General features: G+C 38.1%; 1 long non-coding RNA gene and 1 pseudogene across 1 annotated transcript, besides 1 other annotated feature; both read right to left on the reverse strand.

Moving 5' to 3' along the window:
- Positions 8,723–9,555: an enhancer, noted in NCBI's record as "OCT4-NANOG-H3K27ac-H3K4me1 hESC enhancer chrX:115860054-115860886 (GRCh37/hg19 assembly coordinates)". NCBI's record gives its function as "activates a minimal SCP1, AML or CMV promoter by ChIP-STARR-seq in primed H9 embryonic stem cells {active_cell/tissue: H9 hESC(primed)}" and the evidence as "EXISTENCE:reporter gene assay evidence [ECO:0000049][PMID:30033119]".
- On the reverse strand, positions 9,573–33,913 carry LOC105373320 (uncharacterized). Its single transcript, XR_938556.1, has 3 exons — positions 33,841–33,913; positions 15,469–15,520; positions 9,573–9,860 (listed from the first exon to the last, which is right to left on the reverse strand). It is a non-coding gene; the product is annotated as an uncharacterized LOC105373320 (long non-coding RNA).
- On the reverse strand, positions 30,777–31,514 carry PRPF4BP1 (PRPF4B pseudogene 1; annotated as a pseudogene).
- Positions 33,914–72,089: the final 38,176 nt, after the last annotated feature.

The raw sequence follows: 72,089 nt of genomic DNA on the forward strand, positions 1-72,089 counted from the left end.
GAATTGAACAATGAGAACACATGGACACAGGAAGGGGAACATCACACTCCGGGGACTGTTGTGGGGTAGGGGGAGGGGGGAGGGACAGCATTAGGAGATATACCTAATGCTAAATGACGAGTTAATGGGTGCAGCACACCAACATGACACATGTATAAATATGTAACAAACCTGCACATTGTGCACATGTACCCTAAAACTTAAAGTATAATAATAATAAAATTAAAAAAAAATCTAGGAATATAGCTGACCAGGTAGCTGAAAAATCTTTACTGTGGGAATTACAAAACTCTGCTCAAAGAAATTAAAGATGTCACAAACAAATGGAAAAACATTACATGGATAAGAAGAGTCAATATTCGTTTACTGTCCATACTGCACAAAGCAATTTACAGGTTCAATGCTATTTCTATTAAATTTCCAACGACATTGTTCACAGAATTAAATATATATATATATTCGAAAATTTATGTGAAACCAAAAAAAGCCTGAAAAACCAAAGCAATACTAAGAAAAAAAAAAGTCAGAGGCCTCACACTTCTTCTTGACTTTAAAATATATTAAAAGATGACAGTAACCAAAACAGCGTGGTACTGGTATAAAACAGACACATAGACCACAGAAACACAAAAGAGAGCCCAGAAGTAAAGCCACACACCTAAAACCATCTGATCTCTGATAAGATTGACAAAAACAAGCAAGAGGGAAAAGACTCCCTGTTCAACAAATTGTGCTGGCATAGCCAAATGCAGAATATTGAAACTGGACACCTAATTTATACCATGTAAAAATAACAACTCAAAATGAATTACAGAACTAAATGTAAAACCTAAAACTATAAAAACCCCAATGAAAACCTAGGAAATACCATGATGGACATAGGCCCTGGCCAAGATTTAATAATGAAGATGTCAATCGCAATTGCAACAAAAGCAAACACTGACAAATGGAACTTAATTAAACTAAAAAGATTCTGCACTGCAAAAGAAACTATCAACACTGCAAAAAGAAGACCTACAGAATGGAAGAAAATACTTGCAAACTATGCATGTGAGAAAGGTCTAATAACCATGATCTATAAGAAACTTCAAGCTGTACAACAAACTAGACAAACTACAAACTATGCAAATTAGCAAGCAAAACCAAACAACCCTATTACAAATTAGGCAAAGGTCATGAACAGGCATTTAAAAAAAAAAAGACACATAAGTGGCCAAAAAGCATATGAAAAAATACTCAAAATTTCTAACCACTATTATTTAAAAAGTCAAAAATTAACAGATGCTGACAAGGTTGAGGAGAAAGGTTGAGTGCCCCAGTAGGGACTCTGTTTGGGGGCTCCAGCCCCACATTTTCCCTCTGCACTGCCCTAATAGAGGTTCTCCATAAGGGCTCTGTCCCTGAAGCAGACTTCTGCCTGAACATCCAGGCAATTCCATACAGCCTCTGAAACCTGTGTGGAAGCACCCAAATCTCAGCTCTTGCCTTTTGCACACCTACAAGCTCAACACCACATGGAAGCCAAAAAGGATTGGAGCTTGCACCCTCTGAAGCAATGGTCTGAGCTGTACCTTGGCCTCTTTTAGCCACGGCTGGAGCTGGAGTGGCTGGGACACAGGATGCCATGTCCCAAAGCAGCACAAAGCAGTGGGACCCTAGGCCTGGCCCAAAAAAACATTTTTTTCTCCTAGGCATCTAGGTCTGTGATGGGAGGGGTGGAGAACACAGAGCCAAACCATATCATACACCATGAATACTACATAGCCATAAAAAAGATTGAGATTATGTCCTTTGCAGCAACATAGATGGAGCTGGAGGCCATTATTTAAGGAAACCAATATGGGAACATAAAACCAAGTTCTATATAATCTTACTTATAAGTAGGAGCTAAACATTGAGTACACGTGGATACAAAGAACAGAACAATAGTGATGTGGTTTGGCTTTCTGTCCACAACCAAATCTCATCTCAAATTGTAATTGCTATGTGTTGAGGGAGAGACCTGTAATCCCCACACGTCGAGGAAAGAAGGTGATTGGATCATGGTGGTAGTATCCCCTGTGCTTTTCTCATGATAGTGAGTTTTTATAAGATCTGATGGTTTTATAAGTATCTGGCATTTCTCCTGTTTACACTTCTTTCTCCTGCTGCCAGGTAAAGAAGGTCCTTTCTTCCCCTTGCCTTGTGCCATGATTGCAAGTTTCCTGAGACTTCCTCAGCCATGTGAAACTGTGAGTAAATAAAAACTATTTCCTTTATACATTATCCAGTCTTGGGCCTTCCTTCCCCTTCCTTCCTTCCTTCCTTCCTTCCTTCCTTCCTTCCTTCCTTCCTTCCTTCCTTCCCTCCTTCCTTCCTTCCTTCTCTCTCTCTTTCTCTCTTTCTTGTTTCACTCTTGTTGCCCAGGCTGGAGGGCAGTGGTGCAATCTCAGCTGACTGCAACCTCTATCTCACAGGTTGAGGTGATTCTCTTGCCTCAGCTTCCCAAGTAGCTGGGATTACAGGCACTCACTACCACACGCACCTAATTTTTGGTATTTTTCATAGAGATGGGGTTTCACCATGTTGGCCAGGCTGGTCTCAAACTCCTGACCTCAGGTTAGTCACCTGCCTTGGCCTCCCAAAGTGCTGGGATTACAGGCATGAGCCACCACGTGGGTATTTCTTTATAGCAGTGTGAAAAGGGACTAATAGAGTAAATTGTTACTTAGGTAGTGGGGTACTGCTATAAAGATACAAAAAATGTGGAAGTGACTTTGGAACTGCATAACAAGCAGAAGTTGAAACAGTTTGGAGGGCTCAGAAGAAGACAAAGATGTGGGGATGTTTGGAATTTCTTAGAGACTTGTTGAATCACTTTGACCAAAGTGCTTATAGTGATATGGACAATAAAGTTCAGCTGAGGTAGTCTCAGATGGGGATGAGAAACTCATTGGGAACTGGAGCTTTCAATCGTGTCGGTGTGAAGAGACCACCAAACAGGCTTTGTGTGAGCAACAAGGCTGTTTATTTCACCTGGGTGCAGGTGGGCTGAGTCCGAAAAGAGAGTCAGTGAAGGGAGATAGGGGTAGGGCCGTTTTATAAGATTTGGGTAGGTAAAGGAAAATTACAGTCAAAGGGGGGTTGTCCTCTGGATGGGCAGGAGTGGGTGTCACAGGGTGCTCAGTAGGGGAGCTTTTGAGCCAGGATGAGCCAGGAGAAGGAATTTCACAAGATAATGTCATCAGTTAAGGCAGGAACAGGCCATTTTCACTTCTTTTGTAGTGGAATGTCATCAGTTAAGGCAGGAACTGGCCATCTGGATGTGTACCTGCAGGTCACAGGGGATATGATGGCTTAGCTTGGGCTCAGAGGCCTGACATTCCTGTCTTCTTATATTAATAAGAAAAATAAAATGAAATAGTGGTAAAGTGTTGGGATGGCAAAAATTTTTGGGGGTGGTATGAAGAGATAATGGGTGATGTTTCTCAGGGCTGCTTCCAGTGTGATTAGGGGCAGCATGGGAACCTACAGTGGGAGAGATTAAGCTGAAGGAAGATTTTGTGGTAAGGGGTGATATTGTGGGGTTGTTAGAAGAAACATTTGTCATGTAGCATTATTGGTGATGGCCTGGATTCAGTTTTGTATGAATTGAAAAACTAAATGGAATAAGAGAAGGAGAAAAACAAGTATTAAAGGACTAAGAATTGGGAGGACCTAGGACATCTAATTAGAGAGTGTCCAAGGGGGTTCAGCGTAATTACTTACTTGATTGGCAAGTTTTTGGGCTCTATCCTTGAGTTTTTTATGTTGTCATATACCAGGCCAGATTGATTTAGGTAAAAACAATGCTCTTCATTTAAGAATATACAGAATCCTCCTTTTTCAGCAGTGAGTAAGTCAAGGCCTCAGCGGTTTTGGAGGACAACTGCAGCTAAAGAGTCAACTTGGGCCTGGAGGACTGATAAAGTTTGTGACATGTCTGTGATGCTAGCAGTGAAGTCATTAGACAGGCTATGGAAGGTTGTGACAGAGGTTGAAATGCCTGCTATTCCAGTACAGAGAGCAATAGTGGAGGCAGAAAGTCCTAAACCGACAAGCAAGGGAATTAGTGGAATAACTCTTTTTTGTCATGTTGGTGTCATGAGGGGAACAGGGAGCTCTTCGGTCCTATTTGCAAATTGAATTTTGGGAGTAAGGAAAACTAGTGTGCACATGCCTGTCCAATTAGCAGGTAGACACATGTAGGTAGAGGATCCACAGAGGAAGAAGAGACCTTGTGTGAGGCAAAACTGGAGATGCAAAGTAAAAAGATGAGAAGGAGTGCTGAAAGGGGTGTCTTGTACCTAGACTCCTAGGGATGCAGCTAGGGCGGCAGCTGTCAGAGGTTGTAATGGGGACTGATGAGGTAACTATGTAGAGGGGGAGGTTCAGTTTTCATGGTGTATGAGAAAACGTTGAGTATCTATGAGCAACCTTTCACTATTATTTACGGGGCTGGGTATAAGTAAACAAGAAGAGGGCTTTGGAGATGAAGAGTAAAGGAACATTGAGAAGGTGAAAGGTTACCTAGGGGAATTCCAGTGGGTCTTTGCCAAGAGATACATAAAGGAGCGGCCACAGGAATAGTAGTTTGTGTTGTGAGAGGTCTAAATATGGGAGAAGCAGAGTTGATATAAGGAGAAAGGTTTTTTAAGTAAGTGCTGAGGAGGGCGGCAGCTTGCTGATATGAAATGTCTGGGGAGGTCTTGCTGGACCTGCCTAGAAAGTAAATGAGTTCCTCAGGAGGGTAAAGGTGAGGGCTGTTAAAGGAAGTTCGGAGGAGCAGGGAGACAGGAGATGTTGCCTAGTCTGCATGTAAAGCGGGGACAGCTGTGTAGGTGCTGGAAGAAAGGGAAATGCAAAGCCAGTGGTTATTTGCTAAGGAGGGATTAGAAACGGCTAGGAGAGAATGAGTAAGGTTGATAGTGTGGTGGAGTTAGCTGGGGAGAGGTAGAGGGTGGCATAAGAATGGGAATGAGAATAAGAGTGAGTATAAAAGTAAAGAATAGAACTTCATCAGGGTGAAAGTATTGGAGGGTTCCCTGCCAGCAAAGATCATCTATCCACTCTAAGAGGGAATTAAGAGTTACCAGTCCTGGGTGGGGGCAAATCCTCGAGCTTGATGTGTAGGAAAGGGAGGGGGCCTGAATAATCCCTGAGGAGTAGTAGAATAGCAGGTGGAACACTGAGAAGTTATTTCCTTGAGGATGGATTTCCATGATGGAAAGGAAATGAGAGGTTCTAAGAGGCAGGCTGGTGGCTTGTACTATAGCATAGTCTGCCTTTGCTGGTGTGTGGCGATTAGGCCTGGTGGAACTACCATCAATAAACCAAGTGTGTTCAGGGTGAGGAACAGGAAAGAAGGAAATATGGGGAAATGGGGTGAATGTCAGGTGGATCAGAGAGATACAGTCATAGGGGTCAGGTGTGGTATCCGGAATACTGTGGAAGGACGGATTGGAGTCTGGGCCAGGAACAATGGTAATTGTGGGAGACTCAACAAAAAGTGAGTACAGCTGAAGGAGCCGGGGAGCAGAAAGTATATGTGTCAGGTGTGAGGAAGAAAATAGATTTTGGAAGTTATGAGAACTGTAGAGAGTTGAGCATAGTTTGTGATTTTAAGGGCCTCTAAAAGTATTAGGGTGGCGGTGGCCACCGCACACAGATATGAGGGCTGGGCTAAAACAGTAAGGTCAAGTTGTTTGGACAGAAAGGCTACAGGGTGCAGTCCCAGCTCTTGTGTAAGAATGCTGACTGCACTAACCATGCCTAGGAAGGAAAGGAGTTGTTGTTTTGTAGAAGGTGTTGGGGTTTGAGAGATCAGTCGGACACAATCAGCAGGGAGAGCATGTGTGTTTTTATGAGAATTATGCTGAGATAGGTAACAGATGAGGAAGAAATTTGGGCTTGACTGAAGTAATGGGGGCTGTCTGTGAAGGCTTGCAGCAGTACAGCCTAGGTAATTTGCTGAGCCTAATGGGTGTCAGGGTCAGTCCAAGTGAAAGCAAAGAGAGGCTGGGATGAAGGGTGCAAAGGAATAGTAAAGAAAGCATGTTTGAGATCCAGAACAGAATAATGGGTTGTGGAGGGAGGTATTGAGGATAGGAGAGTATACGGGTTTGGCACACACGGGGTGGATAGGCAAAACAATTTGCTTGATAAGGCGCAGATCCTGAACTAACCTGTAAGGCTTGTCTGGTTTTAGGACAGGTAAAATGGGGGAATTGTAAGGAGAGTTTATAGGCTTTAAAAGGCCATACTGTATCAGGCGAGTGATAACAGGCTTTAATCCTTTTAAATTGTGCTGCAGGATGGGATATTGGCATTGAGTGGGGTAAGGGTGATTAGGTTTTAATGAGATGGTAAGGGGTGCATGATCGGTCACCAAGGAGGGAATAGAGGTATGGTATACTTGTGGGCTCAGGTGGGGAGATACAAGGGGAAGATGTGAAGGAGGCTTTGAACTGGGGGAAAAGGTGGCAATGAAGCATGGCTGTAGCCCAGAAATAGTCAGGGAAGCAGATAATTTAGTTAAAATATCTCAGCCTAATAAGGGAACTGGGCAGGTGGGGATAACTAAAAGGAGTGCTTAAAAGAGTATTGTCTAAGTTGGCACCAGAGTTGGGGAGTTTTAAGAGGTTTAAGCCTGGCCATCAATACCCACAACAGTTATGGAGGCAAAGGAAACAGGCCCTTGAAAAGAAGGTAATGTGGAGTGGGTAGCCTTCGTATTGATTAAGAAGGGGACAGACTTAACTTCCACTGTGAGAGTTACCTAAAGCATCTGTGATGGTCCAGGAAGCTTCCAAGGTGATTGGGCAGCGTCAGTCTTCAGCTGCTAAGCCAAGAAGATCTGGGAAGGAGTCAGAGAGCCTTGGGCCAGAGTTCCAGGGGCTCTGGGAGTGGCTGCCAGGTGAGTTGGACAGTCCGATTTCCAGTGGGGTCCCACACAGATGGGACACAGCTTAGGAGGAATCCCGGGCTGTGGGCATTCCTTGGCCTGGTGGCCAGATTTCCCACATTTGTAGCAAGCTCCTGGCCTGGAGGCGGGCCTGGAGGAATGCCTGGCCGCTGCAGTTTAGGTGTTTGGAAGTTCTTGTGTGCTGGAGATGTGACTGAGGTTTGTCTCACGGTGGAGGCAAGGAATTGCAACTCAGAAATACATTGCTACTTGGCTGCCTCTACTCTATTATTGCACCCCTTGAAGGTAAGGTTAATTAAGTCCTGTTGTGGGGTTTGAGGGCTGGAATTTAATTTTTGGAGCTTTATTGAATGTCGGGAGCAGATTGGGTAGTAAAATAAAATGCATATTGAGAATAAGATGGCCTTCTGACCTTTCAGGGTCTAGGGCTGTAAAGCATCTCAGGGTTGCTTCCAAACGAGCCATGAACTGGGCTGGGTTTTTATACTTGATGAAAAAGAGCCTAAACACTAACTGATTTTGGGAGAGGTCGGATAAAGAAAAAGGAGCATTAACTTTGATTATGCCTTTAGCTCCAGCCACCTTTTTAAGAGGAAATTGCTGGGGAGGTGGGGAAGGGCCAGTCGTGGAACAAAACTGTAAGCTGGACAGGGTGTGAGGAGGGGAGGTGATAAAAGGATTATAGGGTGGGGGAGTGGAGGCTGAGGAAGAATTGGGACCTAGCTCGACCTGGGGAGGAGAGGAGAGGTCAGATGGTCTGTAGAAAAGGAAGATTAGAAAGACTGAGAGACACTTGGGGTTGGGACTGAGGGGACAGGCGGGAGGGAAAGAAGGAAGATTTGGGAGGAGTTGCATTGAGAACAGAGACTAGGGAGGGACCGATGTGTAAAAGAATGCCTGGATGTCAGGCACTTCAGACCATTTGCCCATTTTACGACAAGAATTATTTAGATCCTGTAGGATGGAAAAATTGCAAGTGGCATTTTCTGGCTATTTGGAACAACTGTCGAGGTTGTATTGGGGTCAAGCGGCATTGCAGAAGAAAATAAAGCATTTAGGTTTTAGGTCAGGTGTGAGTTGAAGAGGTTTTAGGTTTTTAAGAACACAGGCTAAGGGAGAAGAAGGGGGAATGGAGGGTGGAAGCTTGCCCATAGTGAAGGAGGCAAGTCCAGAGAAAAGAGAGGGTAGAGACATGGAGAGAAGAGATGGGGGGTTCTTTCCCCCCAGAAAAGCAGAGAAGGGGTAGAGACATGGAGAGAAGAGATGGGGGGTTCTTGCCCCCCAGAAAAGCAGAGAAGGGGTAGAGACATGGAGAGAAGGGGTTGGGGGATTCCTGCCCCCTAGAAAAGTGGTACTTGCCACTAAGGGTGAAGGAGAAGGGGTTGGGGGGTTCTTGCCCCCCAGAAAAGTGGAGAAGGGGTAGAGACATGGAGAGAAGGGGTTGGGGGTTTCTTGCCCACCAGAAAATCAGAGAAGGGGTAGAGACACAGAGAGAAGGGGTTGGGGGGTTCTTGCCCCCCAGAAAAGTGGTACTTGCTGTTAAGGGTGAAGGACCAAGGCAGGCATCCCCGCGTGGTCAGACACCTCTGAAACTTGGGTGAATAATCAGGCAGCCATCCCCGCACGATTAAACACCAAGGGAAGACTGTCTTCCTGAGTCCGTGACCGGCGCCGGAGTTTTAGGTCCACAGATAAAATGCGTCTCCTTCATCTCTACCAGAAAAGGAAAGGAACTGAAATTAAGAGAAGGGTGAGATTGAAGTGTGGCACCAAGATTGAAAGGAGAAAGAGGTTGAGGGATAGTGAGAGAGGTTGGAGAAGAGAGTAAAAAGAGGCCACTTACCAGATTTAAAATTGGTGAGATGTTCCTTGGGCTGGTTGGTCTGATGACCAGAGATCATAGGTGGATCTTTCTCACAGAACAAAGAGCAGGAGGACAGGGGATTGATCTCCCAAGGGAAGTCCCCCAATCCGAGTCACGGCACCAAAATTTCACTTGCATCCGTATGAAGAGACCACCAAACAGGCTTTGTGTGACCAACGAGGCTGTTTATTTCACATGGGTGCAGGCAGGCTGAGTCCAAAAAGAGAGTCAGCGAAGGGAGATAAGGGTGGGGCCATTTTATGAGATTTGGGTAGGTAAAGGAAAATTACAGTCAAAGGGGGGTTGTTCTCTGGCAGGCAGGAGTGGGGGGGTCACAAGGTGCTCAGTAGGGGAGCTTTTGAGCCAGGATGAGCCAGGAGAAGGAATTTCACAAGATAATGTCATCGGTTAAGGCAGGAACAGAGCATTTTCACTTCTTTTGTGGTGGAATGTCATCAGTTAAGGCAGGAACCGGCCATCTGGATGTGTACATGCAGGTCACAGGGGATGTGATGGCTTGGCTTGGGCTCAGAGGCCTGACAGGAGCAAAGGCCACTCTTGCTATGCTTTAACAAAGAGACTGGCAATATATTGCCCCTGCCCTAAAAATATGTGGAATTTTGAACTTGAGAGGTGATCTGAAATTAAACCTTACGTTTAAAAGGGAAGCAGAGCATAAAAGTTTGGAAAATTTGCAGCCTGACAATGCGATAAAAAAGAAAAACACCAATTTCTGGGGAGAAATTTAAGCCCACTGCATAAATTTGCATAAGAAAAGAGGTTAATCACCAAGACAATGAAGAAAATGTCTCCAAGGCATGTCAGAGATCTTAATGGCAGCCCCTCCCTTCATAGGTCCTGAAGCCTAGGAGGAAAAAATAGATTGTGGGTCAGGCCCAGGGCTCCACTGCTGTGTGCAGCCTGGTGACTTGGTGACCTGTGTCCCTGCTGCTCCAGCTCCAGCCATGGTGAAAATGGGCCAAGGTACAGCTTGAGGCATTGCTTCAGAGGGTGCAGGCCCCACGCCTTGGCCGCTTCCACGTGGCGTTGAGCCTGCAAGTACACAGAAGTCAAAAATTGGGGTTTGGGAGCCTCCACCTAAATTTCAGAGGATGTATGGAAATGCCTGGATGTCCAGATGAAGTTTACTGCAGGGGCGGGGATCTCATGGAGAACCTCTGCTCAGGCAGTGCAGAAGGGAAAAGTGGGATTGGACCCCCTACACAGAGTGCCAACTGGGACACTGCCTAGTAGAGCTGTGAGAAGAGGGCCACCGTCCTCTGACCCCAGAATGGTAGATTCACTGACAGCTTGCACTGTCCACCTGGAAAAGTGCAGACACTCAATGCTAGACTATGAAGGAGCTGTCCGAGTCTGTGGGAGCCCACCCCTTATATCAGCATGCACAGAATGTGAGACATGGAGTCAAAAAATATCATTTTGAAGCTTTAGGATTTAATGACTGACCTTCTGGATTTTGGACTTGTATAGGGCCTGTAGCCCCTGTTTTTTGGCCAAGTTTTTTTTATTTGGAATTGGAGCATTTACTTCATGCCTGTACCTCCATTGTATCTAGGAAGCAACTAATTTGCTTTTGATTTTACAGGCTTATAGGCAGAAGGGACTTGCCTTGTCTCAGATGAAACTTTGGCTTGTGGACTTTTGAGTTAATGCTGAAATGAGTTAGGATTTTGGGGAACTGTTTGGAAGGCATGGTTGGTTTTGAAATCTGAAAAGACATGAGATTTTGGAGGAGCTAGGGGTGGAATAATATGGTTTGGCTCTGTGTTCCCACCCAAATTGTCACTGGTAGTTAGGCATGAGTGGGGCAGGAGAGAGCTCTTCCCCCACCCACTAGAAATGTCAGGTGATAGTTCAGCAATTATCACATTGCCTCTCTAAACATGATAATTCAGCAACACCAGGGAGAGAGGCAATTTCATGATGGTCCATACCTGTTAACATCAAAATCTTAATTGAAGGCAGGTCCCAGGGAGAAACAACTTCCTGGGCATGTATATTAAAATACAAAAATGATGAAGTGTGGTCTTCTGAGTACACTCTACCAGAAAAAGGAAGAAAACCTCAGATGGACATGTTTAGAACTCCCTAAACACACTGTGCATGCTCACTTCCTAAGGGTAAGGGCGGCCCTGTGCATGAAGAAAACCCACCCTAAGAGAAGAATCATGGGAAAAAGGTGAATTTATAAAAATCCTAGAATCCCAGTTAAAGAGGGCACTTGACCTTCTGTCTTTAACCTTCACATGCCCACTTCAGTCTTTTCCAAGTGCATCTTCCTTTCTTTCCTGTTCTGAGACCTTTTTATATAAACTTCCATTTTTGCCCTGGAACTTGCCTTGGTGTCTTTTTCTGCTTTATGGCCCTCAGTCGAATTCTTCCTTCTGAGGAGCCAAGGAGTGAAGTTGCTGTGGACCCATAAGAATAGGCTGCTGGTAACATGGGGTAACTCAGATCTCTTCCACGGTAACAAAACTTCATCTCTTATTGTAATCCTCATGTGTCAAGGGAGTAACCTATAATCCCCACATGTTGAGGGAGGGAGCTGTTGGATCATGGGTGCAGTTTCCCCCATGCTATTTTCATGAGTGAGTTCTCATGAGATCTTATGGTTTTATAAACATCTGTCATTTCCTCTGCTTGCAATTCTCTCTCCTGTCACCATGTGAAGAAGGTTCTTAATTCCCCTTGCCTTCTGCCATGATTGAAAGCTTCCTGAGTTCTCCCCAGTCATGTAGGACTGAGTCAATTAAACCTCTTTCCTTATAGATTACCCAGTCTCAGGTATTTCTTTATAGCAGTGTGAAAATGGACTAATATAAATAGACATCGGGGTTTTTTTATGGGTGGAGGTGTGTAGAGGGTGAGGATTAAAACAATACCTATCAGATTTCATGTTTATTAGCTGGGTGATAAAATAATCTATATACCAAACCCCTGCAATATGGAATTTACCTATGTAACAAATCTTCACATGTATGCCAAATTAAAATAAAAGTTTAAAAATAGAAAATAAAAAACAAGTTAAATTAAAAAGCAGTTCAAAAACTCAGACCTACATCGATATTCCTATTAAAGTCTCAGAGAAAATAATGATCTCTAGCATCAGTTGACACTTTGCTATTTGTCCTGCAGTAGAAATAATTGTGTTTTGTCAGACATGCATTCTATAGCATCCCAAAAGGTGAAGGCCATCAACCTGCAGCCAGCTAGCACACCCATAAGTGGTTTGTCATCAAAGCCTATGACACATATGATGCATATGGAGAATCCCAAATTCTGAATTAAAATGGCAAACTAAGTCCAATCTCAAATATCAATGATATGTCTGCACATTTTAGCACCATATAATTGCTTTTCAGGTGTTTTTTTCTCAGTGCCACTGGTTTATGTATAAAAATTTTATACATAAAATTTTATACATAAAATTATTCATAAAAATAAATGTTTTATTACTTTAGCAAACAGAGAAAAGACAGAATTGCAGATCTATAGATGATCTACAATTCTGTGTTAGTAGATAAGTACTTAAAATAACTATGACTAAAACATTAATGCATGTGGATAAAAAGGTAACAAATAAAAATAAAAAATCTTACAAATAATTGGAAACCTTAAAAAATCAAGTGGACAGTATTGGGTGGCTGTGGGAGAATTACGAATTGTTAATGGGTACAAAAACAGAAAGATTAAATAAGACCTATTTGATAGCACAACAGGTTGATTATAGTCAATAATAACTTAGTTATACATTTTAAAATAACTTAAAACATGTAATTGGATTGTTTGTAGCTCAAAGGATAAATGCTTGAGGGGATGGATACCCCATTTTTCATAATGTGATTATTACACATTGCATGCCTGTATCAAAACATTTCAGGTACCCCATAAGTATATACACCTACTATGTACTCACGAAAATTACAAATAAAAAATTAAAAATCAAATTGACTCTCTGGAACTGAAAATCTAATATCTGTAGTTTAACAACAGAATCCACACAAACAGAAGACAAGATTAACAAATGTGAGGACAAGTCAATATAAAACATGGAAAAGAATAATGGAAAATAAAATTGTAGAAATAAAGAATAGGGGAAGAAAAACAACATACAAGACAGAACACAATCACGTTGTTAAAATATACGTAATTTTCATCTTAAGTATATAGGAGAGAGAGGAAATGGGAAATAAACAGTATTTGAAAAGAAAATCATAAATAATTTTCCAAATATGATGAAATATTGCATCTTAAAGATTCATAATGCACAGCAAATTCCAAACAAAATAGCTGCAAATAAAACCACACTTAGGTTTATCATGGTCAAACTGCTGAAAACTAGTCATAAAGGTAAAAATCTTCAAATAATTCAAAAGAAAAAGACTACCTTAAAAGGAAGAACAAAAAAAAAATGGAGAACTAGAATTTCAATAGAAACTATGAAAGCCAAAACTCAATGTAACGTCATCTTTAAAAATACAGAAATACTTCAGACATAGATTTTCAATCCTAGAAAAGTGTACCTTCAAAAATAAAGGCAAAGAAGGGCATTATCACACAAGCAAAAGATGAAAGAATTTACTGATGACACATTTGTATTTCAGGAAATACTAAATAAGATTATTAAAATTGAGGAAAATAATCCCAGAAATAACTTCAGGAATTAATGAAGATCACCTAAATAGGCAAATGTGTAGCTAAAGTATCTTTGATCCACTTTGGTGACATCAAACCCAACTTAAACTCTAAGGGAATTCTTAAGTGTAAAGACCTGCAATCACAGAATATTATGCTAGAAGAGACCTTTGAAAGCATTTAGTCCAACTCACCTTATTTGACAGATATGAGTAAATGTTTTTTGCAGATGAATTAGTTATCTGGTTAGAACTGGAAATAAATCCCAATTTGTAATGATTCTAACCCTCAAGTTCTAACATTCTGAGCTCCAGTCCCTTCACAACCTCCTAGGCCTTTAAATTCTCTTGGGACAACCTGTTGTCATTATGTATAGCCTCTGGTTACTTTTCATTTTCTATACTGGCCATGCCCAATTAACTGTATAATCATTCTCTGCACCAAGGATCTTGAAGACATAACCTCTGAGCCTCTTGAACCATCTGGAATGTCAATTTCCTGTAGGGTTTTTTTTTTTTTGGATCTTGAACAATAGATCTTGAATCAAGAATATTCCACATTCACAGATGAATATGTGCTAATTCTAGAGTAGGTAAATTATTTGTGAGGGTTCTTGACTATAGCAGGGGCTCAAATCAGACCCAGCTGCTGTAGCAGTCGTATCTTCACCACTTGCATTCTTAGGTATAGTGTGATGAGACAGAAAACTTGTGCAAGTCTACAAGTAATAAAGAACCTTTATTACTCATAGATAGGGGGTAAGAATCAACAGAAATATATGAGCTATGGCAAGCTGGCCCTCCAATGCTCAAGAAACCTATGCAAGGTGGATGGAGTAGCATCTACACATGCCCCAGTTTGCACAACAGCTTTGGGATCCCAAAAGCCCTCTGCTCTGGTTTTATACTCTAGAGGCAAATTGTTGGCACACTAAGTCCAAGTGTTGTGGGATATCCAGTTCTATGAGTGATGGGGACAAAGCCAGGGCTGTTCTATGCCATTCCTTTTTATCTCAGGATTTTGTATTATCAGCACATTTTACAGTTATCCTGAGAAATACAAGCAGGAGCGGGAGAGCTAGGTCAGCCCAGAGTACCCAGGGACCTATCATCCTGCAATAATATTTCCCCCAATAAGTTTTTGTGCTTGGAGATAAAAAGGATGTTCTAATACACTAATTATAGTGGCTAGGAGAAGATTGAGTTATTGAAAATATAGCCTTGACAGCTTGTCCTAACCACTCCCTCTTGTCAATCAAGCAGTACAATTTGATCAGTTGATACTAAAATATGCACATATTTAGGATTTTTTGTTGCCATACAACATTGAGCATAAACACTTCTAATCCAGTGGCTTTAGAAAAATAACACTTTTGTAAAACAAATGTTGTTTGATATTTGCTCTTATATTAGACATGAGTTTCTACAGTGGATTCATTTTGACTACATTTCACTCTATAAAAGCTATCATTTTAAGTGTAATATATGTTTCATTTTACTGTTTTGAGGCTGAGTGGCAGCCAATCCTTTGGTTATGTCCCTCTGACTCTGCTGACCTCAATTCGTGGAACTGTTATCTTTTGATTGTGTATACTAGCTGGTACACCTGCGTTCATTGCCCTGCTGTGTGAAATAGATGCTTAGCAGCCAGGAATTCTGTAATTCTGGGAAAAGCCTTTTCTAATTTGTTTCTGTTTGTGACCTAAACCACTAGCATGCAGGAATCAATTATTCCTTTATTTATTTATTCATCTACCATTTATTGAGACAATACTAACACAATATTAGACAAGGATAAGTCACTTCATTTTTATACAGAGAAGTTGTGGATTGATGTACTGATTCTGCTACTTACTAACTAGTAAATTAGATTTTGAGTAAACCATGTAAACTCTCTGAGACTGTTTTCTCTTCAAGAAAATGGGAATAGCTACTATAAGTAAAATAAACTATTACTTGATCTTTACAATTCTGAACAAGATAAATCATAAGAGAATATTACTCACAAACTTCCAGTCTATGATTCTATGTATATCATAGCAGGTCTATCTTCTTAGCCTGTCATTTGAATTAAAGAACAAAGAGACATAAGATTGACAGAAACTGAACATCAATATTCATGATGCTGTTGCATTGAGACAGAGCATTTATGATATTTTCTTAAGCTGTTATGTCTGGTTTATAATGAGTATCCCAGAATAAGCAAAATGGTAGACATTCAAGTCTCCAAAGAGCCATTCAGCTCTATGCATCTGTCTAAATTTGAATAATGAAGTTCTTCATGAATGAAAAGGAAAACCAAGGAAACGAGAGCTAAGTATATTATGTGCTTATATGGAGAAAATTTAAGAATGATTCTCCTGCTTCTTAAAATTGTGTCTACGAATTTACACAGATATACATCTATACCATATGTGATCACCAAAAGTTCAGAGTGAAATGAAACCCCTTTGTGCCCTTTTGGTCCTTAAATGGGGCAAAGGTAAGGTCATATTTAGTTTCTACTCTCTAGGGTGCTTTAGCAGCATCTGCAAACATCACATCTTTAAAAATACTGGAGTTGTATTTTAAGTTCGGTTGCACAATCTTTACATACAGAGTCAGAGACATGCAGAAAAAAAATAAAAGAGTATGGAAGGGATGCTGTCTTGGCATGAAAATATCCTGGTTCTTCTACTCTTGAAAGGATCATAGTCTAAGGTCTATCTCTACCTATCTATCTATATCTATATCTATATCTATATCTATCTATATCTATCTATCTGTCTGTCAAGAGAGACAGAGAGAGTGGTCCAAAAATCTGTAGCTAGCAAGCAAGAAACCCAGGAGAGCTCCTTATAGATATATAGAGAGAGATGTGTATATACATATATATGTGTATATAGATTTATAGATAGAGAGAGAGGAGAGAGAGAGAGAGAGAGAGAGAGAGAGAGAGAGAGAAAGTTTACCATAAGGAATTGGTTCACATTATTATGGAAGCTGACAGGTCCAAAAATCTGTAGTCAGCAAGCTAGAAACCCAGGAGAGCTGATTGTTTAGTTCTGGTCCAAAGGCAGAAAAAGGCCTTTGTTCTACTGCTAAGGAAATCAGGTTGAAGGAGTTCCCTCTTGTTTGGGAAAGGGTCAGCCTTTTATTGTATTCAGGCCTTCACCTGATTGAATGAACCCCCCCCCCAACATTCATGAGAGCAATATGCTTTACTCAGTCTATCTATATGAATGTTAAACTCATCCAAAAACACCTTCACAGAAGCACCTGGAGGAGTGTCTTACCAAATATCTGGACACTTCTTAGACCAGAAGAATTGACATAAAATTAACCATCACAAGGATTCAGAGATCAAGTCCAAGATGCTATCAGGAAAACATCACTTGGTAAAGATGAACTAAGGGTTTTAACTGTGAAACATTTTGTGAATATCTCAGAGATATTTAAGATAGTTTTTACCCTTTGAAACCGACCCTTTGAAACAGAAAAAAGGCCTTCAAAGAGATATAGTTGCAGATAGCTTAGAAAATCACAGTCTGTCACATGTCAGTAGATTTTCTCCTGAACTTTATCCCACCTTTCTGATCAATACCTCATTTCCCTATAATGGCTTTCCCTTTCTCAAGCCATTTGTCAATATAACAAGTTCTGGCTTCTTTTACAGAATATAAACATTATAAAATCTTAATTTTTTAAAATGTCCAATGTTTTCCAGTATAAAACAGTATAAAACAACACAGCAAAACTGAGCCATGGCATTGTTTTATATTAATGTTTAACAAAGTGTCTTTTCATAACCCAAATTATTTTCTGCATGTTCTATTGCCTGGGGCTATAGAGGTCAAATAATAATTCAAACTCCAAATTTAAGCAGTTAATATTTTACTTAATATTTTCATATTTTAATAAGCTTACAATGTCAGTTATTTCCAGGTCTATATAGAATGAAGGGAGCTTTAAACCTCAACAATACATTAATGTATTCCAGTTTACAAGCCCTTCGACCCCATAAAACCCTGTAGACCTGAATTTTTTTTTTGTTCTACTTTTATTTTAGATTCCAGAGGTACATGTGCAGGTTTCTTACATGGGTAAATTGCATTTTTCTAAGGCCTGATGGAGGAATAATCCTGTCACCCAGGTAGTGAGCATAATACCCACAGGTAGCCTTCCAACTCCTCCCCCCTCCCAAGAAGTTCCCAGTATCTATTGTTCTGAGCCTTGTGTCCATGTCTATTCAATGTTTAGCTCTCTCATATAACTGACAGCATGTGTTATTCAGTTTTCAGTTTCTGGATTAGTTTGCTTAGAATAATGGCATCCAGCTACATCCATGGTGCTGCAAATGAAATGATTTTATACTTTTTATGGCTGCATAGTATTCCATGGTATGTTTATCATCTTTTATTTATCCAGTCCACTATTGTTGGCATCTTGGTTTATTACATGTCTTTGCTATTGTGAATCATGCTGCAATGAACATATGAGTGCATGTGTCTTTGGTAGAACAATTTATTTTCCTTTGGGTATATACCCAATTGTGGGATTGCTTGGTCAATTTGTTTTTAAGTTCTTTGAGAAATCTCCACATTGCTTTCCATGGTGGTTCAACTAATTTTCATTCCCATCAGCAGTGTATAAGCATACCCTTTTCTCCTTAACCTCCCCAGCATCTGTTTTTTATTTGTTTTTTAACTTTTTAATAATAGCCATTCTGACTGGTGTGAGATGGTATCTCATTTTACCTTCGATTTGCATTTCTCTAATGATTAGTGGTTATGATCATTTTTTCATGTTTGTTGGCCACATGTATGCCTTCTTTTGAGAGTGCCTGTTCATGCTCTTTGCCCAATTTTTAATGAGGTTATTTGTATTTTGCTTTTTAATTTGTTTAAATTCCTTATAAATTCTGGATATTAGACCTTTGTCAAATGCATATTTCTGAATATTTTCTCCCATTCTGTAGGTTGTCTGTTTACTCTGTTGATAGTTTCTTTTGGTGGGCAGAAGCTCCTTAGTTTAATTAGGTCCTACTTATCAATTTTTATTTTTCTTACAATTGCTTTTGTGGACTTAGTAATAAATTTGTTGCCAAAGACAATTAGACCTGAATTTATATGCTTCTCACAATATGAGATAATTATCACAATTTAATAAAAATGTTGTAATAGCATTTTCAAAGTGAATGTGAAAGTCTAGGATTTATTTAGCAATTTCCAATGTCCAGGCTGCAATTCTTGTGTTAAGGTAGATTTCTGCTAAGTGAGATAGTGTCCATCAGAGTGAGTTAGTTCCTCAGGAAAGAGTGAACATCTGACTTGCTTGGTGCAAAATGATTTTCGTTACTGTAGGCATAATGAGGATTAGAGTTGATTTTTCTAGTTCTAAAGCTGACACATAATCAGATGAACATATCTCAAAGACTTCCATTCACTCAGTCTTTCTTTCAGTATATGTTCCTTTAGCACCTATTGTGGATTAAACACTAAACTATAGAGATGCTGGGAACACAAAGATGAATAACATATGGTCTCTTGCCCTGAGAACCTTACCATCTAGTGGGAGATACAAACACCCAGCCAGACTTTAATATAATGTGGCGCTATTTCTGATGCCTCTGTTCTGTTCCATTGGTCTATATATCTGTTTTGGTACCAGTACCATGCTGTTTTGGTTACTGTAGCCTTGTAGTACAGTTTGAAGTCAGGTAGCATGATGCCTCCAGCTTTGTTCTTTTGGCTTAGGATTGTCTTGGCAGTATGGTCTCTTTTTTGGTTCCATATGAAAATTAAAGTAGTTTTTTTCTAATTCTGTGAAGAAAGTCAATGGTAGCTTGATGGGAATAGCATTGAATCTATAAATTACTTTGGGCAGTATGGCCATTTTTACAATATTGATTTTTCCTATCCATGTGCATGGAATGTTTTTCCATTTGTTTGTGTCCTCTCTTATTTCCTTGAGCAGTGGTTTGTAGTTCTCCTTGAAGAGGTCCTTCACATCTCTTGTAAGTTGTATTCCTAGGTATTTTTTTCTCTTGTAGCAATTGTGAATGGGAGTTCACTCATGATTTGGCTCTCTGTTTTGTCTCTTATTGGTGTATAGAAATGCTTGTGATTTTTGCACATTGATTTTTTATCCTGAGACTTGCTGAAGTTGCTTACCAGCTTAAGGAGATTTGGGGCTAAGATGATGGGGTTTTCTAAATATCCAATCCCATCATCTGCAAACAGAGACAATTTGACTTCCTCTCTTCCTATTTGAATACCCTTTATTTCTTTCTCTTGCCTGATTGCCCTGGCCAGAACATCCAATACTATGTTGAATAGGAGTGGTAAGAGAGGATATCCTTGTTTTGTGCTGGTTTTCAAAGGGAATGCTTCCAGCTTTTGCCCATTGAGTATGATATTGGCTGTGGATTTGTCATAAATAGCTCTTATTATTGTGAGATACATTCTATCAATACCTAGTTCATTGAAAGTTTTTAGCATGAAGAGGAGTTGAATTCTATTGAGATAATCATGTGGTTTTTGTCATTGGTTTTATGTGATGGATTACATTTATTGATTTGCATATGTTGAACCAGCCTTGCATCCCTGGGATGAAGCAGACTTGATCGTAGTGGATAAGCTTTTTGATATGCTGCTGGATTCGGTTTGCCAACATATATTTATATATATATATTTTTAGACAGTGTCTCACTCTGTCGCCAGACTGAAGTGCAGTGTTGCAATCTCAGCTCACTGCAACCTCTGCCTCCCGGGTTCAAGTGATTCTCCTGCCTCACCCTCCCAAGTAGTTGGGACTACAGGCATGTACCGCCACACCCAGCTAATTTTTGTATTTTTAGTAGAGAAGGGGTTTCACAATGTTGGCCAGGATGGTCTTGATCTCTAGACCTCACGATCCACCTGCCTTGGCCTCCCAAAGTGCTGCGATTACAGGCATGAGCCACTGCACCTGGCTGCCAGTATTTTATTGCAGATTTTCACATCAATGTTCATCAGTGATATTGGCCTGAAATTTTCTTGTTTTGTTGTGGCTCTGCCAGGGTTTGGTATCAGGATGATGCTGGCCACATAAAATGAGTAAGGGAGGAGTCCCTCTTTTTCTTTTTCTTTTTCTTTTTCTTTTTTTTTTTTTGCAGTTGCAAGATTTAATAGAGTGAAAACAGAGCTCCCATACAAAGGGAGGGGACCCAAAGGGGGTAGCCATTGCCAGCTCGAATGCCTGGGTTTATATCCCAATCATTGTCCCTCCCTCTGTGCGCTCAGGCAATAGATGATTGGCTATTTCTTAACCTCCTGTTTTTGCCTAATTAGCATTTTAGTGAGCTCTCTTTACTACCTGATTTGTTGGGTGTGAGCTAAGTTGCAAGCCCCATGTTTAAAGGTGGATGTGGTCACCTTCCCAGCTAGCTTAGGGATTCTCAGACAGCCTAGGAAATCCAGCTAGTCCTGTCTCTCAGTACCCCCTCTCAACAGGAAAACCCAAGTGGTGTTGAGGAGGTTGGCCAACGACTGCTCTAACTGCTTCCTGCTGAATTGGGGCATAGTAGGGGTCATGCATTTGAGATTTCTTCCGGAGGGGTGCCTTCGATCTCATTAACATCAGAGCATGGGCTACCAGGCCAGTCCAGGGGTCGCGGTAGATCTTAGTCATGGACTGCATCTGGTGCTCCATTTGAAGAACCATTTGTAGTTTTACAGCTTTGATTCTGGAAGAGACAAACTTAACAAGGAGGTTAAAGATACAGAGATTGAAATATAGGCCTGAAGTGCTGGGGATTATTTCTTTGGCACACTTCACAGGCCCTGACTATCTGCTTGATAGTTTTGAAAAGGCCTGGTGCAGTAAATAATGATTTGGCCATCTGATGGGTGCTATCAATGCCTAAGTGAAAGGTCTGGTGAAGGGTTTTAAGTAATTTCCATTGGTTAGCTGCAGGCAAAAGTATTTTTCCTTCTTCAGTGGCTAGCCATCCTGAGGGGAGGAAACTACATCCTCGTGAGCTTCCCCATAGTATTTTATTCTGCTGAGTACCGGGGCTTGGTTTCCCGGAGGGGATTACCCCATACCAGGGGTCCTTTTATAAGCATTTGTAATGGAGGGTCCCACCTTGCGGCTCTTTTGGCTTCAATATCTGCTTAGCGGTTCCCTTGTATTTCTCTTTCCTTTCCTTTTTGATGACCCCGGCAGTGTAAGACTGCTACCTCTTTAGGTTTCTGTACAGCCAATAATAATCTCCTAATGGCTTCCTGATGTTTGATAGGTGTTCCCTCGGAAGTTAGGAATTCCCTTTCTCTCCATATTGCTGTGTAGGCATGGAGGACTAGATAAGCATACTTAGAGTCTGTATATACATTTACCCTTTTTTCTTCTAATTTTAGTGCCCGAGTGAGGGCTATTAATTCTGCCAGCTGAGCGCTAGTTTCTGGAGTAAGGGGATTACTTTCAAGTATTCCATTATCACTGACCACTGCACACCCCACTTTTTGAAGTCCTTTTTCTACCAAGGAACCAAAGAGCTTCCATCAGTGTACAAGTTGAGGTCGGGATCAGTCAAGGGAACCTCTAGAAGGTCCCCTCAAGCGGCGTATGTTTAAGCAATCACCTGTTGACAGTTATGTTCTATCTTTTCTTCATTGTCTGGAAGAAATGTGGCTGGGTTAAGAGTTGCACAAGTGTGCAGTTGCAGCACTGGCCCTTCAAGTAATAGAGCCTGATATTTAAGCAAACTGTTGTCTGACAGCCACAAGTCTCCTTTAGCAGTGAGTATGCTGTTTACATCATGAGAGGTCCACACAGTAAGATCTCTTTCCTGTATTATTTTAACTGCTTCAGATACTAAGACTGCTACTGCTGCCACTACCCGTAAAGAATGAGGCCAGCCCTTTGCCACTACATTAATTTCCTTACTCAGGTATGCCACGGGTTGCAAGCTGGTCCCTCGGACCTGTGTAAGGACTCCTAGAGCTATTCCTGTTTTTTTCTGTGACATATAAAGAAAAGTCTTGCCCCGTTGGCAAGCCTAACACTGGGGCTTGGGTTAAGGCCTTCTTTAGGGCCGGGAAAGCCACTTCTGTTTCAGCTGTCCATCTTACTCAATGGGTATTGGCTTTCTGAGTTTCCTTAATTAGTGTACATAATGGCCTGGCTATTTTGCCATAACTGGGAATCCATATTCAGCAGAAGCCTGTTATGCCAAGGAAACCTTTGTTGCTTTAGGGTTTTGGGATGAGGATAAGCCAGTATAGGCTGGATACATTCCTCACTGAGGGCCCTGGTGCCTTTGGATAATTTTAGCCCTAAGTATTTAACCTGCTGTGAGCAGAGCTGAGCCTTTGGTTTGGAAACCTTGTAGCATCAGGTGGCAAGGAAATTTAAGAGCACTTGGGTGGCTTGAATGGGCGGCTTAAAGTAAATCATCAATGTACCAAAAGACAAGAGTGTCCAGGTATGAGAACTGGCTCAAGTCTTGGGCCAATGCCTGGCCAAATAGATGGGGGCTATCCCTAAACCCTTGGGGTAAAACAGTCCAGGTGAGTTGAGAGTCAGGATGTACAGGGACATGGAAAAAGGCATCCTTAAGGTCCAGGACTGTAAACCACTCTGCTTCCTTTGGTATTTGGGAAAGCAGAGTATAAGGGTTAGGTACAGCTGGGTATAGAGGGAAAACGGCCTCATTGATAATCCTGAGATCTTGCACTAACCTCCACTGTCCTTTGGGTTTCTGTACTCCTAAAACTGGAGTATTACAGGGACTATTGCATGGTTTTACTAGGCCTTGGGCTTTTAGGTCCTTAACAATCTTTTGGAGTCCTTGTTGGGCCTCGGGTCTAAGGGGTTACTGCCTTTGGTAGGGAAAAGAGGCGGAATCCTTTAGTTTAACTTGAACAGGACGGGCATTCTTTGCTCATCCATATTGTCCTTCTGTTACCCAGACTTCAGGATTAATGCCTTCCTCAAGCAGGGGACAACAAATGAGTGTTCCTTCTCCTATGTTCAGGTGTGTAATGGCTCCTGCTTTTGCTATAATGTCTCTCCCTAACAAAGGAGTGGAGCTTTCAGGCATAATTAGAAAAGCATGTGAAAAGAGTAAAGTTCCCCAGTCACAACTTAGTGGCTGGGAGAAGTATTTAGTGACTGGCTGTCCTAGGACCCCTCTGATAGTGACAGATCTGGAGGATAGTTGTCCAGGACAGGAGAGTAAGACTGAGAAGGCCGTGCCAGTGTCCAGGAGACAGTTAACCTCCTGGCCCTCAATGGTCAAGCATACCCAGGGCTCTGTGAGGGCGATGGCATGGGCTGGCGCTTGCCCTAGGCACCCTCAGTCCTGCTGCTGGATCATCTGTTTAGTGGCTTCTGACTCAGAGGACCTTCGTCCCCTGGGGCAGTGGGCCTTCCAGTGATTCCCTTAACATAAGGGACGTGGACAATTGGATGGCTTATTTCTATTTGGACAATCTTTTTAAAAGTGTCCTTGTAGACTGCACTGGAAGCAAGCCTTATTAAGGCATTCAATTTGCCCAGCTTTTCTCTTTTCCAGAACGTCCAAAGTCCGCTTGCCTGAGGGCCGTGACTAAAGTGGTAGCCTTTTTTTTTTTTAATCTCCTTAGTCCTGTTCCGCCTGCAAAATGAGTAAGGGAGGAGTACAGAAACCCAACGGACAGTGGAGGTTAGTGCAAGATCTCAGGATTCTCAATGAGGCCGTTGTCCCTCTCTATACCCAGCTGTACCTAACCCTTATACTCTGCTTTCCCAAATACCAGAGGAAGCAGAGTGGTTTACAGTCCTGGACCTTAAGGATGCCTTTTTCCATGTCCCTGTACATCCTGACTCTCAACTCACCTGGACTGTTTTACCCTAAGGGTTCAGGGATAGACCCCATCTTTTTCTATTGTTTGTAATAGTTTCAGAAGGAATGGTAGGAGTTCCTCTTTGTGCCTCTGGTAGAATTCAGCTGAGAATCCAACTGCTCCTGGGCTTTTTCTGGTTGGTAGGCTATTAATTACTGCCTCAATTTCAGAACTTGTTATTGGTCTATTCAGGGATTCAACTTCTTCCTGGTTTTGTCTTGGGAGGGTGTAGGTGTCCAGGAATTTATCTATTTCTTCTAGATTTATCTATTTCTTCTAGATTTTCTAGTTTATTTGTGTAGAAGTGTTTATAGTATTCTCTGATGGTTTGTATTTCTGTGGGATCAGTGATGATCTCCTCTTTATCATGCTGTATTTTGTCTAGTTGATTCTTTTCTCTTTTTTTCTTTATTATTCTGGCTAGTGGTCTTTCTATGTGGCAAGTAAATGTGATAATAGAGAAATGTACAGAAAGCTATGAGAACTCAGAGGAGGAATATTTAACATAACCTGTAGAGATCAGAAAATGTTTCTTGAAGGAGATAATATCTGAACACAATTATGAAGCCTGAATATTTTTTTCTAAATCTATATATGAGTATCTTAAAGATATGTACTCACAAAAACGATGACAAAGGCTAAAATAACAAATAATGTATTATATAACAAAGTAAAAGCAATTCATTGTTGCTAGACTATAAAGTGCAAAACAGCACGTGGTAAGTAATGAATACTGAGCAGTGATCTGGAGGTAACTCATTAAAAACTATATGTGATATCCTGTAGTTTAGACATATAGGAACTCACTGGATAACTGAAGAATGACATAATTAAACTTCTTTATTATTTTTATTTTCATTTATGTTTTCTGTCTTTCATAGGATATTAGTTTGAATTTTATTTTATTTTTTATTTTTATTTTTTAATAATTTCAACTTCTGTTTTTGATTCAGTGGTTATATGTGCAGGTATGTTACATGGGTATGTGTGATGCTGAGTTTTGGGGTACAATTGATTCCATCACTGAGATAGTGAGCATAGTACTTGGTAGTTTTTCAATCCTTGTCCCCTCACTCCCTTCCCCATCTACTAGTCTCCAGTGTCTAGGGTTGCCATCTTTATTTCCATATATAACCAATATTTGGCTCCCATTTATAGGTAAGAATGTGTGGTATTTGGTTTTCTGTTTCTGCATTAATTCGCTTAGGATAATGGCCTACAGCTGCACCCATGTTCCAGCAAATGATGAGATTTCATTCTTTCTGTGGCTGCATAGTCTTCTCTAGTGGATATGTATTACATTTTCTTTATCTGATCAGCCATTGATGGGCACCTAGGTTGAGACCATGTTTTGCTATTTTGCATAGTGCTACAATGAACATATGAGTGCACGTGGCTTTTTGGTAGAGCAATTTATTTTCTTTTGGACATATTCCCAGTAATGGGAAGGGTAGGTTGAGTAGTAGTTCTGTTTTAAGTTATTTGAGAAATCCCCAAACTGCTTTCCACAGTGACCCAACTAATTTACATTCCCACCAACAGTGCATAAGCATTCTCTTTTCTCTGCAACCTTGCCAGTATCTGTTGTTTTTTGACTTTTTAATAATAGCCATTCTGACTGGTGTGAGATGTTATCTCGTTGTGGTTTTGATGTGCATTTGTCTGATAATTAGTGATGTTGAGCTTTTTTTCTGTTTGTTGAATGCATGTGTGTCTTCTTTTGAGAAGTGTCTGTTCATGTTCTTTGCCCAATTTTTAATGAGTTTATTTGTATTTTGCTTTTTGATTTGTTTAAATTCCTTATAGATTCTGGATATTAGACCTTTGTCAGATTCACAGTTTATGAATATTTTGTCCCACTCTGTAGTTTGTCTGTTTGCTGAAAATTTCTTTTTGCTGTGCAGAAGTTCTTTAGTTCAATTAGCTCCCACTTGTCAATTTTTATTTTTATTGCAATAGCTTTTAGGGATTTATTTATAAATTCCTTCCCAAGGCTGGAATCAAGAATGGTGTTTTGTAGGATTTCTGCTAGGAATCTTACAATTTGAAGTCTTATATTGGAATCTTTAATCCACATTGAGTTAATTTTTATATATGATGAAAGGTAGAGGTCTTCATTCTTCTGCCGATGACTATCCAGTTATCACAGCACCACTTATTAAATAGGAAATCTTTTCTCCATTGCTTGTTATTTTCATCTTTGTCAAAGATCAGATGGTTGTAAGTGTGAAGCTTTATTACTTGGCTCTCTATTCAGTTCTACTGGTATATGTATCTGTTTTTTGTAACAGTACCATGCTGTTTTGGCTAAGGTAGACTTGTAGTAGTTTTAAGTTGGGCAATGTGATGCCTCCAGCTCTTTTTTTTTAAGATTGCTTTGGCTATTTGGGGGCTTTTATAGTTCCACGTGAATTTTAGAATAGTTTTTTTCTCATTTTATGAAAAATGACATTGGGAGTTTTATAGGAATACTATTAAATCTGTAGAATCTTTTGGGAAATGTGGCCATATTAGCAATATTGATTCCTCTAATGCATGAACATGGAATGTTTCAACTTTGTTTGTTTCATCTGTGATTTCTCTCAGCAGAGTTTTGTAATTCTCTGTATAGAGATTTTTCACTTCCTCGATTAGATGTATTTCCAGGTATTTTGCTTTTTGTGTGGCTATTGTAAATGAGATTGCATTCTTTTTTTTTATTATTATACTTTAAGTTTTAGGGTACATGTGCACAATGTGCAGGTTTGTTACATATGTATACATGTGCCATGCTGGTGTGCTGAACCCATTAACTCGTCATTTAGCATTAGGTATATCTCCTAATGCTATCCCTCCCCACTCCCCCCACCCCACAACAGTCCCCAGAGTGTGATGTTCCCCTTCCTGTGTCCATGTGTTCTCATTGTTCAATTCACGTCTGTGAGTGAGAACATGCGGTGTTTGGTTTTTTGTCCTTGTGATAGTTTACTGAGAATGATGATTTCCAATTTCATCCATGTCCCTACAAAGGACATTCTTAATTTGGCTCTCAACTTGAACGTTATTGGTGTATAGAAATGCTACTGATCTTTCGAGACCATGCTGGCTAATACGGTGAAACTCCGTCTGTACTAAAAATACAAAAAATTAGCCGGGCATGGTGGTGGGTGCCTGTAGTCCCAGCTACTCGGGAGACTGAGGCAGAAGAATGATGTGAACCCGGTAGGTGGAGGTTGCAGTGAGCTGAGATCGCACCACTGCACTCCAGCCTGGGCAGCAGAGCAAGACTCTGTCTCAGAAAAAAAAATAAAAAATAAAAAAAGAAAGAAATGCTACTGATCTTTGTACATTGATTTTGTATTCCAAAATGTTACTGAAGTCTTATATCAGTTCCAAGAGCCTTTTCACGGTGTGTTTAGTGTTTTCTAGGTATAGAATCATATGGTCAGCAGAGGAAGGTAGTTTGATGTCTTCTCTTCTTATTTGAATGCGCTTCATTTCTTACTCTTGCCTGATTGCTCTGGCAAAGGCTTCCAGTACTATATTGAATAGGAGTGGTAAGGATGGGCATTCTTATTATACTCCAATTTTCAAGGCGAATACTTCTAGCTTGTGCCAACTCAGTGTAACATTGGCTGTGGGTTTATCATAGATGGCTCTTATTATTATGTGATATGTTTCTTCAATGCCTAGACTGTTGATGGTATTTATTATTAAGTAACGTTGGATTTTATTGAAAACTTTTGCCACATCTATTGAGATGATCATGCAGTTATTGTTTTTAATTGTCTTTAGGTGGTGAATTCCATTTATTAATTTGTATATGTTGAACTAACTTTGCATTCCAGGAATGAATCTCATGTGATCGTGTTGAACTAACCTTTTGATGTACTACTAGAATTGGTTTGCTAATATTTTGTTGAGGATTCTCGTGTCCATTTTCATCAGGGATATTGCCCTGCAGTTTTCTTTTGAAGTTGTGTCTCTGCCAGGTATTATCAGGGTGATTCTGGCTTTGTAGAATAAGGTAGCAAAGATTATCTCCTCCTAAATTTTTGGGAATAATTTCAGAAGAATTGGTACCAGCTCTTCTTCGCACACAAAAAATTACACTGTGAATCCATCTGGTCTGGGGCTTTTTTCAGTTGGAAGATTTATTTTTAATACTGACTCAAAGTTTAAACTTGATATTAGTCTGTTCAGCACTTCAATTTTTTGCTGATTCAATCTTGAGAGATTGTGTGTTTCTAGGAATGTATCCATTTCCTCTAGATTATCTAGTTTGTGTCTGTAGAGGTGTACATAACAGTCTGAGGTTTGTTTGCATTACTGTGAGGACATTTGTAATGTCACCTTTGTCTTTTCTGATTGCACTTATTTGGATTTTTTTTTTCTCCTTGTAAATTGAGCTAGCAGTCTATTCATCTTGTTTATTTTTTCAAAAAAAAACTATCTTTTGGTTTTGTTGATTCTTTGTATGGCTATTTGGATCTCAATTTCACTGAGTTCTGCTCTGATTTTAGTTATTTCTTTTCTTCTGCTACATTTGGGGCTATTTTTTCTTCTTGTTCTAGCTTCTATAGGTGTGATGTTATTGTTATTTTGAGATCTTTCCAACATTTGAAGTAAGCATTTAGTGCTATAAACTTTCCTTTTAACATGGCTTTTGCTGTATCCCAGAGATTTTGGTATGTTGTCTCTATTTTCATTTATTTCGAAGATTTCATTTAAGCAGAAATCATTCAGGAGCAGGTTATTTAAATTTCATGCATTTTTTTTTGTTTTGAGAGATCTCATTGTTGATTTCTATTTTCATTCCACTGTGATCCAAGATTATGGTTGGTATGATTTCAATTATTTTGAATTGATTGAGACTTGCTATATGGCTAAGCATGCTGTTGACCTTAGAGTGTGTTCATGTTCAGATAAAAAGAATGCATATTCTGTGGTTGGTGGGTGGAGTATTCTGTAGACATCTATTAGTCCCAATTGGTCAAATGTCAAATTTAATTCCATAATTTCTTTGTTAGTTTTCTGCCTCAATGATCTGTCTAATGCTGTCAATGGAATATTAAAGTCTCCCACTATTATTGTGTGGCTATCTCAGTCTTTTGTAGGTCTAGAAGTACTTGTTTTGTGAATCTGGTTTCTTCAGTGTTGGGTGTTTGTATATTTACAATATTTAAGTCTTCTCATTCAACTGAACTATTTATTATTACATAATGCAAGTTTGTCCTTTTTTACTGTTGTTGGTTTAAGTCTGTTTTATCTAATATAAGAATAGTGACCCCTGCTCTTTTTTGTGCTCCATTTGTGTGATATATTATTCTTTATCCCTTTAATTTGAGCCTATGTATGTCATTACATGTGAGATGAGTCCCTAGAAGATGCAGATGGATGAATCTTATTTTTATCTAACTTGCAGCTCTTTGCCTTTTGTTGCGTTTAGACTATTTTCATTTAAGGTTAATATTTATATGTGAGGCTTAGATCCTATTGTGAAGTTATTTTCTGTTTATTTTGTAGTTTCTATAGTGTGGCTGCTTTATATGGTCTGTGGGCTATATACTTAAGTGTGTTTTGTGTTGGCAGGTATCATTTTTTTCTTTCTATGTTTAGAGGTCCCTTAAGTATCTCTCTTTTTTTATTATTATACTTTAAGTTCTAGGGTACATGTGTACAACGTGCAGGTTTGTTACTTATGTATACATGTGCCATGTTGGTGTGCTGTACCCATTAACTCATCATTTACATTAGGTATATCTCCTAATGCTATCCCTCCCCTCCTCCCCCAACCCCACGACAGGCCCCAGTGTGTGATGTTCCCCACCCTGTGTCCAAGTGTTCTCATTTTTCAATTCCCACCTATGAGTGAGAACATGTGGTGTTTGATGTTCTGTCCTTGGTGATAGTTTGCTCAGAATGATGGTTTCCAGCTTCATCCATGTCCTACAAAGGACATGCACTCATCATTTTTTATGGCTGCATAGTATTCCATGGTGTATATGTGCCACATTTTCTTAATCCAGTCTATCGCTGATGGACATTTGGGTTAGTTCCAAGTCTTTGCTATTGTGAATAGTGCCACAATAAACATACGTGTGCATGTGTCTTTATAGCAGCATGATTTATAATCCTTTGGGTATATACCCAGTAATGGGATGGCTGGGTCAAATGTCATTTCTAGTTCTAAATCATACCATCTCACACCAGTTATAATGGTGATCATTAAAATGTCAGGAAACAACAGGTGCTGGAGAGGATGTGGAGAAATAGGAACACTTTTACACTGGTGGTGGGACTGTAAACTAACTAGTTCAACCATTGTCGAAGAAAGTGTGGAAATTCCTCTCTTTTGTTTTTTTAATAAGAGGTGTATTTTAATCAGTTTCCCAGTAAGTCAATTACAAACATGCACTGCTAAAATGCAAGTTACAATTCAAATGGTACCACAAATAATTAGAATATACACTGAGTATTTTCATAAATCAGCTTCCATATCTTGATCACTAAATGGAAAAGTTCTTCAGAACAGTCCCTTACCCTTAGCTCACATCTTCTGGTTGTCATCATCTTCCACTGAGCTGCACCTTGTTAAGAAGGTGAAGCTGGTGTCTCAGCAAGTCAGACTCCTTGGAGAAGGCATCGAATGGCCTGTGCCCCATTTTCCTTTCTCTCTTCAGTGTACTGAATGCTGCACACAACTGCTTTAAAAGGAGACCATCCCTGCAGCAGGCTCAAGAAGGAACAGACCCCTTTCATCACTGACTACACCAATGGCATGCTGCTGTGGCCCGCACACACACACATTAATAAACTGCTGTGAAATTTCTTCAGTCTTTATATTTACTCAAGCCCTTGGAGTTTCTTCATCTTGTTTAAATTTTTTCCTGGATGAAGGCATGCTGTAGGGCCTGGTTGATGCTAATTCGTTTAGCTGGATCCAACATCAGAATCTGGTCCAACAAGTCCTTTAGCTGGTGTACTTTCTTACGTTGGTCTTCAGGAAGTCTCTGGCACCCAATCAAGTCAGCCAACAGGTCCTTAGTTGGATTAATGGTGCTTATAACAGTAACTTTCTCCCTCTCTGTTACTTTATCAATTTCTATATACCTGAAGTTGAGATTTTGATCAAAATGCTGATCCTTGAATACACCTTTTCTAATCATCTTATTTGGCATCTTTCCTTTGAGATCCATTGCAAGTTTCAGCATATGGTTATTGGTATCTCTTAAGAGGTCCCTTAAGTATCTCTTATATGGCTGGTGGTCTAGTAGGAACAAATTCCTTTTTGCACTTGCTTGTCTGGAAAAGACTTTATTTTTTCTTCACCCATGATACTAAGTTTGCTGGGCTATGAAAATCTTGGTTGGCAATAATTTTCTATAAGAATGCTGATAATAGGCCTTCAATTTCTTTTGGCTCTTAATCTTTCTGCAGAGAAGTCTGCTGGTAGACTTTTGGGGTTTCCTTGGTATGTGATCTGATATTCTTTCTATCTGCCTTTATGATTTTTTTTCTCTAGCCTTGACTTTCAACAGTCTGGTGACTATATGCCGTGGTGTTATTTGTTTTAAATAGTATCTTGCAACTGTTCTCTGGATTTCTTGTATCTGGATGTTTAGGTCTCCAGCAAGATTAGGGAAATTTTATTGAACTATTCCCTCAACTATGTTTTCTGGTTTCTTATATTTTCTACTTCTTTCTCAGTAATGCCAGCAACTCATAGGTTTGATTGCTATATATAATTCCATTTTTGAAGACTTTGCTCATTTTTAAAAATTATTTTTTCTTTATTTTTTTCTGACTGGGTTCATTAGAAAGATTGGTCTTTTTCTTCCTGGTCTCTAGTCTGCTAACAAAGCTTTTAATTTTATTTTAAAATTTATTAAATAAATTTTTAAATTTCAGGATCTTTTATTGATATTTTAAAGATTTTATCTCTTCCTTCAATTCCTGGATTACTTTAGAAGTTTATTTGTGTTGATTTTCATCCTTGTCTTGTATATCATTAAGCTTCTTTGCAATCCATGCTTTGAGTCCTTTATCTGTCATTCCTGAATTTCCATTTTGGTTATCAACCATTGCTGGATAGCCAGAATGAGCCTTTGGTGGTGTTACTACATTCAGATTTTATAGCACCAGAATTTTTATACTGGTTTCTTCTCATCTGGAGACACTGAAGGTTCTAATTTTTGTAATTATTTTTGTGTGAGTAGGATTTTTTCCTTTTTTTTTCTTTCCCTATAGTATTATGGTTTTATTTTTCTTTCTCTTTCAGTTTCATCCTTTGCCTTTGGGGTGTTACTATAGTGAATGTTAGGTAGGGTCTTTTGTCTTTGCTTCTAAAGCCCTATGCAATTCTATTGGCAGGTTTTATATTGGGCTTCATGATTTGACCTTAAAGCCGGTAGATGGCACTTATGGATAAGCACAAACTGCTACCAATCCAGCTTGGTATATACTTGATCCTTGTTTACCGGGAGAAGCTCTCTGTTGCCCCAGGCAATGAGCTGATCTATGGAGTGCACAGTAATGTGAGCTTCTCGTTCAGCCCCAAGAGGGAGGGGTTAGATGGCTGGGGCTTGACTGGGCAAGTCCACCTACAGTTCTTCCATAGCAGACACAAAACCAGTGCTTATAGAGAATCCAGTGGGCATCAAACAAATACCTAGAATTGTATCTAGGTGTCGAGCAGGGAAGCCTTTTTCTTCCATTCTCAACATAGGTAGAGGGGTGGCCTATACTCCTAATCTGGGAGATTGGGTGCTCCAGGTGCCTGGACATCTACTTGGGCAAGGATTGAAGAGGGCTACTCTGCACCATGATATATTCCCAGGAAGGATGGGGCAGCTCAGGCTGCTAAACCTGGTCAGGTGCTACAAATGTCTGGAGATCTGCCTGGGCATGGAACAGAGAGGGCCCAGCTGCACGAGGACCTCTGCACAGGAGTGATGGGGTGACTTAAGCTACTAATCCATAAGAGTGGGTGCTCCCAATGCCTGGAATCTTCCTGGATATGGACCAGAGAGGACCCCACTTCACCACAATCTATACACAGGAAAGGTGGCATGGCTTAAGCTGCTGATCTGGATGAGTGGGTGCTCTGATTTCCTGGAGATCCACCTGAGCATAGGGCAGAGAGGGCCCCACTGTACCATGGTCTCTGCACAGGGAGGGTGGGTGACAGAGCCTGTTGAACCAAGCAAGTGGGTGTTCTAAATGCCTGAAGATCTGCCTTGGTGTGAAGCAGAGAGGGCCTCATTGCACAATGATCTGTGCTCAGGAAGGATGGGGTGTCTCAGGCTGCTGAACCATGCAATCAGGTGGTCTTAATGCTTAGAGATCTGCCTGGGCATGAAGTAGAGAGGGCCCTACTGTACCATGGTCTATGTGCAGGAAGAATAGTGTATCTCAGGGTGTTAATCCTGGCAAGGGGATTCTCTGACTACCTGAACATTGAGTGACGAGGGCCCTGCTGCACCACAGTATCATGGAACCAGCAATGGGCATCCAACAATGACACATTCAGACCAGTTCCAGTCCACCAACCTGGCTCTAGCTGCAAGTCTTTTCACCCAGGTGAAAATGCATTTGTAGTAGTTCTGCTCCTGCCCCAGGCCTGTGAAAGGGGAGAATACAATTTCAGCATCTACTACTGAGGTGCTTTCCACAATTCTGGCTGTGGAGGCCCCAATCCACTTCAGAACAAGCACTCTAATCTCTGGCCCAAGACTAAAATGCTTACATGGCCACACTGCTGGGTCATTAAAGAATGTCTGGTTTTGTATGCACTTAGATTAAAAATGTCATCCTCTCCTTGGTCCTGGGTCTGGGAAAATGCCTTTAGCATTTCCCAGTGTCTTTCCCTCTCAGCATCTCCAAGCCTCTCCCCAGGTTAGCTCTGGGGCTAGGAAAAAAATAAAGTGCTTTCCATCTTCCTACGTTGCTCAGATCACCAGTGGAAAGGAGAGTCACAGAAGGAGGCTCTCTGCTTCTCTCACATACTGGGGCTTCACTCAGAATTATCAGCCAGACACTGTCATGGGGGCTGTTTTATTTTACATTCTGTTTCTCAGTATCTGGTGTGTACTACACATCCAGTGAACTCCCACTTTCCTTTTTGAATTAAAGCCAACAGAGTTCATCTTTATGCACTATTTTGTTATTTCCCAGTGGCCAAGGCATCCTAAAAGCCTCTAATCCACCATCTTGGAAAAATAAACTTATTTTTAAAAAGACCATTCTTGCACCAGCCTGAACAGTGAATCAGGAAGGGTTAAAATGGAGAAGCAGAAGAAACAAGAGGCTTTTACAGTAATTCAGGTCAGACATAATGTTAGCCTTGACTACAATTAGGACAGTAACGTGGACAGATGTAGACAAATTCAAAATACATTTTTGAGGCAGAGTTGAAAATCTTTGCTGATGAATTAAATGTTTTCTTCGTTTTGTGCTTGGGAAAACCAATAAATGGGAATGCTATTATCCTATTTATTGCTAACATATATAGAGAACTCTAAAGAGGAATACTTTTTTTCTGAGTAAATGTGGGATAAGAGAGGTCATGAATTCACTTTTATGCAACACTTATTTTAAAAGAGATGAATTTACTTTTTAATAGTTGTGTTTGAAGTGCATATATGTTGAGTATGTGATTGAGGTCTGAAACTCACATATAGATTCTGGAATCCATCAATATCTGTTATTAAAAATGATAAGAAAGTATAGGATAATCTGGGGGAATTGTGTTGATTGAGAAGAATAATGAGACAAGGAAAGAATCCTAGGAAACACCAATATTTATTGACAAGGCAGGCTAAGAAACACCTGTAAAGGAGACAAAGCAAAATAGTTTGAAAGGTATGAGAAAGAGCAGTGGAGCCCGTAAAAGAATGTATGAGTTCATCAAATGAGAATCAGGGCTAACAACCAAGTTTTTAACTTTCACCATGTTTAAGGGAAGATTCCTAGAGAACTTATTCTCCACCCAAGCTTTGAAAATTAGTGTAGAAAATAGCAGAAAAAGGCCTGAGGGATCTTCTTATAACCTTAAAAAGCTTAAGAAGTCATTATTGACCTAACTCTATGGAGGTTCCATTTGTTGCATGATATCATAAGGTGAGATATTTGCTAATCAAACAGAGGATTTTTTTACACCTTCTCCATTTAAAAATATTCTCAATATTATCTGGATATTTTTGCCTGGCAAAAAATGTTTCATTTTTTATGGCTGCATAATATTTAATGGTGTATGTATACCACATTTTATTTATCCAGTCAACTGTTGGATGACATTGAGGTTGGATCTATGACTTTGCTATTGTGAATAGTGCTGCAATAAATATCTGAGTGCAGGTGTCTTTTTATATAATGTGACACTGGAAACTCCAAAATGGGGGAGAGTGGAAGAGGAGTGTGAGCTGCAAATTACCTATTGGGTATAATGTCGAATATTTGGATGATGTGTACACTAGCCCAATCCACATATTATGCATGTTATGCCCATTTAACAAACGAGCACATATGCCCCTTGAATCTATAATAAAATGAGAAAGAAAAAATATGTTTCATATTCAATTTCATAAGTACACAAAACTATTTATTTGGCACATGCTTACTACATTTCAGACAAAGTACCTGCATTTTTAGAAGCTGAAATCTACTGAGAGGCAGATAAACAAATAACTATGGTATTGTGACCAATTCTGTAATCTTGATAGGTACAACATACTATTGAAACCCAGATAAGGAAACAATTATATCTGACTTCATTGGAATTTGGTGAGAATAGATTATTTAAGAAAACTGATATATGAATTGAAATTCGACAAATGAGTAATAGTTTGCCAGACAAACAAGAAGTGGATAGAAAGAGTATTACAGGAAGAGTATACATCTGATCAAGAATAAATCAACATGAATGGACCTTGAATTAAAAAAAATGGAAAGCAATCCAATGTCGCTAAATACATGAAAGAAAATGATTGATAGTAAAAAGAAAGGGTAAAACAGTTTTTTTTTGGAATGCTCTGGACTTAGTTTTAATGGCAAAGGAAAAACAATGACTCATTTTAAGCAAGAGAGTTACATTGTCAGATTTGCACGTTAGAGAGATAATTTGAGTTGCAGCCTGGAAAATTAATTGGGTAATTCAAGGCTAGAGGCAATCGGATCTGCTCAGGTGCAGTTGAAGCAATCCAGATGAGAAAGAATGGTAGTCAGGACTATGACACAGGTGGGAAGTGTAAAGAGGAAAATCAGATACAGGAGAACTTTGAGAAAGAATTAAAAGGACTTGACTATCTTTGACATTTTTCTTCCCTTACTTTAACTAAGAGGTTTCTTGCTTGATATACTGTATAAAATATAATGCCCTTATTAAAAATATGTCTAAACAAGAAATACATATGAGATTCAGCATGGGGATAGAGTGAGAGACTGACTGAGCAGAAATAAATAATGAACTTGGTTTCATACAATGTTGAGTTTGAAGTTTTGCTCCTACTCAATTCAGTTTTTTATACAGCTTACATAGTGAACATGTTACTTCTTTGCTTAAAATCCTTCTGTTAGTCCCCAGCACTTAAGTATTAAGCAATAACTAACAATGGCTTATTAAGGCTTTTCATAATTGGAACTGCCTTTTGACAATTATATTTTATCACTTCTCGCTGCCTACTCTCCATTATAGCCACATAGAACTATGCAGTTCTAAAATTCTATACTCTCTCCAGCCACTAGATCTTTGTATATATTGTGCCCTCTGTCTGAAACATTCCTCCCTGACTCTTCAGCTAACTTCCACTTATTATTTTGGGCTCATCTTAGACATTACTTTTTCTCTAATTTGACTGGGTACTTGTTTCTAGCTACTTCTATCCTGAAAGTGCAATGAGGTAAGAAAATTTGTCAATTTCATTACTTGTTATATCCCTTGTACCAGTACATTCCTTAAGGTATAACAGATGCTGAATAAATAATCGGTAAATAAATGAGGTTCCTGCCAATCACCTGGGTAGAAAGGGCCTATAATCAACTATATATGCAGATCTTCATTGCAGAAGATAAAGTTATTTATTTATTTTTGTTATACATGTACTAGTTAAAGTTTTCAGAATAGACATGATTCAGGGAGGCTACTAGATTGAGAAAAGATATGGCCTAGTAGACCTCCGAGGAACACCAACATTTTAAAAATGATTAACCATGGGAAGAGACACGGGGAGAATGGCCAGAAAAGTGTGAGGAGAGAATAGTGTCTCAGAAATGAAGGTAGGAAAGACTTTTAGTAAGATCAACAGTTAAAGAGTTTGGCAACAAGAATTAGTCAGGAAGAACTGACAAGATGCTATTTGCTTGGTTAATCTATAAAGTAATGCGAAAAAAAGCCAGAATACAAAGATTTCTGGAGTCAATGGAGTATAAAAGGAAGAGGCAATAAATATTGACGAGTCTTTTAGCAAAGTAAAGAGTATGAGGAAGGTGAGGACAGTATCAATTTCAGAGCCTTCAGGGTTTTATAATCAAATACTATGAATTTAGTTTACAATAAGACCTGTTTAGTATTTGACAGTTTCTTTTTGTTCCCTTATTTTCTCATTTTAAAAATGTAGATGGACTCACATAACTTTAAAACTTATATTTAGAGCTCATTTAATTCAACTCCCTCACTTATGGAAAAGCAAATTTAGGCTTAGAGGGATAAAGATGCTTCCCCAAAGCCCCATAGCCATCCAGTGGGCAATACATTTCTACACAAGAATAATTTCTCTTGATTTCTAGTCTTATGATCTTTCCAATATGACATACTCTTCTGTACTTTTTTAGCGTTATTTAATCTGTTAACATATCTTTCACTTATATTGTTATTTCGGATATTTTAAAAGCATATTTTAAATGATCCTTGTTTTCAAATATGTATGTTCCTACAGCTTGTTGTTATGAGGTGCCGTTGAGTAAAATCCAACAAATATTGGAATTTGAGCTTAGCAAAAGAAAGTGATTTATCAATCCTTGTTTTCCAGTATGTATGCATTTCTATGCACTGTCAGTCACATAAACATGCTCAAAGCTGCTAACTAGCTAAATAAAATAAATATGCTCAAAAACTTTTTGTTTTGCATTCTAATGAATATTTAAATATTTTGTACGTACTGGATTGTGTGTTGAAAATATTTTAGTTAATGCTCTTTAAAAACTCTACACCTAAAATTCTAATTGTAGAATTTTACATTATTATTTTATACATTTTTTCTTTTGTGAGTATTATAACTTTACACCGAAATAAAAACATAATTCATAGTGACTTACTTAATATAGCCTAAGTATTCAATTGTACCTCTAAAATATGCTTTTAACATTCGGTCCCCCCAAAGCAATATGCTGTCTATCTTACTTCATGCTTTCTTGATTATATTCAGATTCAAATACCTTCTAGATAACTAGATTTCCCACATAAAATAAATCTTTATGATTCCTCTGATACTGTCAATAATGGCAGGAAAATTGTCCCTTAGGAAACCCTGGAATCCATTTATCTCAACAAATAAAAAAATCTTACTGGAAAGAAAAAAAAACCCTATCACATCGTTAAAAAACTGTGTCTTCTAATGGTTGTTTCTAATGTCTAGAATGAAGTAAATTTTGAAAACACCTAAAACAAATAATTTTTTAATTGGCTAGTTATTTCAAACACTGTTTTACCACATCCAGGTCTAACATCACAAATACTATAAAAATATGAGAATGGTGATCTGTTAGATATCATTGACACTGACTACGTTAGAATATTTGGCCAATAATCAACAATAAACAATATAATTTCTAATGTATTTTGTTTTATAAGTTTGGGCCAATTAACAGTTAAAGGCTATTTTGGAGCTTATACTATTTGATTTATTGGAGTTGTTTAATATTTATATTGGGAAAATAAATTGTATGCTTGCTTACTTTTTGTTTAACCCCACATAACTACAAAATCTATAGTAATGTGATTCAGTGAATAGCTATTTGCTTAGGATTTATCTTACATTAGCTATAACCATGGTGGCTTTACATTTTCATTATTTCTCCTTTATTTTTCTGTATGTTTTTTATTTCTCTTTTCTCTTTTCTTTTTCTTATTTTTTCTTCTTGGAGAGAAGGGAGCTGTGATTAATGCTAGGTGTCAACTTGACTATGAAGTAAGGAATACCTAGAGAATTGGTGAAACATTACTTCTGGGTGTGTCTGTGAAAGTGTTTTTAGAGGAAACTGTTGTGTAAGCTGGTGGACTATGTGGGGAAAATCTGCCTTCAATGTGGGCAGGCACTACCCAATAGACTGGGAGACAGAATAGAACAATAAAGGAGGGAAAATGATGATCTCTTTCTTCTCTTGAAGCTGGGACACTCTCTTCCTTCTGTCTTTGGACATCAAAACTCCAGACTCTTTGGCTTGTGGCTGTAAGACTATACTAGAAGTCCTCCGGATACTCAGGCCTTTGGCCTCAGATTGAGAATTACATCATTGACTCCCCTGGTTGTGAGGCTTTCAAACTTGGACTGAGCTATGTTACTGGCACCCCAGGGTCTATAATCTACAGATAGCCTTCCTGGAATTTCTCAGCCTCCATAATTGCATGACTCAATTCCCTTAATAAATCTTCTATCTATCTATCTATCTATCTATCTATCTATCTATCTATGGTTCTGAATAAAACATAATATTAAGAATGTTTTCTTAGTTTTTGGGTTTCAGCAACTGGCTTTCTAATCTGATTAGGCCTAAAAATTCCAAGGACTTCTAATAGTACTATGTACTTTTAATAGTACAGAGAACACTGATAGAGCATGGTATGAACTGGTTATAGAAATTCACAAAATATCTGCATTTGATACTCCTAATCAATCACATATAGAGAAAAAGAATTTGGTGACTCTGTGTGATACCTTCAAGAATTTGTGAAAAATCAAAGAATATATAACATTATTTTGTTGCTTCTAATGTTGCTGGATAAAGTGATGAATGGAAAGTATGAGCTCAGAGATTCTAATTTAATGCTCCAGCTCTGCATAAATAATGTTAAGAGCTTCCAAGTATGTTCTGAGCCAGAATCTTTTCTCCTGTAGCCACAAGATTAAAGTTGCTAAAAATTAAACATAAGCCTTTACCAAACTATTGGCTGAAGTAGAATAAAAGTTAACCCCATAAGGTGTCTACTGTTAAAGTGAGGAAATTGGTTGGGAAATAATGAAATCCTGTAAATTGGGTTGTGAACATGTGGAAAGACCCTGATGAGACTAGGGACATGACACTCCTAAGTTCTGATGAGTCTTGTTTTCCAGCAGTTGTGGCCTCCCTCTCCCCATCGCAAGCTGCAGTGCCATCCTCACCCAAAGTGACCACTGGCTTTTGCACAGCTGTCTGAGGCAATTAACTCCGCATCGCCTAAGAGATGTTAATGACTTTCCCTGAGGCAGTTACCAATTAAGACAAAGCTGATTCTCCTCACGACCCACCTTCATCACCCCTCTTTGCTTCTAGGCCTATAACTAGACTTAAGTCCCAGCAGTCCTCTACAGGTGAGGGACAACGTCTTACTCATGAAGAGGTGTACTACACTCCAAGATAACAACTTTAGTTTTTTAATTTGTACAAGCAGAAAGCCAGAGAATATGTGTGAAAATGGATATTAATGGTTTGATACAATGGTGAAAGGAACATAAAGTTGAATCTCACCAAATTTGTTGATACGGACCCATTAAGCAGATATTCTGTATTTAATTTTGTAGCTCAAGGAGTTAGAAAAGGTGCTAACAGTTTGTTTTTTTGGTTGGCTAAAACATGGATTAAAAGATGGCTGAAAATGAGCAAGTCAGAGGTGCCTGATTTCCTTTGGTCTAATGTAGAAGGAATTCAAAGACATAGGTAGATTGAAATTCTAGAGTAAATTTGTCACTTGAAACATACCCACAATGGAAATGTCCAGAGGACATAGCTTTCACTAATGCTTTGAGAAGTAGGTTTGTGAGGGGATCCCCAGCATCCCTAAAGAGCTCCATGATTGCTTTTCTCTGTAGCCCAGACTTTACAGTAGAAATCACAGTCATTCAATAGATAAATGCAATAAAGATAATTGAATCCCAGGTTGACAGAGGCCAATTGGTGGCACTCATATGTTGAAGGCAAGGTGGGCATAGTTATTGTAGTGGAAAACAGAAGCAAATCAACAATCAGAATAGTTTGACTCATGGAGATACACAGTGATGGCTAGTTAACCATGGCATTCTTAGAAGTGAAATAAATATGAATCTTAGTAAATTCTTACTTGATCTGTATAAGTAGAAAATTTTCAGGTCAATTGAACAAAAGTCTGACTTAAACCATTAAAACTGAGCCCTTTGCAGGACCTCCCAACTGGGGACTCCAGCTGCTCTCACTGGTGTTCTCTGGCTGACAAAGCTTTCAAACCTCTCTGAGATGGAGCTCCCAGAGGGAGGGGTGGACCATCATCTTTGCTATTTGGGCAATTTAGCTGTTCTGCCCTTCAGGCTTTGAAGAGTCCAAAATGATCAGGAGCTGCAGCGGATCCCCACCACAGCAAAGTTGCTCTATAAAAATGTGGCCAGGCTGTTTTTTTAAGCAGATCACCAATCCCATTCCCCCTCACCAGGGGAGAACTCCCAACCCAGGTCTCCAGCCACCTCTTATAGATGAGTTTGGGCCAGCAACAGGTGCATACCTCCCTGGGACAGAGCTTCCAGAGGGAGAAGCAGACTGCCATATTTGCTGTTTTACAGGCTTCACTGTTGATACCTCCAGGTACTGAAAAACCCAAGGTGAGGAGAGACTGGAGAGGACTCCTAGAATATGGCATCAGCTCTATGGAAAAATTGCCGAATTCTCTGCACTGGGAAGGCCTTCTAAGCCTGGGCCTCTAGCCACCCTACGCCAGGGTTATTGAGCCAGTTGCAGCTCTGCAACTCCCTGAACAAAGACCCCAGGGGCAAATGAAAGCCTCTCTGCCACTGCCTGTGCAGTGGAAGTCCTCTTGCTACCCTCAGACTAATGAAGGAGCAAAGACACTAAGTGCCTTATCCACACCACCAACAAGCTGCAGCCGACCCAAGGAGAAGAGGCCAGTCCATCTTCCATGGGTCCTACCCACCTTTCGACAAGAAACCCCCAGCTTGGGCCCAAATCACAGCTTCATGGGAAAATACTCCATGCTCATGGATAGGAAGAATCGATATCATTAAAATGGCCATAACACCCAAAGCATTTTGTAGACTCAATGCTATTTTTATTAATCTACCATGGTGATTCTTCACAGATCTAGAAAAAAGTATTTTAAAATTGATATAGAACCAAAAAGAGCCCAAATAGCCAAGGCAATCCTAAGCAAAAAGAACAAAGCTGAAGGCATCATGCTACTTGACTTCCAACCATAATACTGGGCTACAGTAACCAAAACAGCATGGTACTGGTACAAAAATAAGCACATAGATCAAGGAAACAGAATGGAAAGCCCAGATGTATGGCAGCAAACATACAATCATCTTATCTTTGACAAAGCTGAAAAAAGCTATCAATGGGGAAACAACTCCCTATGCAATAAATGATCCTGAGATAACTGACTAGCCATATGGAGAAAATTGAAGCCAGACCCATTCCTTACACCATATAAGGAAATCAACACCAGATGGATTAAAGACTTAAATATAAAACCCAAAAGTATAAAAACCCTGGAAGACAATCTAGACAATACCATGCTGGACATAAAAATGAGCAAAGATTTCACAACAAAGACACCAAAAACGATTGCAACAAAAGTAAAATTTGACAAATGGGATCTATTTAAACTTAGGAGCTTCTGAACAGCAGAAGAAACTATCTACAGAGTAAACAAAAAACCTTCAGAATGAAAGACATTTTCTTTGCAATCTATGCATATGACAAAGATCTAATATCCAGCATCTATAAGGAACTTAAACAAATTTATAAGAGAAAAGCAAAAAACTTTCTTAACAAGTAAGCAAAGTACATAAATGGACACGTTACAAAAGAAGACATATATCTAGCCAACAAGCATATGAGAAAAGCTCAATACCACTAATAATTAGAGGAATGCAAATCAAAACTACAATGAGATAATATCTCACGCCAGTCAGAATTGCTATTAGTAAAAAGTCAAAAAATAACAGTTGCTGATGAGGTTGCAGAGAAAAGAGAACAGATACACTCTTTGTGGGAATGTAAATTAGTTTAACCATTGTAAAGAGAAGCATGGCAATTTTTCAAAGAGCTGAAAAGAGACACATCATTTGATCCAGCAATCCCATTACTAAGCATATACCCAAAAGGAATATAAATTATTCCACCATAAAGACACATGCACGGAAATGAAAATAGTGCGTTGCAGCACTATTTCCAATAGCAAAGACATGGACTCTACCTAAATATCCATCAATGACAGATTGGATAAAGAAAATGTGGTGCATATACACACGGAATACTACGCAGCCATAGAAAAGAATGAGATTGTGTTTTTTGCAGGAACATAGATGGAACTAGAGGCTATTATTTTTAGCAAAATAATGCAGGAACATAAAACCAATAGCACATGTTCCCACTTATGAGTGAGCAAAACAATGAGAACTGATGAACATCAAGAAGAAAACAGCAGACGTTCAGTCTATTTGAAGGTGGAAGGTGGGATGAGGGAGAGGATCAGGAAAAATAACAGGCTTAACACCTGTGTGTTATAATAACACTTGTGTGATATAATCCACAGACCGACCTTCCATGATGCAAGTTTACCTATATAACAAACCTTCTAATATACTCATGTTATACCTATATAACAAACCTTCTAATATACTCATGTTATACCTATATAACAAACCTTCTAATGTACTCATGAACCTAAAATAAAAGTTAAAAGAAAAACCCGAGCCCTTCATTCAAGCCCCAGAATTCAGCCATTTTACAGACCCATAATCCCTTGAAAGGAGGGGTGGATGTGTCTCTTCCTAGGAATGACCCCATTATACCACAGAAAATTTAGATTACTAATCTTTCTCTCATACTTTTCCAAAGGGACCTCTGGCCTGTTACCAAGGCAACTGTGAATTGGGGAAAGGAACATGATCAACCTACTTGACACTGGCTCTGAACTGACATTGATTCTAAAAGGCCTCAAACATTACTGTGGCCCTCCAGTTTGGGTAGGGGCTTGTGGAGGTCAGATGATGAATGTAGTTTTAATTCAGATTTAACTCACAGTTGATCCTGTACGTCCCCAAACACATCCTGTGGTTATTTCTCTAGTTCCAGAATGGAACATACAAACATACTTAGCAGATGGAAGAATTCCCACATTTGTTTTCTAACCTGAGGAGTGAGGGCTGCTTTGGTGGGAAAGGCCAAATGGAAGCCATAGAGCTGCCTCTGCCTAGGAAAATAGTAAATCATAAACAAAACCACATCCCTGGAGAAATTTTAGGAATTAGTGCCATCATCAAGAACTTGAAAAGTGCAGGAGTGGTTAATCCCACCATATCTCCATTTAATTCTCCTATTTGACCTGTGCAGAAGACAAATGGATCCTGGAGAGAGAATGAGAGTGGATTATTGTAAGCTTAACAAATTCTAAAAATGTTGAAGTAACCCACAGGAAAGCAGGGAAATTAAAGCAGATAAAAACAAACAAACAAACAAAATACAGAAAGCAAAGTATGTAATAGGAAATTTAAATTTCAACATATCAATAATTACATAAATCATGAAGATTAAACCCCTCAATTAAAAGAAATAGATTTGCAAATTTGTTTTAAAAAGACTAAATTATATGCCACATAAAAACATGTACAATATAATGCTGTATGTAGGTTAAAATTAAAAGAATGGAAAATGATGCATCATAAAATCATTATTTAAAAAAGCAGAATTGGCTATAATAATATTAAAATAAAGTAGACTTGATAGCAAATATAATTATCAGTGATGGAGAGATACATGACACAATGATGGAGTGTCAGTTCAGTGAGCAACACATAAAAATTCTAAATATGCATGAGCCAAACAGAGGTGCAAAATATGTGAAGGAAAGACTAATAGAACAGAAAGAATAAGTAGACACATCCATGCTTATAGTTAGAGATTTCAACATTCCAATCTCAACAACTGATGAAGCAATTAGACAGAAAATCAGCAAGAATGTAGAAGAACTCAACAACACCATGAACCAACAGCATCTAACTGACATGTATAGAATAGACCACTCCAACAACATCAGAATTTTTATGTTGTTTAAAGGCTTGTGGAACATTTGCTAAGACACACAATATCCTGAGCCTTGAGAGAATCTTAACACATATAAAATAATTGAAATGATCCAGTGTGTTCTTTAATTACAATGGAATCAAACTAGAAGTCAACAACAACAACAAATACCAGAAAAGATATCTGAACACTTGGAAACTAAACAGAACACATGTAAATAACCTAAATGTTTAAAGTGGGTTAAAGAGGATGTCTCAAGTAAAGAAACACATTTAACTGAGTGAAATAAAATACAACGTGTCAAAATTTGTAGGATGTTTCTAAATCAGCACTGTGAAAGAAATTTATAGCACTAAATCGAAGTCTCAAATCAGTAATGTGAGCTTCCTCCTCAATGTCACAGAACAAAAGAGCAAGATATACCTAAAACAAATAGAAGGAAGGGAACAATAATAATCAGAGAAGAAAAACATGCAAGTGAAAATAAAAAAATAAATCAATTAAACACAAACTTGTTATGCTAAAACATTGTAACATTAACAAACCTTTACCAAGAGTGACAAGGAAAACAAAGAAAAGACATAAATAACTAATATCAGGAATTAAACAAAGGATATCACTGCAGACCATGCAAACATCAGAAGAATCATAAGAAAACACTATGAACAAACTTTACATGAATAACTTTGATGACTTAAATGTACAAATTTATTGAACAACACAGTTTACAAAAACTCAAAACAGATTATTCAAATGGCCCTTTATTAAGGAAATTGAAATTATAATTTAAAAATCTTGCCAAAAAAGAACTTTTCAGATCCAGATGGTTTTACTGAGAATTCTACAAAATATTTTTAAAAATTATCTCAATTCTACACAATGTCTTCAGAAAATAGAAGAATTGGAAAAACTTCTCATTTAAATGTTAAAAGCAAGTATAATCCTGATACTAAAACTGGACAAAGACAATACAAACAAAACAAACTCCCCGAGTTACACAAAAAACCAACAAAAAACTTGCAGATCAAAATTTCTCATGAATATAGTCACAAAAAACTCTTTAATAAGATATTAGCAAATAGAATTTAGTCACAAAAGAAATTATATACCATACAATTGGAATTATTGCAGGGATGCAAGCCCAATTCAATATTCAAAAATGAATCAATGTATGATTGATTGATTTATCTTCAACACATTAAGAAGGTAAAGAAGAAAAGCTACATGATAATATCAATTAATGCAGAAAATTATTTGACAAAATTCTATACCTATCTATGATAAAAATATTTAGAAAACTCGAAAAAGATAACTTTTTTTCAACTTGATCAAGAGAATCCATAAAAATTCTGAAATGAATATTGCACTTAATGGCAAAAGATGCGTGTCTACTCTTATATTTTAATTAAACATGGTACCAGAAGTCCTAGGCAGTGCAATGAGGCAAGAAAAGAAATAAATTACATACTGATAAAAAATGAATAAATAAAACTGTCCCTCTTTGCCTACGACAGAATGGTTTATTTAGAAAATTCCCAGGAATCTACATGAAAATCCTTCTAGAACTAATATGTGAGTCAAGAAAGATTACAACATGCAAGACACAACATACAAAAATCAATTGTGTTTATATATGTTTGTAAAAAACACATAGAATTCAAAATAAAAAATATAACACTACTTTGAATTACTAAAAAATAAGATAAAATACTAAGGTATACGTCTAATAAAATATTTACATGACATGAATACTAAAAACTACAAAAATATTGATAGAACAAATGAAGGAAGACCTAAATAAATTGAGACCTACCATGTTCATGTGTTGAAAGAGTCAACATGATAAAAGAGTCAACAAGGTAAAGACAACATTTTTTCTCAGAATGTTACACATATTAAATTAAGTCATATCAAAATACCAGAAAGACTGCTATAGGCAGAGGGAAAGTTGATGGAAAAAATTAAAAAGGAAGAAGCAGAGCAAGATGGTGAAATAGATGGACATACTGATAGTGCCCCCCACAAGGACACTAATTTAACAACTGTCTACACAAAAAGCATATTCATAAGAATGAAAGATTAGTTGAGCATCCGCAGTACCTGTTTTCAACTTTGTATCAGTGAAAGAGACACTGAATTTTTTTTTTAAGTTTTCATTCTCTAACACCACCTCTTCCCCACTCCACTGCAATGGTAGCATGGTGCTCAGAGCATTTCTGTGAACTGGGAAAGAGAGATTACAGCAATTGTGAAGTGTTAAATGCAGTTCTGTCTTTTTATAGCAGAAATAAATACCATATCAAACTCAACTGATGCTTACACATGAAGGGAGCTTTTAAATCAGCCTTAGCCAGAGGGGAATCACCAATTCCAGTGGTCAAATTTTGAGTTCATGCAAGCCTAACCACCACAAGATATAAAGTGCTTGGGGAATCTAAAGAAACTTGAAAGGCAGTCTAAGACACAAGGACTACAACACCTATGAAAGTTCTAGTGCTGATCAGGGCCCACAGACAGTGGACTGGTTGGGGTGTGATCTACTAAGACACTAACCTGAGGTGGCTAAGAGACTGCTGGCAACACTCCTCCCCTAACTCAAGGCTGTATACCTGTAGCTCCAAAAGAGAAACCTTCCTTTCACTTGAAGAGAGTAGAAGGAACAGTGGGGTGTGAGGGGTGACTTTGTCTTGAATCTTGGATACCAGTTCAGCCACAGCAGGATAAGGCACAGGTTGGAGTCATGAGACCCCCTTTCTATGCCCTAGCTCCCAGAAATTTTGAGACATACCTTGGGCCGGTAGAGAGACTGCTGCCTTGAATAGAAAGACCCAGCCCTGGTAGTATTCATCACCTGCTAATTTAAGAGCCCTTGGGCCCTAAATAACCAGTAGTGATACCCAGGTACTATATTGACAGCTTTGGCTGAGACACTGAGGCTTGCTGGCTTAGATATCAGCTTGGCCACAGCAGGGTGGAGCACCAAGTAGGCTCTTGTAGTTCCCAATTTCAGAATTTGGCTTTTGGTTGGCATTTATAGACCTTCCCTAGACCAGAGGGTGTCCAGTTCCAGGCTAAGCAGTATTAACTACAAGCTGACTTGAGAGCTCTTGGGCCTTAAGGGAACATTGTTGGTAGTCTGGCAGTACTTCCTGTAGGCCTGTGGTGGTGCCTACTCAGGGTCAGAATCATCAAGCTGTCGCTGAGTAAAATAAATTTTTCAGCTCCATTATAATCTTTTAAAAAATAGGCTTAAGGGGTACAAGTTTAGTTTTGTTACATGGATATATTGCATGGTGGAGAAGTCTGGGCTTTTAGTGTACCTATAACTTGAACAGTGTACATTGTACCCAATGAGTAAATTTTCATCCCTTAACACCCTTCTAACCTCCCACCTTTTAAAATCTCTAGTGTCTATTATTTTACACTGTATGTCCATGTGTACCCATTGTTTATCTCCCACTTATAAGTGAAAACGTGTGGTTTTTGACATTATGTTTCTGAGTTATTTCATTTAGGATAATGGCCTCCAGCTGCCTCCTTGTTTCTGGAAAAGATGTGATTTCATTCTTTTTTATGGTTAAGTAGTATTCCTCTGTGTATGTGTCTGTGTGTGTGTATCTCACATTTTTAATCCAATCGTCCATTGGTGAATACATAGGTTGATGCTGCCTTTTTTAACACAATGATTTCTTTTCCTTGGGTAAATAGCCAATAGTGGGACTACTGTATTGAACAGTGGTTCTATTTTTAGTTGTTTTTTTTTTAGAATTCTCCATACTATTTCCAATAGATGTTGTACTAATTTATATTTCCACCAACTGTGTATAAGCATTCTCTTTCCTCTGCATCCTTTTCAACATCTGATGCTTTTTGACTTTAATAACAACCGTTTTGACTGGTATAAGATGATATCACATTGTGGTTTCATTTTGCATTTTTTGATGGTTAGTGATGATACTAATTTTTTCATATGTTTGTTCACCATTTGTATGTCGCCTTCTTTTAAAAGATGTGTGTTATGCCCACTTTTTAGTAGGGTTGTTTTGTGGTTGTTGTTGAGTTGTCTGAGTTAGTTTTAGAGTCTGGTTATTAGCCATTTGTAAGATATATAGTTTGCGAATATTTTCTCCAATTCTGTAGGTTTTCAGTTCACTATTCATTATTTCTTTTGCTGTTTAGAAGCTTTTTAGTTAAGTCCTATTTGTCTACTTTTGTTTTTGTTTTGTTTGCTTTTGAGATATTACTCATAAATTCTTTGCTTAGGCCAATGCCCAGAAGAGTAGTTTTTGAAAATTCCTCCTAGGTTTTGTATAGCTTCAGGTTTTACATTTAAGTTTTAATCCATCTTTTGTTAATTTTTGTATATAGTGAGAGATATGGGTCGAGTTTTATTCTTCTGCCTATGGCTATCCAATTTTTTTCAGTATCATTTATTGAACAGGGTGCCCTTTCCTCAGTGTATATTTTTGTTGACTTTGTCATAGGTTGGTCAGGGGTGGATTTATTTTTGGGTTCTCTATTCTGTTTCATTGATCTGTATCATTTTATACTGGTACTATGCTGTTTTTGTTACTGCAGTTGTATAGTATAATTTTAAGTCAGATAATGTGATGATTCCAGGTTTGTTCCTTTTGCTTAGAATTGCTTTGGCTATTCAGGCTCTTTTTCCATCCCATATGAATTTTAGGATTTTAGGATTTTTTTTCTGATACTGTAAAAAATGATTTGGTAATTTGAAAGAAGTTGTGTTGCATCTGTAGATTGCTTTGAGTAGTATAATAATTTTAACAACATTGATTCTTCCATCCATGAGAATCCGATATTTTTCCATTTGTTTGTGTCATCTATGATTTCTTTCAGCAGTATTTTCTAGTTGTCCTTGTAGAGTACTTTCATATCCTTGGTTAAATGTATTGCTAGATATTTTATTTTTTTCTGGCTATTGTAAATGGGGTTGAGTTGGGTTGTAAATAGGTTGATTTATTTATCAGTTTGATAATTATTGGTATATGCAATCATTACTAATTTTTGTATGTTGATTTGGTATCCTGAAACTACTGAAGTCATTTATCAAATCTAGGAGTACTTTGGAGAAGTATTTAGGGATTTGTAGGTATGAGATCATATTTTAAGCATATATATATATATATATATATACTTCCCTTTTTCCAATTTTGATACATTTTATTTATTTCTCTTGCTGGATTGCTCTGGCTAGAAATTCCAGTATTATGTTGAAAGGAAATGGTGAAAGTGGGCATCCTATTTTTCTTCCAGTTTTTAGGGGAAATGCTTTCAACTTTTCCCCATTCAGTTTGATGTCAGCAGTGGGTTTGTTATACATGGCTTTTTAAACTTTCAGGCATGCTTCTTTGAGGCCTAGCCATATCATTATAATATTATGGAACCATTGTCATATATGTGGACTGTCATTTAACAAAATGTTACTATGCAGTGCATGGCTATATCTGTCAAAAAAACTAGTATCTAAAAAATATAAAGGATATTCCAAACTCAACAGTTGAAAAACAGACAATCCAACTAGAAAATGTGCAAAAGACATCAGGAGGCATTTCACAAAAGAGGATGTTCTACTGGCAAATAGGGACATAATATGTTCTACATGAATAGCCATTAGAGAAATTAAAAATAAGATCACAATGGTATATCACTGCACACAGATAAAATAAAATATAGTAAAAATACCAAATGCTGGTAAGGATGTGGAGAAACTATCATTCTCATGTGTTTCTGGAGAAGATGTAAAATGATAAATTTAATCTGGACAATAATTTGGCAGTTTATAAAAACCAAATATAAACTTGCCATACAATTCTACAACAATCACCAACATGGGAATTTATTTAAGAGGAATGAAGTCTTATGTCTACACAAAAATACATAAGCAAATATGCAGAGCAACTGCATTCATAATTGACAAAAATTGGAAACAGCAAAACATGTCTTTTCATAGATAAATGGCTAAATAAGACTGTGTAATGCCCATAATATGTAACACTACTTAGCAGCAAAAAGGAACAAACTATTGATACATGAAAGAATGCAGATGCTCTCATGAACATTGTACTGATTGAAAGAAATAAATTTCAAAATATCCCACACTGTATGAAGCCATTTACATATTATCCTCAAAATGACAAAATTTTAGAGGTGGAGAAAATATTAGTGGTCTCTAGGAGTTAGGGATGCAGACAAGGTCTCCAGACAAGTGAGGGGTGTGGGTACAAATATAAAGGAGGTGAACAAGAGAAATCTTTGTGTTGATGGAAAAGTCTGTATCATGATTGTGGTGATAGTGGTTACACAAATCTACACATGTTATAAAATTGCACAGAGCTACACATACACATTGTAGGAATGTAAATGTCCTGGCTTTTATGTTGAGCCAGATTTGCATAAGATGCAAATATTGGAAGAAACTTGGGGATATGTACAAAAACAAGTTTTCTGTAATATCTTTGAATCTTCTTAAAATCTGTAATTATTTCACAATTAAAACAGTAAAATTAACAAAAGAAAGTTTAACACTGAAAATACAAGTGTTATGTATTTTTAATTTACTTTATTTAAGTAAGCTAAAAATTCAAATAAAATATTATATCTGAAAGTAAAACTTCACTGAACAGGAATAACATCAAATGAGACATGATAAAAGAAAATAACACTGAACTTAAAATCAAGATGATATGCACTGTGGAAACCGACCCATAGAATGAAAAAAGGCTCAACAAATATACCAAGTCTCAGCAAATATACTTAATATGTGTGAACATATTAAGTAGATTTTGTACATTTAAAGTCCCAGAAACAGAAAGTGGTAAAAAAAATTTGAAGAAACACCCAAAACTTTTTTAAAAAATACGGATTTAAAAATATTAATCCAAAGATTCACAAATCTCAATTCATCCCAGGAAAGGTAAACATAAACTAACCACACTGTACTAGTTTCCATGGGGCTGCTGCAACAAAATACCACAAAAGTTGTGGTGAAAGTTGACAGAAATTTATTTATTTATTTTTTACAGTTCTAGAGGTTGGAAGTCCAAAGTTAAGGCATCAGCAAAGCCCTCTTGTCTCTGAAAGCGCTAGGTAAGTATCTGTTTCATGAGTCTCCCAGTTTCTGGTGTTATTCCTTGGCTTGTAGACACATTACTCCAATCTCCGCCTGTATCTTCACATGAAATTCTCTCTATATCAGTTTATTCACATAGCCATTTTATAAGGACACAAGTTGTTAGCTTCAGTGGGCTAACCCTAATCCAGTATTAACACATTTTAATTTGATTACATCTGCAAAGGTCTTATTTCCAAATAAGGTTATGTTTATAAGTAATGAGAGTTAGGATTTAAACATATCATTTTGGGACATACAATTCAGTCTGCAACACATTCCAAGAAACATCTAATCAAATTTTAGAAAAGCACTTATAAAGAGAAATAACTTAAAGGCAAAAGTATTGGGCACAGCAGCTTGAGGCTAATGAATTACAGCCAGGACAAGCAATAAATGAAAAAAAAGCCTGAGAAGAAAGACATTGAAAAAGTAGATACATCGGGGGGAGGTGTAGGCTTGTTAAACGTTTCTGCATATATCATGAAATTGAGAGGAGCAAGAGGATGCCCAGGGGTGCAACCATGAACAGAAAAGGCCTGAGAAGACCCTAATCTTTTACTTCAGGCTGATCTCCATGATCTGGCAAGCATAAAGTGAAGACTAAGACATAGTTGTAAATGGCCTGGCTAAGTACTGAAAGAGTACTCCAGCACAGAAGCAATCTGCAATAACTGGGAAAGTTTTTTTTTTTTTTAATTTTATCTTTATTTTATTTTCTCTTTCACTGGCTCCAAGAATTTAAGGAAACCTTGTCAATATTCTATTTGATCAATGTACTAACAGAACATAGATTGCAATGGCACACAGGACAAAGAATACAAACTTCAAAAATAGTTTAGAAAAGTCAATAAGCAAACAAACAACAACAAACCACAACAAGCATATGGAGTTGCAAGTGAAATCACATAGCCAAAACAATCTTGAAAAAGAGAAAAAATGCAGGACTCACATTTCCTGATTTCAAAATTTACTACAAAGCTACCATATGGTAGTGGTATAAGGATAGACACATAGGGCAGGCATGGCGGTTCATGCTTTTGATTTCAGTACTTTAGAAGGCCAAGGCAGGAGGATTACTTGAGGCCTGGAGTTTGAGAACAGCCTGGGAAACATAGTGAGACTCCATCTACTAAAAATTAAAAAAAAAGAAATCAGCCAGGAGCGCTGGTTAATATTGAATGTCAGCTTGATTGGATTGAAGGATGCAAAGTATTGTTCCTGGGTGTGTCTTTTAAAGTGTTGCCAAAGGAGATTAACATTTGAGTGAGTGGACTGGCAGAGGCAGACCCACCACCCACCCTCAATTTAGGTGGGCACAATCTAATCTGCTGCCAGTGTGGCCAGAATAAAAGCAGGCAGAAGAATCTGTGAAGGTTAGATTGGTTTAGTTTTCTGGCCTACATCCTTGCTCCTCTGCTTTAAGATGGCCTACTGTGGGAACTCATCTTGTGATTGTGTGAGTCAATACTCCTGAATAAACTCCCCTTCGTATATACATCTATCCTTTTAGTTCTGTTCCTCTAGAGAACCCTGACTAATATACCGGACATGGTGGCATGTGCCTATGGTCCCAGCTACTTGGGAGGTTGAGGGCTAAGGCAGGAGGATTGCTTGTGCCCAGTAGGATGAGGCTGCAGTGGGCCGTGATTATGTTGCTGCATTCCAGCCTGGGTGACAGAGTGAGACCTTGTCTAAATAAATGAATGAATGAATGAATGAATGAAGCATAGACGTATAGACCAATGGAATAGAACTTAGGGTCCAGAAATAAGTTTACACACACATGGTCAATTTTTGGCAAGGGTACCAAGATCATTCAATAGAAAAAAAATAGTCCTTTCAACAATAGTGCTGTATATCCACATGCAAAAGTAGGCAGTTGAACAATACCCAATACTATATACAAAAATTAACTCAAAATGTGTATCAGAACTAAACTAAAAAGCTCAAAGTATAAAAATCTTAGGAAAAAATATTGGCAAATCTTTATGATGTTAGATTTGACAATTCTTAAACATGACAATACAAACACAATTCATGAAAGAATAATGTAGTTAAATCAGACCTCAACAAAAATTTCAAAAATAGATTAAAGGACACTACCAAGAAAATGGAAAGTCAATCTAAAAATTGAGAGAAAACATGTGCTAATCATACATCAGCTAACAGAAAGCAGTCTCAATCGAGACCCCAAAAGAGGGTTCTTGGGTCTTGTGCAAGAAAGAATTCAGGGTGAGTTCATAAAGTGAAAGCAAGTTTATTAAGACAGTAAAGAAATAAAAAAAATGGCTACTCCATAGACAGAGCAGACATGAGGGCTGCTGATTGCCTATTTTTATGGTTATTTCTTGATTATATGCTAAACAAGGGGTGGATTATTCACACCTACCCTTTTTAGACCACATAGGATAACTTCCTGACATTGCCACGGCCTTTGTAAAGTGTCATTGTGCTGGTGGGAATGTCCCAGTAAACAAAAGAAACCAAACCCAAACCCAGTAGAAGAAAATAAATAACCAAGACCAGGGCAGAGCTAAAAGAAATTAAAACAAAAAAAAAACAATACAAAAGATAAATAAAACCAAAAGGTGATTCTTTGAAAAATAATCAAAATTGATATACCGTTAGCAAGATTAACCAAGAAAAGAAGAGAGAAGATCCAAATAAGCTCAATTAGAATCAAAATGGGAGATGTTACAACTGACACCAAAGCAACACAAAAGATCATTCAAGGCTATTGTGCTATAAGTGTATGCACATGAACTAGAAAACCTAAAAAGATGGATAAATTCCTGGAAATACACTACCCTCCTAGCTTAAAGCAGGAAGAATTAGAAACCCTGAACGGACCAATAACAAGCAGCAAGATTGAGATGGTTATTTTAAAAATTACCAACAAAAAAAAATTCAGGACCTGACAGATTCACAGCAGAATTTTATCAGACATTCAAAGAATTGGTACCAATACTATTGACACTATTTCACAAGATAAAGAAAGAGAGAATTGTTCCTAAATCATTCTGCGAAGCCAGTATCACCCTAACACCCAAATCAGAAAAAGACATAACAAAAAATGAAAACTACAGAAAAATATCCCTGATGAACATAGATGCAAAAGTCTTTGACAAAATACTAGCTGACTAAATACAACAGAATATAAAAAAAAAAATCCACCATGATCAAGTAGGTTTCATACCAGGGACTCAGAGACAGTTAAACCTATACAAGTCAATACATGTGATACACCACATACAGAATTAAAAATACATGATCATCTCAGTAGATGCAGAAAAAGCATTAAAAAAAATCTAGCATCCCTTTACAATCAAAACCCTCAGCAAAATCAACACATAAGGGACATACCTCAATGTAAGAAAAGCTATCTATGACAAACCCACAACAACATAATACTGAATAAGGAAAGTTGAAAGCATTCCCTCTGAGTACTGGAATAAGACAAGGAGGCCCATTTTCACCACTTCTATTCAACATAGTACTGGAAGTCCTAGCCAGATAAATCAGACAAGAGAAGGAATTAAAGAGCATCCAAATCAGTAAACAAGATGTGAACCTGTCACTGTTTGCTGACGATATAATCATTTAGATAGAAAACCCAACAGACTCCTCCAAAAAGCCCCTAGAGCTGATAAATGAATTCAGCAAAGTTTTAGTATACAAAATTAAGTACACAAATTAATAGCTCTGCTATACACAAAAAGTGACCAAGCTGAGAATGAAATCAAGAACTTAAAATAACTGCAAAACAACAACAACAACAACTTAGGCATATACCTAACCAAGGAGGTGAAAGATCTCTACAAGGAAGACTACAAAACACTGGTGAAAGAAATCATAGACAACACAAACAAATGGAAACACATCCCATGCTCATGAATGGGTATAATCAATATTGTGAAAATGACCATACTGCCAAAAGCAATCTACAAATTCAATGCAATTCCCATCAAAATACCACCATCATTCTTCACAGAAGTAGAAAAAAAAATCCTAAAATTCACATGGAACCAAAAAAGGATCCACATAGCCAAAGCAAGACTAAGCAAAAAGAACAAATCTGGATGCATCACATTATCTAACTTCAAACTATACTGTAAGACCACAGTCACCAAAACAGCATGGTACTGGTATAAAAATAAGCACATAGACCAATAAAACAGAATAGAGAATCCAGAAATAAACCAAATACTTACGGCCAACTGATTTTCAACAGAGCAAACAAAAACATGAAGTAGGGAAAAGACACTCTATTCAGCAAATAGTGCTGGGATAATTAGCAAGCCACATATAGGAGAATAAAAGTGGATCTTTTTCTCTCCCCTTATACAAAAATCAACACAATATGGATTAATGACTTAAATCTAACATGTGAAACTATAAAAATTCTAGACGATAACATTGGAAAAACCCTTCTAGATTTTGGCTTAGGCAAAGACTTCATGAGCAAGAACCCAAAAGCAAATGCAACGAAACCAGAGATAAATAAGTGGGACTTCATTAAGAGCCTGTGCACAACAAAAGGAACTGTAGGCAGTATAAACAGACAACCCACAGAGTGGGAAAATATCCTCACAATATAGACATCTGACAAAGGATTAATATCCAGAATCTACAAGGAACTGACACAAATCAGCAAGAAAAAAAGAATCCCATCAAAATGTGGGCTAAGGACATGAATAGACAATTCTCAAAATAAGATATACAAATGACCAGTGAAGATATGAAAAAATGCTCCACATCACTAATAATCAGGGAAATGCAAATCAAAAACACAATGTGATAACACCTTACTCCTACAAGAATGGCCATAATTAAAAAAACAAAAGGGAGGGAGAATTATAGATGTTGGCATGGATGTGGTGAAAGGGAACACCTTTACACTGTTGGTGGGAATGTAAACTCGTACAACCACCATGGAAAACAGCGTGGAGATTCCTTAAATAACTAAAAATAGATGTACCATTTAATATAGTGATCCCACTACTGGGTATCTACCCAGAGGAAAAGAAAGTCATTATACGAAAAAGATACTTGGACACGTATGTGTATAGCAGCACAATTTGCAATTGTGAAAATATGGAACCAGTCCAAATGTCCATCAATCAATGAGTGGATAAAAAATTGTGAGATATATATATATATACTATTTAGCCATACAAAGGAAGGAATTAATGGCATTTGCAGAAACCTGGATGGAACTAGAGACTATTATTCTAAGTAAAGTAACTCAGGAACGGAAAACCACACATTGTGTGTTGTCACTCATAAGTGGGAGCTAAGCTATGAGAATGCAAAGGCATAAGAATGATACAATGGACTTTGGGAACTTGGGGAAAAGAATGGGAGGTGGGTGAGGGATAAAATACTACAAATTCGGTTCACTGTATACTACTTGGGTAATGAGTGCACCAAAATCTGACAAATCACCACTAAAGAACTTACTGATGTAACCAAATACCACCTGATCTCCAAAAACCTATGGAAATAAACATTTTGAAAAAAGAATCTAATTTTATATCATTTACTTTCCTTCGCCCCCCAAAAAAAGGAAAAAGAAAATTCAACATTCTTAAAGAAAAGAAATTCCATCCCAAAATTTTGTATTTGGCCAAACTAAGCTTCATAAGTGAAGGAAAAATAAGATCTTTTTCATACAAGCAAATACTGAGGAAATTTGTTACCATTAGACATGCTTTAAAAGAGCTCCTCAAAAAAGCACTAAATGTGGAAAGAAAAGACCTTTGCCAGCCATTGCAAAAACACACTGAAGTACACAAACCAGTGACAATATAAAGAAACCACTTAAAGAAGTTTGCAAAATAACCAGCTAACATCATGGTGACACAATCAAATCCACACATATCAATACTAACCTTAAAAATAAATAGGTTAAATGCCCCTATTAGAAGGCACAGTGTGAGAAGCTGGATAAAAAAGCAAGACCCAATTACATGCTCTCTTCAAAACACCCATCTCAAAAGCAATAACACTCATAGGCTCAAAATAAAGGAATGGAGGAAAATCTACCAAGCGAAAGGAAAACAGAAACAAAACGAAACAAAACAAAAAAACAAGGGTTGCAATCCTAGTTTCTTACAAAGCAGAATTTAAACCCACAAAGAAAATTTCACAAATCACCACTGAATAACTTACTCATGTAACCAAACACCACTTGTTTCCCCATAACCTATGGAAATAAATGTTTTAAAAGATAAAAAGGGCATCCCATAATGGTAAAAGTTTCAATTTAACAAGAATATCTAACTATTTTAAGTATATATGCACCCAACACAGGAGCACCCAGATTTATAAAGCAAGCTCTTAGAGACCTTCAAAGAGACATAGACTCCCACAAAATTGTAGTGGGAGACTTTAATACCCTAGTGACAATATTAAACATATCATCAAGACAGAAAATTAACAAAGATATTCAGGACCAGAACTCAGCTCTGGATCAAGAAGCCCTGATACACATCTACGGAACTGTCCAGCCCAAAACAACAGAATATACACTCTGTTCATCACCAAATGGCACTTAGTGTAAAATTGATCACCCCTCAGCATATGCAAAAGACCTGAAATCACAACAGTTTCTCAGACCAAAATGCAATCAAATTAGAAATCCAGACTAACAGATTCACTCAAAACCACATAATTACATTGCAATTGAATAGTCTGCTCCTGAATGACTTTTGGGTAAATAATGAAATTAAGGCAGAAATCAAGAAGTTCACTGAAACTAATAAGAACAAAGATATAACACACATGTGCAACATCACTAGCATTACTAAACACCAACAACAGTCAAGCCAAGAGCCAAATCAGGAATAAACTTTCTTTTACAATTGCCACAAAAAGAATAAAATACTGAGAAGTACAGATAACTTGGGAGGTGAAAGATCTCTACAAGGAGAACTACAAAACACTGCTCAAATAAATCAGAAACGACACAAATAAATGGAAAATCATCTCATGCTCATGGATAGGAAGAATCAATATTCTTAAAATGGCATACTGCCCAAAGGAATTTACAGATTCAATGCTATTGCTATTAAACTACCACTGAGATTCTTTACAGAACTAGAAAAAGTATTCTGAAATTCATATGGAACCAAAAAATAGTCTGAATAGCCAAGATAATCTTACACAAAAAGAACAAAGCTAGAGGCATCATGTTACCCAACTTCAAACTGTAGTACAGGGCTACGACTAACCAAAACAGCATGATACTGGCACAAAAGCAGACACATAGACCAATGGAACAGAAATAAAAATAAAAACAAAATAAGGCTACACACCTACAACCATTTTATCTTCAACAAACTTGACAAAAACAACAATGAGAAAAGGACTCTGTCTTCATTAAATGGTGCTGAAATAACTGGCTAGCCATATGCAGAAGATTGAAAATTGAAACCTCTTCCCTACACCATATAAAAAGTTAACTCTAGATGGATTAGACATATGTAAAACCCAAAACTATAAAAGCCCTGGAAGACAACCTAGGCAATATCATTCAGGACCTAGGAACAGGCAAAGAATTCATGATGATGCCATAAGCAATTGCAACAAAATCAAAAATTGTCAAATGGGAATTAACTAAACTAAAGAGTTTCTGCTCAGAAAAAAAAAAAAAAAATCAACAGAGTAAAGAGACAGCCTGCAGAATGGGAGAAAATTTTTGCAAACTATGCATCTGACACAGATCTAACATCCAGCATCTGTAAGGATCTTCAACAAATTTTAAAGAAAATGGGGAGGCTGAGGCAGGCAGATCACGAGGTCAGGAGATAGAGACCATCCTGGCTAACACGGTGAAACCCCATCTCTACTAAAAATACAAAAAATTAGCCGGGCGTGGTGGCGGGCGCCTGTAGTCCCAGCTACTCGGGAGGTTGAGGCAGGAGAATGGCGTGAACCCGGGGGGCGGAGCCTGCAGTGAGCCGAGATTGCAGCACCGCACTCCAGCCTGGGCGGCAGCGAGACTCCATCTCGAAAAAAAAAAAAAAAAAAAAAAAAGAAAGAAAATGAAACAACCCTGTCTCCCCCAAAAGTGGGCAAAGACATGAACAGACACTTTTCAAACAAAAACATACATGTGGTCAACAGTCACATGAAAAGAAGCTCAACATCACTAATTATTAGAGAAATTTAAATCAAAACCTAAATAAGATACCATCTCACACTAGTCAGAATGGCTATTATAATAATAAAAAGTCAAAAACTAACAGATGGTGCTGAGGTTGTGGAGAAAAGGGACACTTATACACTGTTGGTGCAGTATAACTTACTTAACCATTGTGGAATACGGTGTGGCAATTCCTCAAAAACCTGAAGACAGAAATATCATTCGACCCAGCAATTCCAGTACTGGGTGTATGCCCAAAGGAATATACGTTGTTCTGTTACAAAGACATGTGCATGTGTATGTTCATTGCAGCACTATTCACAGCAGTGAAGACAGGGAACCAACCTATATGCCCATCAGTAATAGACTAGATTAAAAAAATGTGGTACATATACACCATTGAATTCAGTGCAACCGTCAAAAAGAACGAGATCATTTTCTTGGCAGGGACATGGAAGGAGCTGGAGGCCATTATCTTTAGAAAACTAACACAGGAACAGAAAACCAAATATTGCATGTTTTCACTTATAAGTGTGAGGTAAATGATGAGAACACATGGACGCATAGAGGGGAACCACATACACTGGGGCCTTTTGGAGAATAGAGGATAGGAGGAAGGAGAGGATCAGGAAAAATAACTATTGTGTGCTAGGCTTAATACCTTGGTGATTAAATAATCTTTACAACAATCCCCCCATGACACAGGTTTGCCTATGTAACAAACCAGTGCATGTACCCCTCAACTTAAAATATTTTTTTTTCTTTTTGAGACGGAGTCTCACTCTCACTCAGGCTGGAGTGCAGTGCCACAGTCTTGGCTCGCTGCAACCTCCACCTCCCGGGTTCAAGCGATTCTCCTGCTTCAGCCTCCAGAGTAGCTGAGACTATAGGCATGCACCACCACACCCAGCTACTTTTTTTATTTTTGGCATTTTTATTAGAGATGGGGTTTCACCATGTTGGCCAGGATGGTCTCGATCTCGTGACCTCATGATCTGCCCGCCTCAGCCTCCGAAAGTGCTAGGATTACAGGCGTGAGCCACCGCACCCGGCTAAAATAAACGTTAAAAAAAAAAAAAAAGGAAACAAAAAAACCACCTTGTTAGCTGCATGATAAAGCAAGCTGAAACTGAATTTACAAGAGCAGTGCAAGCCTCAAAGATAGATGTAGTTAATAAATAATTATTCATATTATGATTCACAAAATCCACCCATGTTTGTCTGTATGCAGCAGCACAGAGAAAATCTACAGCTACTAATTCAGTATTTAATTTTATCTTTCTGCCTAGGGTATATTATTACAAAAATAAAGCTTTTACTGAAAATAAGAAGGGTTCTATAATTATTTTTAACTATGAATTCTTTCATAAGATTTATTTCCTCTCACACATGAATGATATGTCAGGCAACATGAAAGTACTGAAATAGAGACTATAATATGGTAGAATGGGGTAAGTGAATGGACAAAGTGGATGAAAAACAAAGGAAGACTAGGGCCTTAATAATATATTTCCCATGTTTTAATGATTTTGTTTCCAGTTCTGTTCAGAAAGTATGCCCAAATATCATCATATAAATTATTGTGCCCATTTCATTTTGACATAGATGTACAACAAAGTCATTTAAAATATAAATCATTGTAAGGTGGCTGAAAACACATTGCCAATCATTAAGACAATTCTTAGTTGAGTGGTGTTTCATATCTATGTTCTATTTCACCTGCCCCCTACCCCTTGAAACACACATCCAGCAAATATTTTCTGAGTCCTGCTTCCCACATGCTGAATTTACTACTGTGATGGACTAAACTAATCCCTTAAAATACATCATTCCTTATTCTTTTTCTTCCTTATTCACATCTTAGATATTTTTGAAGTTCAGGTATGTCTGAATTTTCTTTGAGGCAGCCAAAGTTCATTCTACAGAATTAAGTACTCTCTTGCATCATACTGCAAACTTCACTTGTGATAGTCCTCTCAATCCTCCCATGGTTCACATATATGTGGTTAAGAAGTATATGTTCTGTTGCTGTTATCCTCCATAACTATGGCAATCTGGATTTCTGAAAAGCATATGAATTTCAAATATCCTATCTCATTTGCTTTATGGATATATTCATATTTATCTTTTTATATGTTCCAATTAGAAGTTTGGAAAATATGGTTATCATGCTGATAGTACTCTTGAGTGTCAAAGGATAATGACTTTCTGCCTCTTAATGTATGAACTCAAATAGCCACCAGTTCTAAATAGTCTTCTCTTTTTTCCTCGTGAAATTTATTTTTACCACAAATATGTCATCTCTTATAGGCTCATCCCATTCCATTATTTTTTATGATTTTATTTTCCCTGACTCAATTTCTGATGCTTTCCTTCTCCCTAAGATTTTCAACTGTGTCTTTTAAATATTAACAAACTTTAGGACATCTTCAACCTATCACAGAATGTTTAATCATTCTTAAAAGAAGATTTTCACTCAAGAATGCCATATCTCCCCACCCCATTCCTCTTGATAGATCTTGCCTATTTATCCATTTCTCACATACAATAGAACAGTGTGAGTGTAGTTATGATGGCAAGGAAGGAGGTTATAGAAGTGTCAATTGGTTTTCTCTCTAATACAGCTTTTCAACCACCACTCTTTCACCATCTTGACATAAAAATATTTTTGAAGTCTGTTGAACAGAACCAATTACTACATGTATATTATACGCTAAATTTAAAAACGCACTTTTGACTGACTCCAAAAGTCAAAGTTTTTAACCAGAGTTTCAATCATAATAATTAATAGGAAAGGTAACTTGAGTTTCTACTTAAACTGAAACCCTTAAAACTCCTACATGGTCTATGAAGAGGTTAAATTAACTTATTAAAATGTGATTATTAATATAAATCAAGTAGTTATATCTCTATGGTAGAAAATGAGTTTAATATTTAGTTTTTCACCTAAATATCAGAAGTATCTGTATTTTTAAGGTGACTGTAGTGTCCTAAATTAGGATTTATGCAATTAAGAACAATTTAGAAAGATGGTTAAGTATATAATAACAGAACTCACTTTTCATGTCAGTTTGCAAAGTTCAAAGGAACAGTTTATTTAAAAAGAAATACTGTATTTTCATAAAAATTACATAATGACCATTTCATTGATATTTAACAGATGAGGCAAAATTATATTAATATATTTTAAAAACTAATTCTATTTAAATAGTTATGTTTTAATAAATGAATAAGCACTACCCATATCCCTGAAAAATTTGATCCAAATATGTATAATTTTAAATGTCCTAGAAATGTGTCTCATTATCTCTTTGCAATCCTCCTTAAAGATATCTTCTATTAGAAATTGTCACTTCATAAGGAAAAAAATGTCCCTTACATCCTCTTGAATTTTGTAAAACTTTTCTTTAATCTCTGCCCTAGGTTAGTCTCACCCAGCAGCACTCAGTCCTAAAGAATAATGTGCAAGCAGTTTGTTAAGAAAGTGATCCCATCAAGGCAGACAGGAGGCAGGAAGAGATTGCAGCTCTCATTTAGATGGACAGAACAGTGTATGGAGGATTGCATTATGAATTTTAATTCCAGAACGACTACAGGAATAAACCAGGTTGCCCAAGAGGATCAACAACCCCTCTGAAAGAAGGGGATTGCTCCTTCAGAACCCAGGCGACACACCAAATAATGTCAGTGCCCAAACTGCAGAAGTGGGAAAGTGAGATCTTCCACCCCCAAACACAAACCCCCACTGGAGAAAATGAAGGTCTAGATTATGAAAGAAGATTCGGACATTACCTGGAGCTGAGTCAATTTAGAGAGCTGAGCAAAATACGAAGGTAGAGGAAGCAGTGGGAAAAGCCCTGTGAGTTTGCTGGGTCCCCAAGCAGGCCGTTTTTGCCTGGCTTCACAAGAATCCTTCGGGAGGGCAGCCAGAGGTGCTGGGAAAAGCCACAGGGAGAAGGACATCTCCAGCTGAACTTTGTAACAATTTAAATTGATTGAGAAACCTCCTGGCCAGAACTCAGGGAGGGAGTGAATCCAGTGTGCAGAATCCACAGGCAGAAGAAGAAAATCCATACTTGCTTTTCCAGGTGGGAGACAGGTAGTCTGGGGCAAGTTCTCAACTCTGCTTGCCCACTGCCTGGAAACAGATTCAGTGCTATTTTATTTGGGGTGGGGGGCAGCACGGTGGGAGTGAGACCGGCCCTTCAGATTGCATGGAAGCTGGGTAAAGCCTGTGACTGCTGGCTTTCCCTCACTTCCCTGACAACCTACACGACACAATAGAGACAGCCACAGTCCTCCTAGGATTATAACTTTATTGACCTCGAACCTCAGCCTGATCCCCACATTAGCTGCTGCAAGACTCACCCAAGGAGCATCTGAGCTCAGTCATGCCTAGCTGTGTCCCCACCTAACAGTCCTTCCTTACCCACCCTGATAACTGAAGACAAAGGGCATATATATACACTGGACAGTTCTGGGGCCCCACCCATCACCTATTTCTCTCCATACTACTGTAGCTGATGCTCTCTGGAAAGGGCTACCTCCCAGCAGGAGGTAAACCAACACAAAAATAGTGCATTAAACCACCAAAGCTAAGAACTTTCACAGAGTCCATTTCACCCCTCTGCAATCTCCACCGGAAGAGGTGCTGGTATTCATGGCTGAGAGACCCACAGATGATTCAGATCACAGGACTCAGTGCAGACAACCCCCAGTACCAGCCCAGAGCCTCGTAGACTTGCTGGGTGGCTAGATCCAGAAGAGACGTAACAATCACTGCAGCTCAGCTCTCAGGAAGCCACATCCATAGGAAAAGGGAGGGGGATGCTACATCAAGGGAATACCCCATGGGACAAGAGAATACGAACAACAGCCTTCAGTCCTAGACCTTCTCTCTGACAGAGCCTACTCAAATCAGAAGAAACCAGAAAACTAACTCTGGTAATAGGACAAAACAAGACTCTTTAACACACCCCCCAAAATCACACTAGCTCACCAGTGATGAATCAAAACAAAGAAGAAATCTCTGATTTATCTGAAAAGGAATTGAAGATGTTAGTTATTAAGCCAATCAGGGAGGCACCAGAGAAAGGCCAAGCCCAATGTAAGGAAATCAAGAAAATGATACAAGAAATGAAGGGAGAAATATTCAATGAAATAGATAACATAAATAAAAAGCAATCAAACCTTCAGGAAACAATGGACACTTATAGAAATGCAGAATTATCTGGAAAATCTTAGCAATAGAATTGAACAAGTACAAGAAACAATTTCAGAGCTCAAAGACAAGGTCTTTGAATTAACCCAATCTAACAAAGACAAAGAAAAAAGAATAAGAAAATATGAACAAAGCCTCTAAGAAGTCTGAGATTATGTTAAATGACCAAACCTAAGAATAATCAATCCTGAGAAAAAAGAGAAATCTAGAAGCCTGGAAAAATACTTGGGGGAATAATCAAGGAAAAATTATCTGGCCTTGCTAGAGACTTAGACATCAAAATACAAGAAGCACAAAAAATACCTGGAAAATTCATCACACAAAAAAATTATTTCCTAGGCACATTGTCTTCAGGTTATCTAAAGTTAAGATGAAGGAAAGATTTTTAAGAGCTGTGAGGCAAAAGCACCAGGTAACCAATAAAGAAATACCTATCAGATTAACAGTAGATTTGTCAGCACAAACGCTACAAGCTAGAAGGAATTAGGGTCCAATCTTCAGCCTCCTCAAGCAAAACAATTATCTGCCAAGAATTTTGTATCCAGTGAAACTAAGCTTCATATATGAAATAAAGATACAGTCTTTTTCAGACAAAAAAAAAAATGCTGAGAGAATTCACCACTGCCAAGGCACTACTACAAGGACTGCTAAAAGGAGCTCTAAATCTTGAAACAAATCCTGGAAACACATCAAAGCAGAACCTCTTTAAAGCATAAATCTCACAGGACCTATAAAACAAAAATACAACTTAAAAAACAAGGCTGGGTGTGATGGCTCATGCCTGTAATCTCAGCACTTTGGGAGGCTAAGGTGGGTGGATCACCTGAGGTCGGGAGTTTGAGACCAGCCTGACCAACATGGAGAAACCCCATCTCTACTAAAAATACAAAATTAGCCAGGCATGGTGGTGCATGCCTGTAATCCCAGCTATTCAGGCGGCTGAGGCAGGAGTATCGCTTAAACCCAGGAGGTAGAGGTTGCAGTGAGCCCAGATCACATTATTGGACTCCAGCCTGGACAACAAAAGCAAAACTCCATCTCAAAATAAATAAATAAATAAAAATTAAAAACAAAAACAAAAAACCAAGGTACACAGTAAAAAAAGATAACACAATGAATGGAATGGTGCCTCACATCTCAATCATAACGTTGAATGTAAATGGCCTAAATGCTCCACTTAAAAGATACAAAACTGCAGAATGAATAAGAATTCACCAACCAGCCAGGTGCGGCAGCTCACTCCCATAATCCTAGCACTTTGGGAGGCCAAGACGGGCAGGTTGCCTGAGCTCAGAAGTTTGAGACCAGCCTGGGCAACATAGTGAAACTCCATCTCTACTAAAATACAAAAAAAAAAAAAAAAAAAAGAATTCACCAACCATCTGCTGCCTTCAAGAGACTCACCTAACATAAGAACTCACATAAACTTAAAGGGTAGAAAAAGACATTTCATGCAAATGAACACCAAAGGTGAAAAGGAGTAGCTTCGTAATATCAGACAAAAAAACTTTAAAGCAAAACAGAAGTTAAAAAAGACAAAGCAGGATACTATATAATAATAAAAGACCCTGTCCAATAGGAAACTATTACAATACTAAACATATATGCACCTAACACTGGAGCTCCGAAATTTATAAAACAATTAATAATATACCTAAGAAATAAGATAGACAGCAACACAATAATACTGGGGGACTTCAATACTCCACTGAAACCTTTAGAGAGGCCATCAAGATAGAAAGTCAACAAAGAAACAATAGATTTGAACTATACCTTGGAACAAATGGATTTAACAGATAGAAATAGAACATTCCATCCAACAATCACAGAGCATACATTCTACTGAATAGTGCACGGAAATTTCTCCAAGATAGACAATATGATAGGCCTCACAACAAGCCTCAATAAATGTAAGAAAATTGAAATTGTATCAAGCACTCTCTCAGACCACAGTGGAATAAAACTGGAAATAAACCCCAAAAGGAACCTTCAAAACCATGCAAATACATGGAAATTAAATAACCTGCTCCTGAATGATCATTGGGTCAAAAATAAAATCAAGATGGAAATTAAAAATTTCTTTGTGCTGAAGGACAATAGTAACACAACCTATCAAAGCCTCTGGGATACAGCTAAGGTGGTGCTAAGAGGAAAATTTATATCCCTAAAAGCCTACATCAAAAAGACTGAAAGAGCACAGACAATCTAAGGTCACACCTCAAGGAACTAGAAAAACAAGAATAAACCAAACCCATACTTAGCAAAAGAAGGAAAATAACCAAGAACAGAGCAGAACTAAATGAAATTGAAACAAAAATATCCAGAAGATAAATGAAACAAAAAGCTGGTTCTTTGAAAAAATAAATAAAATTGATAAACCATCAGCAAGATTAACCAAGAACAAAAAGAGAAAAAATCCAAATAAGCTCAATAGAAAATGAAAAGGGAGGCCAGGCATGGTGGCTCATGCCTCTAATCCCAGCACTTTAGAAGGCTGAGGTGGGTGGATCACAAAGTCAGGAGTTCGAGACCATCCTGGCTAACGTGGTGAAACCCCGTCTCTACTAAAAATACAAAAAAATTAGCCAGGTGTGGTGGCGGGCACCTGTAGTCCCAGCTACTTGGGAGGCTGAGGCAGGAGAATGGCATGAACCCGGGAGGCGGAGCTTGCAGTGAGCCAAGATCATGTCACTGCACTCCAGCCTGGGTGACAGAGGGAGACTCTGTCTCAAAAAAAAAAAAAAAAAAAAAAAGGTGGGAGGAGATATTACAACTGACACCACTGAAATACAAAAGATCATTCAAAGCTACTATGAACACCTTTACATGCATGAACTAGAAAACCTAGAAAATATGGATAAATTCCAGGAAACATATAACCCTTGTAGCTTAAATCAGGAAGAATTAGATACCCTGAACTGATTAATAACAAGCAGCGAGATTGAAATGGTAATTAAAAAACTACCACCAACAAAAAAAGTCCATGACCAAGTGGATCCACAGCAGAATTCTACCAAATATTCAAAGAAGAATTGGTACCAATCCTATTGACTTTATTCCACAAGATAGAGGAAGAGGGAACCCTCCTAAATCATTCTATGAAGCCAGTATCACTCTAATACCAAAACCAGGAAAGGACATAACCAAAAAAGAAAACCACAGACCAATAAACCTGATGAATATAGATGCTAAAGTTCTTAACAAAATACTAGCCAACCAAATCCAACAACATATCAAAAAGATAATCCACCATGATTAAGTGGGTTTCATACCAGGGATGCAAGGATGGTTTAACATATGCAAGTCAATATATGGGATACACCACATAAACAGAATTTAAAACAAAAAAATTACATGATCATCTCAATAGATGCAGAAAAAGCATTAGATAAAATCCAGCATCTTTTATGACTAAAACTCTCAGCAAAATTGGCATACAAGAGACATAACTCACTGTAATAAAAGCCACCTATGAGAAACCCACAGCCAAGATAATACTGAATGGGGAAATGTTGAAAGCGTTCCCTCTGAGAACTGAAACAAGACAAGGATGCCCACTCTCACCGCCCCTCTTCAAGATACTACTGGAAGTCCTAGCCAGAGCAATCAAACAAGAGAGGGCATCCAAATCAGTAAAGAGGAAGTCAAACTGTCACTGTTTGCTTATGATATGATCATTTACCTCAAAAACCTTGAAGACTCATCTGGAAAGCTCCCAGAACTGGTAAGAGAATTTAGCAAAGTTTCCAGATGCAAAATTAATGTACACAAATCAGTAGCTCTTCTATACATCAACAGTGAGCAAGCTGAGAATCAAATCAAAAACTCAATCTTTTTTACAATAGCTGCAAATAAAATAAAATACTTAGAAATACACATAACCAAGGAGGTGAAAGGCTTCCACAAGGAAAATGACAAAACACTGCTGAAAGAAATAATAGATGAACAAACAAATTGAAATATATTCCATGTTCATGCATGAGTAGAATCAATATTGTGAAAATGACCCTACGGCCAAATTTAATGCAATTTCAATCAAAATATCACCATCATTTATCACAGAATTGGAAAAAAAATCTAAAATTCATATGGAACCAAAAGAAAGACTGCATAGCCAAAGCAAGAATAAGCAAAAAGAGCAAATCTGGAGGCATCACATTACCTGATTTCAAACTATACTATAAGTTCATAGTCACCAAAACAGCATGGTACTGGTATAAAAATATGCACATAGACCAATGGAACAGAAGAAAGAATCCAGAAATTAACCAAATACCTAACAGCAACTGATCTTTGACAAAGCAAACAAAAACATAAAGTGGGTAGAGGATACTCTTTTTAACAAATGATGCTGGGATAATTGGCTTGCCACATGTAGGAGAATAAAACTGGATTTTCATTTCTCACCTTATACAAAAATCAACTCAAGATGGATTAGGACTTAAATCTAAGACCTGAAACTATAAAAATTCTAGAAGAAAACATAGAAAAAAATCCCTCCAAGACATTGGCTTAGGCAAGGATTTCTTGACCAAGAACCCAAAAGGCAATGCAATTAAAACAAAGGTAAATAGCTGAGACTTTATTAAACTAAAGAGCTTTTGCACAGAAAAAGGAACAGTCCACAGTAAACAGACAACCCAAAGAATGGGGGAAAAATCTTCACAATCTATACATATGCCAAAAGAGTAATATTGAGAATCTACAACAAACTCAAAGAAATAAGCAAGAAAAGAACAAACAATCCCATCAAAAAGTTGGCTAAGGACATAAATGGACAATTCTCAAAAGAAGTTGTAAAAATAGCCAACAAGCATATGAAAAAATGCTCAACATCACTGATGATCAGAGAAATTCAAATCAAAACCACAATGTGATACCACCTTACTCCTGCAAGAATGGCCATAATAAAAAAATCAAAAAACAGTAGATGTTGGCATTGATGTGGTGATCAGGGAACACTTCTGCACTGCTGGTGGGAATGTAAACTAGTACAACCACTATGAAAAACACTGGATATTCCTTAAAGAACTAAAAGTAGAACTAACATTTGATCCAGCAATCTCACTACTGGGTATCTACCCAGAGAAAAATAAGTCATTTTATGAAAAAGATACTAGCCAATGCATGTTTATAGTAGCACAATTTGCAATTGCAAAATTGTGGAACCAACCCAAGTGCCAATCAGTCAACGAGGGGATACAGAAACCGTGCTATGTATATATGATGGAATACAACTCAACCATAAAAAGGAATGAATTAATGGCATTCGCAGTGACCTGGATGAGATTGGAGATTATTATTTTAATTAAAGTAACTGAGGAATAGAAAACCAAACATTGTATGTTATCACTGATATGTGGGAGCTAAGCTATGAAAATGCAAAGGCATAAGAATGATACAATGGATTTCAGGGACATGGGGGGAAAGGGGGAAGGGGGACAAAGAACACACAACTACAAATAGGGTGCAGTGTATACTGCTCAGGTGATGGGTGCACCAAGATCTCACAACTCACCGCTAAAGAACTTACTCATGTAACCAAACACCACCTGTTCCCCAGTAACCTATGGAAAAATCACTTTAAAAAAAGAAGTACCTGCTTTCTTCTGTGGGCACTTAGTGTTATAAATTTCCCTCTAAACACTACTTTAGCTGTGTTCCAGAGATTCTGGTACATTGTACCTTTGTTCTCATTGGTTTCAAAGAACTTATTTATTTCTGCTTTAATTTCGTTATTTACCCGGTAGTCATTCAGGAGCAGGTTGTTCAGTTTCCATGTAGTTCTGAGGTTTTGAGTGAATTTCTTAATCCTGAGTTCTAGTTTGATTGCACTGTGGTCTGAGAAACTGTTATGATTTCCGTTCTTTTGCATTTGCTGAGGAGTATTTTACTTCCAATTATGTGGTAAATTTTAAAATAAGTGTGATGTGGTGCAGAGAAGAATGTATATTCCTTTGATTTGGGGTGCAGAGTTCTGTAGATGTCTATTAGGTCCATGTGGTCCAGAGCTGAGTTCCAGTCCTGAATAT

Source organism: Homo sapiens, chromosome X (genome assembly GCF_000001405.40).
Source record: "Homo sapiens chromosome X, GRCh38.p14 Primary Assembly".
NCBI lineage: Eukaryota > Metazoa > Chordata > Mammalia > Primates > Hominidae > Homo > Homo sapiens.